Below are 71,063 nucleotides of genomic sequence, written 5' to 3' on the forward strand. Positions count from 1 at the left end.
TCCTTTCTGCAAAGATAATTGACTTGGAGTTCTTTTGGAGAGGGGAAAGATAAAGTCTCTTTGTGGTATGAAATAACAGATTTTTATTTTTTTTTCTGAATTTGTCTCACATTTTAGGAATAATAGCCTTTCTAATTCTTCTGGATTCAAATAACCTCTTTCTTGCCTTGCCAGGGTGCAAAGTGCCCTTGGTGTTGTCTAGTGCTCCTCCATCTCCCCTTCTACCGTGCTTTTCCAGGTTTCCATGGGCAGCATGAGGCACCGAAGGAATGGCAATTTTGAGAGTTCCAGACTCCTCTATTCCAGCATGTCTCGCAGCATAGACGTGGCTTGCAGCGATGCTGTGAGTACCTGCTACATGCTGGGTCTTGGGAGGGGGCCACCGTGGTGGTGGATTCTGACAAGTCAGGAGCAGGATGATGGATCTGTCACTGTCCCCTGTGTGGAGAAATCTTCCTGACCTTCAAGCAGCAGGTGACACGGTGGAACTCTTAAGGGTACCCCTTTGCTCTAAAATTGCTGCTCCTTTTGAACCCTGTAGCTTTTCTATTGTGCTTTCTTCATCATTTCTGCTTTTAAACCCTTTTCCACGCTGCAGCAAGAGACAAATTTGTCCGTGTGGAGAACCACCCCAAGCTCTTCTCGCAGCTTGATGGCCAGGGCAGCCAACATAGTTATGTTAAACATCCTTTCATGCCTGAAAGATTTGCTGATCCCAGCAATTGTGTGGCAGATTCCCTGCTCCTGATGGGTTTGCAGAAGGCCTTAATGGCCACTTCTTAGGACTTTAAGCAGGTGCTTCCCCCTCCTTTTGTTTTTTTGGTCTTGCACTGTTGTGACTTTTACTGGTTGAATGCGTTCCCTTCCGTTTTCCTTGTTTTGGATATAATGCTTTTCTGTTATAATTTTTATAATTGATAATATTTATAATAGACATAATTTATAATATATAATATTTTATAATTTTTATAGTTATGATTTTTATAAATTTATGTTACTTATATGTAATTTTTACTATTTTAATATTAAAGTATGCGATATTATAAATATTCTATAATACGATAAATAAAATATATATTATAATATAATATTTTTTCTTTGCTTGGAATAACTTGTTCTACCTGCTGTTAAACCACAAGTGTGTCAAATGGGTAAACTAAACTATAGCTGCGTGTCTTCCCTTTGTGTCCCGAGGGAAATCTTGCCCTGCAAATCTAAGCTGTGCTTGAAAGCAAACAAAACCCCCCAATCCTTTATCAGTGAGTGAGAATTGCTCTGTTTTCTTAGCTGGAAGAGGCAGATCAGGGATGAATTTGCATTCCCCGAGTGTGAAAGCCTCTCTAGGGAGTTTCAAGGTTAATAGGAGAGTTAATGGTTAAATAAGCTTTGCATTCTGCTGAGCTCCCATAAAGGAGGACTTGAAGTTGTTCTGAACTCCTGCTGGGGTCTTTGTGTGTTGAATTGAAGCAGCCCCTACCCTAAAAAACCTCCCTGTCTTCCCTTTATTTAATATTAGGATTTCTTTAGCATTGGGAAGAATGTTTGCCACAGTGTTTTTAAGCAGTATCTGTGTTCACACTGACTGTGCTGTTACTGAGATCTCTTCCATTTCGTGAGTTATCAGCAATCAACTTCTAAAAATTATTTTCCAGGATTTGGCCAACTTCATCCAAGAAAACTTTAAGAAGAGAGAATGTGTCTTTTTTACAAAGGACACCAAGTCAATGTAAGGAGATACTTTCCTCGTTTTTCAAGAATGGGGGGCTGGTAGATGAGGGGATTTCTGTCTGCAAAGGCAGGGAGTCGAGTTTTGGGGTTTTTTGTTCAGAGTCTGGATCTAGCAGTACAATCTCCCCTTGTTTGAGTTTATCCACAAGTAACTTGATGCAAAACTGATCTGATCTTCCAGCAGCTCTGTCACAGGGTTTAATATCAAATTAGGATTTGAGGCAATATATAGGTGCTTTGATGCAGCACTGGTATTGATGTATGACAAGCTATGTATCAGAGGTTTGCACAAGTGAAATTTTCCTTTTAAGCCCTAATCACAAATTTAATGCACAGGCCTTAGACAGGCACTAGGTTTTGCTCAGGCTGATGTTCCCTTAAGACAGGATATTAAACTGGCTCCATTTTCAGGCACAAGTACCAGTGCAGTGCTAGTTTGAGGACCATAACATTGCTTTGTGGTTTTTGGTCTTTTTTTTTCTTTTTGTTTTTCTTTTTTTAGTCTCAGGAGAAAAGTGATCAAACTAATACAGCTGCAGAAATCCTAATATTGAGCTCTGAGGGCTCTCTGACACCACTCTTCTCTGAAGCTGGGAGGAAAAATGCCTCAGAGAGAGGGAGGGAAATTGGTCTCATTTCAGAAGGTCTCACTTAGGGTCCTCCTCTGCCACCAAAAATGGGATGTTTGGCAAGGCACCAACAAAGTATGGAGGAGCTGGTTCTCATCAGCTTCACTTCCTGCAAGCCCTCTGGGAGAGCACCGCAGAAGTGGCTGGCTTACTGTTGTCTAGATATTTTTAAGGCAAGCTGGTTTCATTTGCAAGGTACAGCAGAGTAGAAGAAACCTTTCTAAAGGAGTCAAGCAATTAATTAGTCCTCTGTGTCCTCTGAGGAAGCAGAAATGTGGGCTATAGAGAGGACCTTTAAAATCAAGTCAGCCCAGTACCACTACTAAATCAAGTTCTCAAGTGCCACATCCACCTGATTTTGGAATACTTCTAAAGATGGTGACTCCACCACAACTCTGGGCAGCCTGTACCAATGCCTGACAGCCCTTTCCATGATTGCTTTTTCCTGATGTACAATCTGAACATCCCCTGGCACAACTTGAGGCCTTTTTCTCTTGTCCTGTCACTTGTTACCAGGGAGAGGAGGTGCAGTGAACTCGTCCTGTGTGGTTAAGAGCACAAAAAGGGAAGAAACCCCTCAGCACAGCCTGGTTCCTGAGCTATGTTCCACTTCCCAGTGCTGGGAGGAAGCAGGATCTGCTTTGTCAGGTGGCAAATCCCAGTAGGGTCCCACACACAGCTGGTTCTGTAGCTCCACCTGCTGCTTTCCTTGCTGTCAGAGCTCACTTTTCAGCGCTCAGGATTCCTCAGGGGTCTCGTGTCTATTCACTCTTCTTTCAGGGGTAACTTGTGTAAATGTGGATACCCTGAAAATCAGCACATAGAGGGCACCCAGATTAACACCACTGAAAAATGGAACTACAAGAAGCACACAAAGGAGCTTCCTACTGATGCCTTTGGGGACATTCAGTTTGAAAACTTGGGAAAAAGAGGAAAGGTAGGTGGAAATATTAAGGATATTCATGGGGCCCCTGTTGAGTACCAGTGGGAGGTCCTCAAAAGCAAGGAAGGTGAAATGGACTTTATTCCAGTGGTAGTAGATAGGCTTTGTTACCTATTTTCAGGGCTTGAGAAACAAGCTTGTGTCCCTTGTAGCCCAATTCCCTCTGTGTTACTTGTTTAGGCTGGTGATGGGAGTGAAAAGAGATTATCTCTTTCCAGGCATGGCAGGAGTGTGGGTAAATGAGGGTGATATTCAGGTATTATTTTATATCCATATAGACCAGCTTGCTCAGGCCAACAACAAATTGAATATTGTGTCTCCCAGGGTGGAGGTGCAGCAATGAGATTAAGTTCTGGAGGGATGTAAGTAAGATAAATATCTGTGGAACTTCAAAAGTTTTTTTCCTACTTGTTGTTTTTTTCCTTGTGTCTTTGCTTGGAGTGGGGACAGTGGAGGCGTGTGGGAAGAAGGAAATAGCTGCTGTTTCTGGTGATTTATACTGATACTTGTGAGAGTCACATGTGGCTGAGCTCATCTGCTTCCTCTCAATGGCTGATAAACACCAGTACAGGTTGCTTGGGACAATCAAGATAAATGAGGAAAATCAGAGCCTGATATGTAAATTAATTTGGTTTGTTTTATGCAAAGTAGCAGAAATAAGATGCATTTGAGTGGGAAATGAGACCAAAAGTTTCAAATCACGCTTAAACAGATCTGTGTACTTCATGTATTTTTTGATATGCACATTTTAGCTTTGTGCTACTTTGTTGTAAGCTGCTGTGTGACTACTGGAACAAACAGTGCTTCGCTCTGTTGCAATATTTCAGACTTCTCAAATGTTAAATATTCTTTCCTTGGGTTGTGTCTTCCCCACTTCCAGCTTTGAAAATGAGTTCATGTGCCCTCAGTTGTTTCATGTGGACTCTCAAGGCCACTGTGCATATTTCAGAGCATACTTTGTTCAAACACTACATATAAGTCTTCCAGTCCATCCCATTGGACTGTTGGCTGGAATTGTATCTCAATTCCCTGTTCTTATTCCCTACACAGCAAGTCACCTGCTGCTCCTGAAGATTGCCAAGTATTTTCTGTTGATGTGCAGCAGAGAGGACTTCAAACTCAGGGTGACCTAAGAATTGCTGTCAATTATCAGTGAGGGATGGGAAGTTTTATACCCTGCACTGTGCTTTTTAGGGCAGACGAGTCCTAAAAAGTTCTGCGCAGAACTGAGATGTGAACAGACCCCGAACAAGGTTTGAGGACAGGCTGGCAGAGCTGGGGGTGCTCACCTGGAGAAGAGAAGGCTCCAGGAAGACCTCAGAGCCCCTCCCAGTGCCTAAAGGGCCTCCAGGAAAGCTGGAGAGGGACTTGGGACAAAGGATGGAGTGGCAGGACAAGGGGAAGTGGCTTCCCACTGCCACAGGGCAGGGTTAGATGTGGTATTGGGAAGGAATTGTTCCCTGGGAGGGTGGGCAGGCCCTGGCACAGGGTGCCCCGAGAGGCTGTGGCTGTCCCTGGATCCCTGGAAGTGTCCAAGGCCAGGTTGGATGGGGTTTGGAGCAATCTGGGATAGTGGAAGGTGCTTATAGCAGGGATGGAACTAAATGAGCTTTAAACTCCCTTCCAGCCCAAACCATTCTGGGATTCTATAAAATCTCATCCTCTGTAAGTCCAGCTTTTGAGCTCTTCGTTTCTGCTGCGCTGCTCAGACCCCATAACATCCACGAGCATTGCAGTCACTGCATTTAATGTTCTGGGAGCCCAAACCCCAAAAAGGCTTCCCTGAACCACGGCCGTGGTCTGGGAGCAGCATCCAGCAGTACCAGGAGATGGCACCATTGTACTTCGGAGGAGGGAAGTGCTGAGCCGAGGAGTTCACCTGCTGGAGTGGAGCTGACAGGTTTGCTGTGGGCAGGGCTGCCCAGGTAATTTTCCCCATCTCCTACAGGGGATCTTCTCCAGTAAAACACCCAAAGCTTCATGCTGCTGAAGCTCCTTAGGGCAGCAGCTGTGGGAGTCCCTTAGCTCTTCTGTGTAGCTGCTGGAGCCTGCTCAGCACGCTCTCCCTAAATGCTTTTAACTCCTTCTGGGAACCTGTCCTGGAACACGTGAATGTTTTCATTCAAGTTCAGTGTCTCTTAGGTGGGGACATTTCCTTCTCAAAGTTGTCCTTTCATTTTGCTCTCCTGCAAATACTGGGCAATCAATGCAAAATCCTCTGTGATTCAGGTCCCAACTACTCCTTCTCATCTCTTGATTTGGCTTGTGCAGCCATGAATGTCTTCCAAAAGTGATGAAAGTGTGAAGAGGTTTTTGAAAAGCAAAGCAAGACAAGGCCAGAGAAGCTTTTATGTAAATAGAGACATGATGAGTCCACCTGAAGTCAGATTATCGCTCTTGGTGCTTTCTGGCATCTTTGTAGAGCATTCAAGCTTTATTACAAACTTGATGTATTTGTTTTGTGTTACACTTGAAGCACTGGAATGGGGATGTGTTGTGATAGGGACACCACTCACATGGAGCCTGGAATTTATTTGAATAATGTCATCAAAATACAGCTGTCATTATTATTAGCTCACCTGCAAGGATGCTGCCACTGATTCATAATCTAAGCTTTAAATAGCACCGTTGGAGTTCGTCACTGTAGTGGCGCTGTGTTCATCCTTGCAGAGTTCCTCTGAAGCTCAAGGTCACTGCTCTTGCCTCCTCTAGAGGAAGGTGGGTTGGGTGCCTGGTTGTAGGGGAAGGATAAGAGGTGCTTCAGAGGAAGAAACAAGGATTTCATCATCACCTTGCCTTTCATCTGTTGGATGTTGTTGGATGTTGGCTGTTGGAGCGAGGCTGTGAAACAGAGAAGAAAATGCAATCCCTGGGTTTTTCCCAGCCTCCTCTATTTATCTCCTGCTATATTTGTTCCCAATTTTCTCTCCCCCAAGTACATCCGCCTGTCGTGTGACACAGACTCAGAGACACTCTACGATCTCATGACCCAGCACTGGCACCTGAAAACCCCAAACCTCGTCATCTCCGTCACCGGCGGTGCCAAGAACTTCGCGCTCAAGCCCCGCATGCGCAAGATATTCAGCAGGCTGATCTACATCGCCCAGTCCAAGGGTAAACACCTGCTTCTGTGCCTCTGCTACTTCACTGCTGCACAACAGGGCTGCAGAGGTAGCAGCTCAAAGGCTCTGTGGGGAAGCAGAGTGTTCCTTTTGCTCATGCTTGGCTGCTGCACATGGGACATGTGTGACATTAATGGTTTGGAAGTAACAGGATTGGGATTTAGGCAGGTAAAAGTAGCCTGTGCTAACATAGTGGGAATTGTGTAGCATCTCTTATGTGCTTAACTGAAGAAACCCCCAAGGTCACAAAGAGGGTCTGGGTTTTGTCTTTAATGCTGTGGGAGGGTGGGTGTTTGGCTCTGCTCCCCCAGGTGACTGGGTGTTGTTCCAGGAGCTTGGATTTTCACTGGGGGGACGCACTACGGGCTGATGAAGTATATTGGGGAGGTGGTCAGAGACAACACCATCAGTCGCAGCTCCGAGGAGAACGTGGTGGCCATCGGCATCGCGGCCTGGGGCATGATCTCCAACCGGGAAACCCTCATCCGTACGGCCAACAGTGATGTAAGGAACAAACAGGATCATGGAACCATTCATGATGTTAAGGTAGAAAACTTTGGACTTCTGAGATTGTCAGGTCCAGCTGTCAGCCAGCGCTACCACCATGTTCACTATTAAACCACATCCTCAAGTGATATGTGGGTGGGGAGAGAAAGAGAAGGCTTGGCCTCAAAATGTCAGGAGCTCTTCCCAGAACAGGAGGAAAGTAAAATGTTCTCACACCCAAGTTAGTCACACACATCAGGCCTGGTGAGGAGGATTTCAGCTGTGCCAGATTTTGGCATGTCTGTGGGAGTTCAGCTGCTCTAACTCCATGTCTGGCATTGCTTTAGGGAATAACCACTCCCATGGCTATTTTACCTCTGAAATCGCCCTGCACTCCCCCACAGTAGGCATTCCCATGAGCTAGAGGCACGTAGTACCTGCTGCTGCTGTTTAGGATCTTCATTTACACTGTCATCCAACCTGTCAGATGCCCTGGGATCGCCCCCCTTGTCTCTTATCCACTAAGCATGATAGAACACTTCTAAAAAATTGTCCCACCACATAAATGAGGTGGGTGTGTCCTTGCCCTTGAATCTCTGTCAAACGCTGTGCTGGTACCCCTAGGGGAGCTTCCTGGCCCGCTACATCATGGATGACCTGAAGAGAGACCCCCTGTACTGCCTGGACAACAACCACACCCATCTCCTGCTCGTTGATAACGGCACCCACGGGCACCCCACGACAGAGGCCAAAGTGCGGACCCAGCTGGAGAAGTACATTTCGGAGCGGGTCATCCCAGGTATCCTCCTTCCCATGTCTGTGCCTGCTTTGGGGCTGTTCCACAGTGATTTTCTTGGAATAAGAAAGTAGTGGCAGCATCCTGTGGCTGCTGAGCTGGAAGGGATCATGTTTGTTAACCACAATGCATCTGAAAGTCAGGAGTAACCTGCCCTCTCCAGAGCAGCACCTTCCCTCGTCTTCCTTTCTGTATAGCCTTTGTGTCAAAAATCCTTCATTTCAGCCACACAGCCCTTCTCTCCCTTCGTCTTGGAAGCTTCTATATACATCCCACCTATCACTGAATTCCAGGTAGCTGGAGCACAATTACACAGGAGCTGAAATTAGGCTTTTACCAAAATCTTTATTTATGAGGGTGACTGAGCTGCCTGCAACCTGCCTGCTAAATAATCTTTCACCCACTTCTTTACCAAAGCAAAAAAAGAAAAGAAGTCAAAGGCCTTAGCAGGAAATCCTTAAAAAGCTTTTGGGCATGTTGTTGTTTGGGTTTGTTTGTGGTTGGTTTTTTTTTTGTTTGTTTGTTTTTTGCAATGTCTCTCAGGCACTAGCTGCTAGAGTTACAGAATTCTTACCTTTATTTTACGGTTGAAAGTGTGAACTTGGAGGTTCTGTACCTTGTGTTTGTGATAAGAACCTTTCGCTGAGACTCAAAATGGTCAAAGAAGTGGATAAATACAATAAGAGTCCATTTTAAGGACTTGAGATAGCAAAAATTAGGATTTCTAGAAGGGAAAAGCTGTTGGAGAAGGGTGTCTCAAGTCAGCTATGCAGAATGTTGGGCAAAACTGAGTTTTCATTAAAAACAGCTGTTGGTAACTGGTAAAATCAGCAGCTAACTAGTATCTGTGTGAATGGCTTGGAAATTCTTTCACTGTACTCAGGAATAATAAGTTGTTTGAGCTGCATCAATTGATTTAATCTTTTTCCTTCTTTTTTTGTATTGTATTTCATATTTCACAGAATCTAATTACGGTGGGAAGATCCCAATTGTGTGTTTTGCCCAAGGTGGTGGGAAGGAGACTTTGAAAGTAAGTTCATTTCTTTTATTTGTTTCCAGGAATGACAATAGGGGCATTGCTCTAATATTGAAGACTGATTACTCCAAAAGAGACTTGATGAAGTAGACAGAGCTGTTATTTACAGAAACTTGCCTAGCACTTGCTGCAGAAGGACCTTGTTTGCAATTTAAGCCGAAGAAGTTTGTTTCTGTGCAAGGTTTCTGCCTTGGGCTGACATCCTGGAAAAGTCCTGTCCCTGTCTGGGACAGTTCAGTTGTCTCAGTTCTTCCACATCACAGAATGTGAAGGGACATTAAAGACCACTCAGTTTCCACCCCCTGCTGTGGGCAGGGACACCTTTCAATAATTTCCTCCTAATGTAAATAAAATTTTCTCTTCTTGTAGTTTAAAACCATATCCCCTTGTCCCATCACTATCTGCCCATGTAAAAAGTTGCTCTCTTTCTTATAAGCCCATTTGAGTACTGGAAGGCCACATTTTAAATCTAGTTTAGATCTAGACCTGGTTTAAATTTTAGCAGCTGAGCGCAGGGTAAGAGGGCCTTGCTGACTCTGACCCTTCTCAGCTGACATGGGGAAGGACCAGGCATCATCTTCAAACAGCTGACAGGCAGGAGGAGGATGAAGAGAAGAAGTTTCTTGAAACAGGATGTGTAAGTGACACTGAGGGAAGAAAGGGGAAAGGGAGATGGAGATGGCTTCTGAATCTCTCCCAGGGTTGTTACTTGCCCATTCACCTTGCCAGAGCAAAGATAAGTGGCCTGAGGGAGCAAAGGGACCTGACCCAGGATTTTCAAAGTGAGGGGATGTGGAGTCAGGCTGTGTGGGAAGGCAACAGTAATGTGACAGGCCCTGACCAACTATAGGAATAGCTGATTTAGCCTGTACTAAAGAGCTGGGAAAGGGGCTGGAATTTGCAAGAGAGTAGGATGCAGCAAAAATAAGGTCAAAGCAGCATGATATTTATCATTATTTTGTTTGTAGATGTTATCTTGGTGCTTCCTGATCTGACCAGAGCTGTGCTGTTAGTGTTGAAATTAATCAAACTACTTGGCTTGTCAGGAGGATAAACAATGTGATTTCTAGGCATAATCTTTGCTATCACTTCACTGCTGGTGTTAATCAATTGGTCTGAACCAGTGTGTGAAATTCCAGGTTGTTATCCCAGCCTCCCTGTATGTTTTCTGGGAGTTTGGTTCCATTCACATGATGAATTTTATCTTTTCCCAATTGTTGATGAATGCAGATGCAGTGTTACTCAGGTCCTGAGATGAAATGAAGCATCCATTCAGGTTTTAGAGGAAAGCTGTGCTCAGGGAGTTGTGTTGAATATATCCACTTCCTTTTAGCTCCAAATTGCTGATGTTTGAGAAGGGATTTGGCCATCACTGAAGGAGCTGACTGACTGCCAGGTGCTGTAGCTGTGCAGGCTTACGATTATGCATTTTTTGGAGAGACCTCAAACCCACTGTTTAGCAGTGATGCATTCCACAGACTTAGTAGCTGCCTAACCAGAATGAGTAAAAGCCTTGTTAAATCAAATGCGTAATTCCTGGCAAGAGGTTCCTCTGGCAAGTACCTGGATGATGGTTCATTTAAGGGTTCATGCCACCCTCTTGGCTATTTCATAGAATCATGATAACACTGAGATTGGAAAAGACTTCAAAGGTCCCAAAGTCCAGTGGTCAACACAGCACCATTATCATGTTCACCCCTGAAACGTGCCCTCAGGTGCTACATCCAAACATTTTTTTGAGCACTTGAGGGATGGTGACTTCCTTAAGCAGCCTGTTCCAGTCCTTCACAACCCTTTCAGTGAAGAATATTTCATTATATCCAACCTAAACCTCTCCTGGTGCAACGTAAGGCTGTTTTATGTCATGCTGAGTTTTTGTTTCTGTAAGTGCACTGAGATACTCGTGCCTGCCCTATTGCTTGTTTGTAGGTGGAGCCTTTTTCCAAGGAGTAAATTGAGTCTCTGACCAGCCCAAATGGCTCAGCAGAGTCCATGCTGTGGGTGTCTGCCCTTGCCATGCCTTGGTCTTAGCAGTGCTGGCCAGGAAAGGCTCCCTCTTTCTCAGCTTCTGTGACTGGTGCATGATGACAAGAATCAGCACTAGCAAGGGAGAAGTAAAACTGTTCCAAGCTTCTGTTTTAAATTCCCTGTGATGTAAAGCATGCACTTTAGCTGAACCCTTCTTTAGAAAACCACTTTCATCTAGCTGATAAGAAAAGCCTCCTTGCCTCTGTCAGAGACCTGCTCTTCAGTTGACAGGAGCAATGTGCACATGATTTTGATGACTCCAAGTTGATTTTTTTTTTTTTTTTTTGTTCTCAAGAAACTGTTCTAACTAATACATATTCTGTCAGTGCTTGATGATAATTTGCATTGACTCCCTTTGTGCAATTTGCTGGCAGCCAGCTTATGCTGTGACTCTCTTCTCAGTAGTGATGCAAATGAAATCAGTGGCTCCTGCAGTGGTCTTTGCACCAGGAGGGTTAATGGTCCTTCCAGCATGATTTCAGCAGATTTTTGTCTTGCTGTTAATCCATGTACAATGTTGCTGTGTGAGAAATCATGTAAGTGGCTACTTGGAGACTTTCGGTAACATTAGAGTTCGATGTTCTTGCTATGCTACAGAAGTAATTTCTTTGTAAAACACTGGTGTTTCTGCCTCCAGCAAATAAATCCAGAGCCCTTGGTCTCAGCTGAGCAATGCTGTGCCATAAACCAGCTGTGACTGTAGCTGGGCAGCAGTGTTGTGTGACCTGAATGCCATTTCCACTTGGCAATTGTCCTGATCTGCTGCTCCACTCTAAAACTGAACAGCCTGGTCTAGTGGAAGGTACCCCTGCCCATGGCAGGGGGTGGAACAAGATGTGCTTTGAGATCCCTCCCAACACAGATTGTTCTATGATTCTATGAAAATTTGGCAGATGGTGATTTCTGACCCTCAGTCTCTGGGGCTCTTCACAGCCCTCTCTCATGAGATGGATGATGCTTTAAAGAGTTGTCACTGGTAATGTATCAGTGGATAACAATAAAAATACTGCTGTGGACCATGGATTTCTGTTGTTCTCTAGGCTTCCTTGCTCAATAGCAGGCTCTAGTAACAGGCTTCAAGTGCTCTCCTCTCCCTCTGTCTCCTTAGTCCATCAACGTAGCAATCAAGAGCAAGATTCCCTGTGTGGTGGTGGAAGGCTCCGGGCGCATTGCCGATGTCATTGCCAGCCTGGTGGAGGCTGAAGGCACTCTTGCTTCTTCCTGTGTCAAGGAGAGCCTGCTCAGGTTCCTGCCTCGCACCATTTCCAGGCTCTCAGAAGAGGAGACTGAGAGCTGGATCAAATGGGTGAGTGTGGGGTGCAGCTGGTGCCGTCCAAGTCAGGGGCGTTGCTCTCTGGTGATACCTGTGGGGTGTACAGGGCTCCTTGGCGTGTTACCTCTGTGCAAAGAAGGAAAATTCTGAATCTACAGGGATTGGAACAAAAACATTGAGGGGGCTGCAATTGGGTCAGCATGTGTCTGATCACAGGAAAGTGAAGATAGTTCCAGAAGGATCTCTTCCCTGTGGAGTGTGGTGCTGCTGAAGGCAGTGTTCCCTGTCTGGCCACACTCCTCGCAGCTTCTGCTGGGCTGCTTTGGTATGTGCCTCTTCCTGCATCAGAAATGGCCAAGGTTATTTGTCTGCTATGTGCTAAAATGAAATTAACTCTACAAAGCTTCATTATGTGAGAAATTATCTGGTTTTGACAAAGCACGAGGAGGTAAAGACTGTTCTCTAACAAACTGCTTGACATAAGCTGAAACTTGGGCTGACATAATCTTTTCTACTTCAGAAGTCGCTTCTAATTACTGAGATTATATCTTCTTGTTAAAGATGATCTGCATAGGGGAATCACAGTTATTTGCTGTATGTTCAGAGGATAATTAATGTTGTCCTTTGGTGACTTTAAAATCAAGCTCATTATCTACTTCTGTTTGGGCTTGTTTAAATTTGTTAAAAACCAGGATTGATGAGAAGCAGCTTTGCTATGATGTGGTGGCAAATTTCTTTTTAAAAGGATCTTGGAGATGTGCTACTAAATAGCCTTGATAGCTTTGAAACAGAACATTTTTTAATTTTTTTATAGATCAAAGAAGTCCTCGAGAGCCCTCATTTACTGACAGTGATCAAAATAGAAGAAGCTGGAGATGAAATTGTGAGCAATGCCATTTCCTTTGCCCTGTACAAAGGCAAGTAATTGTTTTTCTGGGTTTGTTTGTGGATTTAAAAATAAATGGAAAAAGGATGGCTATTTATTCTCTAGAACAGGTTTCCTCAGAGCAGTGCCATCTCTCTAGAGCTAAGCTCTTGCCATGGTGTGGAGCCTGCCTTCCTCTGAAGGGGTGTGAGCAGGCCACAGCAGCAGTGTGGGATCTCTCAATGTAGGCAAGATCCAAACCACATAATTGGGAAGGCATTTTGGAGAGCCTTAGGGATGCTGGTAGGACCCCATTGAAACCCTGCAGAGTCTTTCTTGTGTAGAGGGTGCAGGACTCTGAGGAGCCTGAAGGAAGCCTTGTGCTCATCTTGGTTATGATGTGCTCCTGGCAGCTCCTTTGTGGCTTGTCTTGGACCATAAATTTATCCCTGAGCCTCCAGCATCCTCCAGCCTCCAGCCAGGAAGATGTGCATGAGTCTGGGGAGAGCCACTTGGAAGGAGTCTTGTCCTGCTGGTGTGGGAAGCAGAGCTCATAAATATGCCTGGTCTTTAGCAAGAGATTGTTCCTCCTCTGCAGCTTTCAGCACCAATGAGCATGACAGGGATAACTGGAATGGGCAGCTGAAGCTGCTACTGGAGTGGAACCAGCTGGACCTGGCCAGCGATGAGATCTTCACCAATGACCGAAACTGGGAGGTACAGCCCCTTTCTGAGTGAGTGCAGGGAACTGTGGGGAGGGACACATCCCAACAGGAACCACTGTCTCAGCGCCTCAGCTCTCATCTCTGCTGTGACTAGGACAGGATCCCAGGGCACAGCTGAAGCTGTGTAAGGGGAAGGTCAGGCTGGATCTCAGGGCAAGGTTCTTCCCCCAGAGGGAGCTGGGCACTGCCCAGGCTCCCCAGGGAATGGGCACAGCCCCAAGGCTGCCAGAGCCCAAGGAGCATTTGAATAATGCTCTCAAGGATGCACAGGGTGGGATTGATGGAGTGTCTGTGCAGAGCCAGGGGTGTCAGACTTGATGATCCTTGTGGGTCCTTTCTAATTCAGGATATTCCATAAAGCCATGGTCCATCATTCCATGATGATCCATTCTATGATCACTGGTTGCAAAGGTGATGTGCCCATGCCAGGAATGCTCTGGGCTGTCCAGCTAAGGCAATTGTGTGCAGAGAAAAACATGGTTCTGATGAAAATGTGACAGTGACACTGTGTCAGGCCTTAAATAAGATTCACATGTCTCATGTGATCCCTAACATTTGCTTTTCCATTTCTCCCTAGTCTGCTGACCTACAGGATGTGATGTTCACAGCCCTGGTGAAAGACAGACCCAAATTTGTCCGGCTCTTCCTAGAAAATGGCTTGGATCTGCGGAAGTTCCTCACCACAGAGGTCCTGAGGGAGCTGTACACCAACAACTTCAGCAGCCTGGTGTTCAAGAACCTGCAGATTGCCAAGAACTCCTACAACGATGCCCTCCTCACCTTCGTGTGGAAGATGGTGGAGGATTTCCGGAGAGGTTTCAAAAGAGATTACAAAAACAGCAAGGATGAGATGGAGATCCAGCTTTCAGTGAGTAATGAGCAGTTTGATCCTGCTGTGAATGAGATTGTCTGGACTGCAGTAGTTAAAGCAGAAAGTGCCTTTTACACAAATATTCTTTAATGCCAGCTTCTGGAAGAAGAGGGAGGCTGATTCTTCCTTGTCAAATACAAGGTTTTAATAGAAGTACCAAATATAACCTAACTCACCATAGTGTCTGACAACTGGCAGAGAGCTGAGAGAGGGGATTGGTGGGGTGGCTGTGAAAGGAAGAAAATAAAAAACCAGGACAGTCCAGGCTCAGCTTTGTTCCAGTTGAAAAGATTTGGTGATCTTAGTTCTGAGTTCTTGCTCCCTTTTTCAGGAGGAGTGTCCTATCACAAGGCACCCGTTGCAAGCTCTGTTTATTTGGTCAGTTCTTCAGAACAAGAAAGAGTTGTCCAAAGTCATTTGGGAGCAAGTAAGTTGAGTTCTCCTTTATTCTTTGTGGGCAGTGCAGTGGGTTCTGTGTCTTTGGTTTATCAGCTTTGAAAAGGCTCCACATCCAGCTTCAAACACAACACCACAAGAGATAACTGCTAGATGATTCTCAGTGGATTTTATACTGCCCATGGTGTGTCTGGATGTGGACTTAATACTTTCAGCTCCTAAGGCTGTGTGTCAGCAGTCCACATCCGTTGAATGTTGTCAGGTGTGCTCAAGCTGGGATGCCAAGTTCCCACCCTTTCCACAGCATGGATGGGTTCTGATTCCAGGTGTTTGATTGAAATCCAGTCTCTAATTTGGATTAGACAGTAATTTAAGGATTGTAGACTCAAATAGATCAGTCTGGACTGGGAAGAATGCAAAACAGAGAATAATTTTTGAAGGATTCCACCTCATACAGTGGAAGGTGTCCCTGACTGTGGCAGAGGGTTGGGACAAGATGGCCTTTAAGGTCCTTTCCAACCCAAATCATTGTGGTTTCAGGATTCTATCATCATGTTCCCTTCTCAAAGGGATTTTCATGACTTTACTCTCTGTCTCTGCAGACCAGAGGCTGCACTTTGGCAGCCCTGGGGGCCAGTAAGCTCCTGAAAAGCATGGCCAAGGTGAAGAATGATATAAATGCTGCTGGTGAATCTGAGGAACTCGCGAACGAGTATGAGACAAGAGCAGTAGGTAAGTGCCTGCTCTTTGAGTCCTTTAGAAATTTAGTGGGAAGGGTCAGAGACCAGGGAATTAAAAACTAGATATCCAATGTTAAATACACTTTTCTTTTATGTCAACATGTGATTTTACTTACTGCTTGGGCATTCCTTCCATACCATTTGTTCCCAGTAGAAATTTTGTGCCCTGTTGTAAGAGCTTGGCTTCAAAAGGTGGGTGTTGTGAAGTGGGTTTTGGGGGTATTTTTCCTCCTTAAGGAAGGAGAACAGCCAGTTCTCCTGGCTTTTTTCTGAGAATATGTGGAGAATTTTATTCATGGGAAAGAAAAGCTACTTAGCTCTACTGACAAGGCTGAAGAAGGGTGCCCACAAACAGGAAGGAGAATATGGAAAAGAGGAAACTTTCCACAAGAGTACTGGTAGTATTCAGCATTGGGAAAAACGTGGGACCACTTTTGGGGAGTGATAAAAAGTTGCAGGTAAAAAGTAGACTGATGCTGTGACTTTATAAGGACCAGCTCAAGGCCACGCTGGATGCAACTTCCTTGTTTTCAGAGAGTATCTCCTATTCCACAAAGCAAAAACTGTTCTTTAAAGGTATCTACATCCCTCAGGCCTGATGATTTAGCAAGACACTAAGGAGTGAACAGTGCACTTCCTAGTGAAAAAGCATCAGATTCTGACTCTTGCAACTCTACTGTTCATTTTGAACTGATTATAATTCATTAGATCAATGCCAAATGGAATTTAAGAAAAGAGGATGAAACAAGTAGATTTACAGAGTCCTTTATGGAGAAATTCACATTTTTTACTCAATTTTTAGAGAGCAGAGCTAAATGCTCTCTGTGTGATAGTGTTACAGTTTTCCATCTGGATCTGAATTCCATGTCAAAAGTTGAAGATGTGCAAGTGGGGTTGCAAGGGGATGCATGGTCATTCTGCAGTGCTGAAGACATGGAAAGGGTTCTTGTCTACATGCTTTGCTATTACAAATATTACACTAAAGATATTTGCACCCGACTTGATGGGAAAGTGAAGTTGGAGCTCAGTGTGGAGCTGCTTCTTTCTTGCAGAGCTTTTCACTGAGTGCTACAGCAATGACGAAGACCTGGCTGAGCAGCTGCTGACTTATTCCTGTGAAGCCTGGGGAGGGAGCAACTGTCTGGAGCTAGCAGTGGAAGCCAGAGACCAGCAGTTTATTGCCCAGCCAGGTGTGCAGGTAATGGCAGTGAAGGAAAGGTGAACCTCTTGTGCTCTAACAGGGGGTGTGGTTCCTCTACCCACAAATGTAAATCAGGAGGAAAAAATCATGACTTGGGGCTATAAATCATAAGGAACTGGTTAATAAACACTGCCTGAAGTGATTTCTGCTTTGGGCATGCACAGTGTGGCTGTAACAGCCAGCATGGATGAGCATTGCATATAATGCAATGGTTTAGAAGTGTTTTATCAATCAGGTCAAGTCCTGCTCAGCCTCACTTTTACCTCCTCAACATGCAGATGGAGGATGGCTGCCCTGAGGAGCCAGCATGCTGTTACTGATGCAGAAAGCTTTCTGTTCTGTTGAAACAGAAATCCTCTAGTATTTTGATTGAAATCTCAAAGTTCAGGGTTTATTTTTACCAAATCAAGTGTTCTAAAATAGCATTCCTAAGTTGTTTTGTTGCTGTTAGACCAAGTGAGGGTGTTTTTCTTTGCTGCAGAATTTCCTTTCCAAGCAGTGGTATGGAGAGATTTCAAGAGACACTAAGAACTGGAAGATCATAATGTGCCTATTCTTTTTCCCTTTGATAGGCTGTGGTTTCATCTCATTCAGGTAATCAATTGACTTTCATTAGTGGGAAAATTTTTCAGAGGGAAAGCAAGTTAATTAATTAATTGTAGAATCTTAGGGCAAGTCAGGCTGGGTGGAGATCATCCAGTCCAACCCTGTGCTCAGAGGGTCAGCTGGAGCAGGTTGCCCAGGACTGTGTCCAGTTTGGGATATCTCCATGGGTGGAAACTCCACAGGCACTCTTGGGAAGCTGTTTTACGTTCAGTCAGTCTTAGATAAAGGTATTAGAAGCCAAATGAGCTTTTGACAGTTTGTTTCACTCTGATCTTGGATTGAAGATTAAAGAATCACAGGCTGGCTTAAAGCTTACCTTGTTCCAACCTCTGCCAAGAGCAGGGACACTTTCCACTGTCCCAGGTGTCTCCAAGCTCCATCCAGGCTGGAAGATGAGCCAGTTTACTGGAGTGCCTGGGGGCAGTGGATGCAGGATTGAAGTAACATCCTGAGCTAGACTTTGCACCCTTCTCACTTTCGCTTTGAAGAACACAAATATTTCCAGGCATAAAAGCTATGCTTTGAGACCTTTTCCCTCTTTTAATTCCTCAGGAAAAAGCCTGTGGAGAAGAGTAAGAAACTCTTCTTATATTATGTGTCTTTCTTCACCTCCCCCTTTGTGGTCTTCTCCTGGAACGTCATCTTCTACATTGCTTTCCTGTTGCTCTTCGCCTACGTGTTGCTGATGGATTTCCAGAAGGAACCCACGGCCCTGGAGATCATCCTTTACGTGCTGGTCTTCGTTCTACTTTGTGATGAAGTGAGACAAGTAGGCAGCGCTTGCAAGCCCAGAAAGCTTAGTGTCAGAGCCACAGCCTCGTGCTTTTCCCCTCCCAAGGCAGTGCAGGCTGCTGCTCAGGGGAAGCACTTCAGAGCAGAGGTAGCTCAGGGCTCAATGAGGGATTTTTCCCTCTGATGTTGAATTCCTGCTTGTGCCCCTCTGGCTGCAGTGTCTGTGCACCAAGAGGATAAGCTGATGCCAGTGCAGGTGTTTACCAGGAATGCTGGGCTTGCCAAGGTAGTTGATAATAAAGGGTTAGATTTAGCACATTTATCTTGGTGCAAAGCTTTAAATTAAGTCATTCCTGCCTCTCTTCTCTACATTCCACCCCCTTTAATTTTTATTTTACCAATAAGCCACATACCTTTATGCATTTCTGTTTAGCTTTTAAGCATCTATACAGTTTTTGCTGGTTTAGAGTAGACTCGGAGACCAGCTTTGGGTTACCTGAGGTGTGGGAACAGCATGTGGGACTGCCTTTATAGCCAGCCACTTAGGTGGTATCTTCTCCTCACTGGTGGGTTTTGGGCAGGCTGGTCTCTGCCAGTCCATGGTCAGGGCGGTGGGAGGATGCTGGAGGGGTCAGAAGAGCAGTGGGTGTGTGGGTTTGGTGCAGTGCTGCTTTCTCCTGTAAGGCCTGAATCACCTTGGGAGTGTTTGTGGGTGGTCTGCTGGATCACCCCACCCTGCAATAATGGTTTTTACGTGAGCTCAGATGAGATTTCTCATGCTGCTGTTACTGTGGCCTTTTCCCTTTTTAATAATCAGGGTGGAACCCTGTATATGGCAACTTCACTTGCTAAGAAAATGGGGGAAAAGTAAAAGACTTTTTTTTGCCATGAAAACACTAATGGAGTGTTTGTTTCTGCTGATTTAGGTTCTGGTGTCTCTGGACCTGTCCTTGCACATCCTGTTCATACCCAGCAAAAGTCCTGGGGAAAAACTTAGGGATAGAAACCTTACTTTCCTAACAATGTCCCTTTTTCTCACCACCCTGAGCAGGTAGAACTGCCCCAATTCCCATTAGTAACTGGTGGCCAGACTCTACCAATTTGGCAGTGGAGGCAGCTGAATTTGAAGATTTAAAGTGATCTCAAGCCAGTGTTCTAGCTGCAGAGGTGCTTTTCTGAGGAGGAGAAATGGAGCAAAAAGCAGAGTAGTATCCCAGTCCTCTAAATTTCTCAGGGAAGTTCCTCCCTGGCTTCCCCTGAGATAGACTGTGGGTGCATTGGTCTAACTCTGCACCAAAACTGTGTCTGTGTCCTTTATAATTAACAAAAAAAAAAGAGGGGTATCTCAGATTTTGTTCTCACATCCAAGGCAAAGTAAGAGCAGATTGCCTGGTGTCCCACTGTAGCTGCTGCAGTCAGAGATGGATAACCAGTTCTGGGGAGAAATCAGCCCTTGCTCTGGAGCAGTCTCTGAACTGTAAGCCACTGGCTGAGGCCTGCTCTCCTTTCTGGTGGTCCCAGGGATTTGTAAGTAGCTGGAGCTGTTCCCAGTCCCCTTTAGAGCTGTAGTGAAATTGGAGAGGCCTTTTCCCTGCTGTGTCCTTAGCCACATGGAGGTAGCCTTCAGCCAGGTGAGTGGGTAGACTGGTGGGGTGTGAAGGAAAGCCCTGTTTTCTCCAGTGGAGAAGGAATCTGGAGAGAACCTCTGTGCCCTTCATCTCTCAGCAGTGGGAACTGCTTGGAATTCAGAGGACTGACCTGTGCCTCAGTCCCAGATGTTTCATTTAGGGAGCTAATGGGCAGAGACAGCACCTAGGAGAAAACTCCCTTTGATTTCTAGTTCCCACAGAACTACTGAGGGCAGAATTGCCTTCCTTGGATATACTAGTTAGAGATTGGAGAGTACTGCTCAGTCAAAGCTTTGATTATTTCAATGAAAATTGAAATTAAAAAGAATGATGTTTGGGGATGCAGTTTATCTCTCCAGGCCTGGCAGGGGTTTGTCCTGATTAAGCTTCTTGTCCTTATGAGTCACCTCTGAATTGATTCCAGAAGTTACTTTGGATCCAAGCTGCTGTGCCAGTCAGTCTGGGAATGAGCAGGGATTTCCACTAGGCTTGCAATTCAGAAATGGAGAGCTATGTAATTAAAAGAATAAATTAAATTAAATCTGCCTCTTGGATCCAAAGCACGTGCATGTGGCTGGGGGCAGTTTAGTGAATGAGCTCTGTGAAGGGAGAGAAGCCAGGATGCATCAGCTGCCCTTAAACTGTGACCCTCCTTTCCCCCCACAGTGTTTCCTGGGTAACACCAGGACCCAAAAAGCCAAGTTGCCAGTAACTTGTGGCATTGCTGGATACATTAAACCCCTCTTTCTTGGGGAAAATGAGAGCCATCTGAACTCTGGTTTTAATATTGTGTGAGAAAAAGTTAATTGGGCAAGGAAACTGTGCTGTGTGGGGGTTACTTTCTCTTCATTTTTCCTTCCCAGTGGTACATGAATGGCAGCAAGTATTTCTCAGACCTGTGGAACGTTATGGATACCCTTGCAATCTTCTACTTCATAGCAGGGATTGTGTTCAGGTGAGCAGTGCCTTCTCTAGTGTCCGTGTTACCGCTTTGCTTCCTTGGTGGGTTTTGACTACAACCTGAAATGAAATTTTGAGGAGAAATGTGTGTATGAAATTCCTTTTATGAAGGCCCCAAATACTGACAAGTGTTGACTTTTGGGAAAAAAAAAAGTCTGGAGATCTTTAGGATTTTCTGTGGCTCCTGTTACTGACTATTTAGTATGACCACCTGGGCTTTGTGTTATATCTAAGAGGACTGTGGTTGTCCCTACAGCAGCCTAACAATGTCATTATCTCCCAGAAGATGTTTCACACAATGGGGTGAGTTTAAAACCATGGCAAAGAAATGATGGAAACACATTTTCCAAAGCAATTGCCCAAAGTCAGCTGAAACTTATCCCTTATTTCCTCAGTGCAGTGGAGCAGTTGTTTCACTGTGGTAGTTTTGGAGTGCTGTGGGAGTAGCTCCAGGTGCAAATTTCTTTGCTGTCAATAGCTTTAAGGATAAGGGAAAAAAATGCAGGGATGATGCAGGTCAGGAAGAAAGGGTGTAAACAAGGTGTACATTAACCATCTCTGTCACCTGTCATTAGATGGGGAGGCCATGGGGCCCTGGACAGCTGTGCTGTGCTTTCCAATTACTCACTTCCCACTCTCCATTTCAGTGTTTCAGTGTGTTTTTACCTCATTTCTGCATGATTCACCCAAGGCCTCTCTTTGTTTTCTTTTGCTGTCTCCATCAGGCTTCACTCTGATGAAAGCTCTTGGTATTCCGGGAGAGTAATTTTCTGTTTGGACTACATAGTTTTTACCCTGAGGCTCATCCATATTTTCACAGTTAGCAGGAATCTAGGACCCAAAATTATTATGCTGCAGAGGATGGTAAGATTTCTGGCAGCTATTCAAGAGAGTCTAAATAAATGATGAAACACTTTTTTTTTTTTCCCCTTTCCCTGTAAGAGTGAAATCAATGTTTTCTAATGATGGCAGCAAGTTAAATCTGCTAAACAGTTAAGATTTAAATGGGATCTAGTTAAGAGCAGGGCATTTTTTTCTGTGTCAAGAGGAAAAAAAAAAAAGGATCAGGCTGAAGAATAGAACAGGAAATTTGCTTCCTGGTAGCTTTTGTTTTCCATGCCTCAAATATTTTGGTATTTCTGTTGCTGCCATGAACATTCACCAAACAAGACAGTGATGGCAGATTGTACAGGAGGAGGATTTTGTTCCTCTGCTTCATCCATCACACAAGTACCTGAGGAAGAGGGGGTGGTGAGGAGCCTCTCATACAGTGCTAGAGATTGATGAAACCATTGGCCAGAGTGCCTGGCTGTAAATGCTGGTTTGAAGCCATCCAGAGTGGCATTTCCAGAAGCTTTCACCTCACAGGGGTGAGGTGAGCCACAGTCCTTTTACCTGGTTCTGGCTTTTGTGGAGCCTGTCTGATCCTGTGTTCTGAAACGTGCCTTGCTTTTATGGTTGCATAAATATTCCTGAAGTTCTCTGAATGGGAGTGGTCAGTTACTACCATAGGCGTTGATCTAATTAGGAGCAAAAAGCCATCTGTGTGTGGCTTGCAACAGACCTGCAGTGGGGCACTGACTGATGCCTGCTGTCCTTTTTCAGATGATAGATGTCTTTTTCTTCCTCTTCCTCTTCGCTGTGTGGATGGTGGCCTTCGGTGTGGCCAGGCAAGGCATCCTGAGGAAGAACGAGCACCGCTGGGAGTGGATCTTCCGCTCGGTCATCTACGAGCCCTACCTGGCCATGTTTGGCCAGTACCCTGATGACATTGATGGTATTTATCTTCTGGGTGGGTGGGTGGAAGGCTCTGTCCTTCTAGAGGTTGTCCAGCCCTGTGCTGACCCCTTGCCCCCAAATCTAATGGGGAGGCAGGGACAGATGAGGGCAGGACCTGGGGCTCACTGTTTGCTCTCTCGTCCTCTGAGGTACCACCTACAACTTCGACCGCTGCACATTTTCTGGGAACGAGTCCAAGCCCTTGTGCGTGGAGCTGGATGCCAACAACCAGCCCCGCTTCCCAGAGTGGATCACCATTCCCCTTGTGTGCATTTACATGCTCTCCACCAACATCCTCCTGGTAAACCTGCTCGTGGCCATGTTCGGGTGCGTAACGAAGGAGCCACCTGGTCATCTCTGTGCTGACACATCTCTGGGAAAGGGAGTGGAGTGCTGAAAAAACAGCAGGAAGCCAGCCCTTGCCTCTGCATCTGTCACAGCAGCCTGGGGGAAGCTGTTGCAGTGTCCTGGGGAGGGATTGCTGCCTGCACTTTTCCTCCATCTCTAAGCACGGTGGGCATGGTGCAAACCCCCGTGGGTCACCCAGCAGGTGATGCTGGGTCAGGGCCTTACCAAGTGTGAGTTGCTGCCCCAGGGACCTTGCTAGAGTGAATAAATGAGTTAGTGTCACTCTCCAGGATGCTGTGGTTTTATTAATCTGAACTGCTGTGTGGTGAGGATGGGTCTGGTACTGCTTTGATGGACATGCCATTTATTGTTCTGGCTTAGACCACAGGCAATGGGCCACATCCCCTTGGGACACAGAAAAGGACTTGGTCTTGAGAAGTGCCATCACCGCTAGACCAGCAAGGGCAGAGAACATCTTCCTTAGCTTCTTGCAGAAATCTTTGCAAGCTCTGACACAGAGTTGATTTAATCATGGCAAGTCCTTCGTATCAGACTTTGGGGGTGTGTTGCCTTCATGTCTCACTTGGGAATGCAGCTGGATTAATGCTGTGGCTCTGTTCCCATTCCCAGCCCTGCTCCTTTTCTGCTTTACACTCACTCACAACATAAGAAGAGAACTCAAACCCTCTGGCTGCCATTCTTGAGGACCGCCAGGTTAATTTTTGTGTTTTGATGTTATCTTGGCAGGAAGTTGCTTTGGCAACAAGAGTATTCACAGGACTCTGTGCTGTTCAGGAGGATCTCTCATCTGAATGACACTGCCAATGCTTCCTGAGATGAGATGTTTGAGTGTGATAAATTGAGGATGCCTCAGATTTAGGTGTTGCTCTCCCCTCAGCTCTGAACCTTTCTCCCCAGGCAGACCTGGACTCTGAAAGCAGTGGGAGATGTTATTTTTGGCAAGGCAGCCAGGATGGGTACAGCATATCTGTATGGCAGGTGTGCTCATACTCCCTAGAAATGGTGCAAGTACCTCACAACAATGAAGGAAAATGTAGCAGTAACCCAGCTCTACCCTAAAAACCTTCAATATTTGCTAGAACACTTACTCTAACAACACCTAATGGTAAATGCTAGTTTATGCTGTTGTTATGCCAGTAAAAAATGCTCTAGTTTTTGCCAGTTGTATTTATCTTTTAAACAAAAAAAGAATTTATACCAGGTGAAGGTTTTCATTTATCACATGTAAAGGTCCATTAGGCTCTCAGCCAGGGGCATTTTGGGAGCATCCATCTGCCATTTAATATCATACTGAAAGGTCAGGCAGTCTGGGAGCTCCTTGCTCCTGTGGTTGTTGCTTTGCTGGCTTCATACAGTGCTTTGTGCCATGGGTTTAATCTGTGCCTGGACTGTCCTTAATGCCTCCACGAAAAATCTCAGGAGCTTTTAAATTTTTGTGAGTGTTCTAATTTTAGGTTTGGTTTTTTTTTTCCAAAGAAAGGAGTGATCTGCTCAATTAATAAGATCTTGTGAAGAAGCATCCTGTTCTGATGTGTCTAGGCTAGAAGATTGCTTAGAGCTGAGGGAGTAAAAGTACATGGAGTCTTTTCTTCCTATTCAGACTTTTTACAGTTTATTTGTAACTTTAAGGTATTTTTTTCTACTCTCTTAGTTCTTTCCATTTGGAGATTACTCTCTAAGAAGGGGAACAAACTAAATAACCTCCTAGTCAATAAAAATCATCACCTTCAGAATGACTGGGGTCCCTAACATAAGAAGGACAGGGAACTGCTGGACTGAGTCCAGAGGAGATGCTCCAAGGGCTGGAGCCCCTCTGGTCTGGAGCCAGACTGGGAGAACTGGGGGTGTTCACCTGGAGAGGAGAAGGCTCCAGGGAGAGCTCAGAGCCCCTTCCAGGGCCTAAAGGGGCTCCAGGAGAGCTGGAGAGGGACTGGGGACAAGGGATGGAGTGGCAGGACAAGGGGAAGTGTCTTCCCATTGCTACAGCACAGGGTTAGATGGGATATTGGGCAGGAATTGTTCCCTGTGAGGGTGGGCAGGCCCTGGCACAGGGTGCCCAGAGAAGCTGTGGCTGCCCCTGGATCCCTGGAAGTGTCCCAGGCCAGGCTGGACAGGGTCTGGAATGACCTGGGATAGTGGAAGGTGTCCTTGCCCATGGCAGGGGGTGGAATGGGAGGAGCTTTAAGGTCTTTCCCAAGGCAAACCACTCTGGGATTCTGACTATAAAACCATGCCGTGGTACAGCAGAGGAATGCTCTGTTTTTGGCTCTGATGCAGCTCTTTGGTGAATAACTAATCCTGAGCGTGTTTTCTCTTTCCCATTAGTTACACTGTTGGATCGGTGCAGGAGAACAACGATCAGGTGTGGAAGTTCCAGCGTTTTTTCCTGGTCCAGGAATACTGCAGTCGCCTGACCATCCCCTTCCCCTTTGTCATCTTTGCCTACATATTCATGGTGATGAGGAAATGCTTCAAGTGCTGCTGTAACAAAGAAAGCAAAGAGCCATCAATTTGTTGTGAGTTGGAGTTTTCCTTGTTGCCCAAAAGTCATCTCTGCAGCCATGTGCATTGCAGTTCCTCCATGGCATCCTGTGCTTATTCCAGGCATTTTATGCTGTGCTGGGAAATTTCCAAGGGCAGTGCAGACCTCTGTTTTTATCTGTAGATGCAAATCTACTGTGCTGCTGGAAATCTCTTCAGTAAGATTTAAATTTTCAAGTGAGATTTATCCAGTGCTCTCTTGTCCAAGCCATTTAGCTGTAGAATTGCCTTGTGTGTGTAAATCAATTAAGACTTCAGATTAATCCAAACTCTTTAGGGCTGCCTCTGCTGTTTCCCAGCTTTGCAAGGTTGTGGGTTTGGCTTTTTTGTTACTCATTCTGCTTGCGAGGGAGTGACTGAGAGAGAATAAACAGTTTCCTGGCCCTCTAGATGTAGATAAATGTCAAACCACCTCAAAAATGTGGCAAGACAGTTCTCGAGCTATTTCTCCTTTAATTTCTCTGTCAGAGGACACAGATAGGAATTTTTTTAACAAACCTTGTCTCCCCTCCCCAGCAAACGTAGTGTTTTCTCAGCTGGGAGAGGCTAAGTTGAGTTCATTAGCAACCTGCCTGTTGCCCTGCAGCAGAAGCTGGATTTGTTACCAGTTTAGGAGGAAGAGCCTGCTTTGGGGTATAAAATTGCTTAGCACTGAATTGTTTTGGCTGTCCAAATTGCTGTGTGGATTCCTTGCTGGGGAAACTGTTGGATGGGAGATATTCCTGCTCAAATGATGGACAGTTGATGCTGCAGCTCTGAAAGAATGGGAGAGTTAATTAGAGACAGAAAATGACTGTGGTTTTGCTGATGATAGGAACTGAGAACTGCATGGAGGAAGCACATTGATGACTGTTGTAAAATTCTGCCTTCCCCATTTAACTCTCATGGAAATGGTTGGGATTCTGGTGCTTAAATGCTTGTTGGAATGTGAGAGGACAGCTGAGGGCTGTGTGAGGTCAGAGGAGCACTGGGTGGAAGAAAGGCATCTTCAGCCGTTTGCCAGCTCTGGGCTTCTTTTGTCTCAGTTAATTTTATTTTTTTATTTAAACCCTTGTGGATTATGCTATCCTCCTGGAACAGGATAGAATGCTGAAGTATTCCCCTGGAGGACTTCGATGCCTCAAAGTGGACTCCTCTCTATCAACTCTTGAATTTACAGCACCCCCACAAAATGCTTTTTAGAGAAGACAATTCTTCATCATTCTGGAGTGTTTCAGTTCAGTGAAAAACCATGTGGTTCTGAAGTGTTACACTTAATGATCCAATATGGGATAATGTAGAAACAAATGGAAAGATCAAACCCAGGCGGGAGCTTGCTGAAATGTCCTGTACCTGTTGAAGCAGAGGCAGCTGTGTTAACCAAGACGCAAAACAAGTCCAGAAAGACTTTTGGAGCTTGTAAGGTTGGGTTGTTTGGGGTTTTTTTGTGTGTTTGTTTGGAGGTTTTTGGGTTTTTTGTTTGCTCATATTTTGTCTCTTTAAGTGACTCTGGTTGCCAGGAGCATTCAGTGAAAGGCGTTAGTGTCACATCTGTCAGAGGTGAGACACGGGTGGGCAGTGGGGCTGCGAGTGCTCAGGATGTGGAGAAGGGAATCATTAAACCTCTGAATGCAAACAGTGACCCAGCCTTTTTGCAGCTTGGCTTTGGAAAGACAAATTAAGTATTTTCCCTTCAAATCCATCTCCTAGGCTCAAGAAACGAGGACAATGAAATCCTGGCATGGGAAGCTGTCATGAAGGAAAATTACCTCGTCAAAATCAATACAAAAGCAAATGATTCATCAGAAGAGTAAGTCTGCTCATCTTTGTCTTCTGAGCATTTCTAGTGAAGGCAAGTTTTCAGCAGCTCTAAATGTTTACAAACTAATGAGTAAGTAAATAAACTCCACATAAATGTGCTTTTTATTTCTAAAGTGAAATGATGCTTTGTTGTCTGCTGCAGAGAAGAAAATGTCTCCTCATGGTGTTTTGAGATCTCATAATGGGAAGCAGTGCCACAGCTGAGTCTTCTTGTAGCATTAGTTTAGGTTGGACATCAGGAAAAAGTTCTTTATGGAAAGGGTTGTCCAGCCCTGGAAACGGCTGCCCAAGGCCGTGGTGGCACCCCCATCTCAGGGTGGGGATTTAAAAGCCATGTGGGTGTGGCACTCCATCTTTTCCAACCCAAATAATTCTACGATTATACAGTTAGCAGAGAATGTTTACCATTAGACCTGGAATCTCAGACATTCTAGCAGTACTCCAGATGGAGATCTGTACTTAGTAGCATGAGTAGGGAAGACCTCTAGGGAGGGGGAGATGGTCTTTAAAATCATGGTATTTGAAGCTTGGAGACTTAGACTTGGATGTTTCTTTGCCAGCTCTTGAAAACGTTACCTTTGGGATCTGTCTCACTGTTTTCAGAGTAATAGTATAGGAGAAAAAATAAACAGAAAGCAGGGAAACAGAACACTGCTAGAGAACAACACCTGCTCTGTATGATTGCTTAACTTTGCTAACTTTTGGCAGCTTGAGTGTTTCCCTTAATCAGAGAGAGCTGATAGGAATTGACAAGAAAAACCAGACCCTTCTATATCTGTGGGCATGAACATTGCTGTCCACAAATTAAGTGTTTAAGATTACCCAGAGACACACAGTGTTGGAGCCAAATACCAAAAGCATCTCCTTGATACTGGAAGAAAAAGTGTCTTGAGAAGGAAAATGGAAGTAGCATCCTGCTAATAATAACTCATGTGTTAGTTCACTTACTTGTACTAAAAATGATACCAATCACATACAGCCCTGCCTCCCTGGGAGGATGGAACACTGGGGGGAGTTGGGGGTGTGGTAATTAGCCAAGTTTTCCTTGGTATCTGACTAATCCCTTTGCTCCCTGTTCTCCATCTGCTTCCAGGATGGTGCATCGCTTTAGACAACTGGATGCAAAGGTACTTGTGTCTCACATTGCTCTGGGGAATGTGATTCTGTCTGGTAAAGCAGGGGTGTGCCATGGCAAGGGAGATGAGCCTCCCAGAGTCAGGTGCAGTCCTTGTCACTGTCACCAGGACCCCACAGGGTGCCCAGAGAGGCTGTGGCTGCCCCTGGATCCCTGGAAGTGGCCAGAGCCAGGTTGGATGGGTTTTGGAGCAGCCTGTGTCCCTGCCCACAGCAGGGGTGGAACACAATGAGCTGGAAGGTCCCTTCCAAGCCACAAGAGCTTCATACTGTGCTGGAAGATGAAGCAGAAGGACACTTGCTTAGCACTGGAGGAGTGTTTCTCAGTATTCCTTAAGGGATGGAATAGAATAAAAGTAATTTCCATCTCGGACTAAACCTCAACACTCATCTATGTAGCAGGCCCATGAAACACCAATGGGAAGAAGGGGTGTCACACACTTGAAACACCCCCTTCCCAAAGGTGTCTGTCAAGTTTAGCTTCTAGTGCTGTAGGCATGGGGTAATTAAACAATATAAAGCTACTAATCTACCAGAGAGCACATTGAGAATTGTCATGCAAATAATATTTTCATGACTGTGATGCTGAAAAGACCTTCACAATGGGTATTTTCTGAGGCTTGACTGAATTATGTATTTGGCCTCTGAAGTGGGGAGTGGCTTTGGCATGAAGAACAGACTTTTGAGATGCTCCAAGGCAAAAAGACCCACATACACTTCTGTGTAATTATTATGCTTGCTGTCAAATTGTTTAGATTGCAGAATAATAGTGTGTGTCCCAGACTGAAAGGGAAATGGTGAGCGAGTCTGTGGCTGGTAATGCTGCTCTTGAAACTGAAAGGAGATCTGCTAACCTTAATTCTCTCCTGAAAATAAATACCCATCTCTTCCTTCTCACTTCTGGTAACTGCTGGTTAACTTGCTGAAATACAGAGGCATCAGGGTTCACTGCATTAATTGCCCTGATGAACACTGTAATTGGCAGAGTCCTTTTAAGCACTCTTGCATTTGGTGTAATATTTGAAGAGGCAATTACTCATTGCTTACATTACTCATTAGCATTGCTTTCCTTCGGCTAGATGGACTTTACAAAAAGAACCTTTTTTTTTTTTAAGCTCTCTGATTTGAAAGGCCTTCTGAAGGAGATTTCCAGTAAAATTAAATGAGTGCAGCTGAAATCCAAGAGCAGCTACTGGAGCTGGGTAAGTCCTCTATAAATCCATTCTCTGCCTTGGAAAAGGTTACCAGCATTTGTGGTCTCAAATTGGTGTCTTTGAAAGAATAGTTAGTATGAATTGCTGATGCTTGTGTGCTTATTGTCTGGTTTTGATTGGGAAAGAAAGGAGACTTGAATTCACTTCCTCATTTGTGTTTTTCTTTCTGAAAAAATACAGTTTTCCATCTGGGATTTCTATCAATTTTTGGCACAGTTTAAAATACCTTGTTTTGCTCACTTACCTTTGAAAAACTGTGACTAACCCAAGGTTATTTTAGTTGCCTTTGTGTTGGAGGCCCTCTAGAAAATGAGGAGCTGCTGTGTTGGATCCCGTTACCCTTGGTACCTTTTAACCCTGAAGAGCAGGCAACTCAAATAGCAAAGACAGAAGTGAGGGCAGGAGTAAGGTTTATTTTTCCACTATCAAAGTGGGGTGTTAGGCTGGATTGCTGTAGTCTCCCTGTGTGCTGTACAATAAACTGCAGTGTGAAGACATGACCCAAAGCCTCCTGTCCACTTGAGTGTCTGGTGATGAGTCTTGTGTCCTTTTGGCTGCAGTTTTGAGGAAGAATTGTCTTGGGGCCAAAAATACCAGTGGGATGCAAAAGACAGAATACTGATAGATGCAGAGAGCACTGTCATCTTTAGAGACAACAGGTTAAGAAGTGTAACTGTTGAAGGAGATAATTGAAAGAACTTGATCAGCCTGGACATTAGGGCCTGGTTCCTTCTTCCACAGAGAGGTTTTGTCCAAGAGAACTTAAACCTGTGCCAAATATTCCCCAGTCAGCTCACCATTATCCTGGGAGAACTGGATATTCACTTGACCTAAGTTCCATTTAGTCATTAATGGCTTGCAACCACCTAATAAAATCTACAAGGATCACCCTTTCCTGGGCTGCTTCTAGGATGTGCTGGACTCCAAGTTGCCTAAAAAATAGGCTGTAGGAATAGTGGAGCTCTGGAGGCCATTTAGTCCAGTGTGCTCAAACAGCTCCAGCTCAGAAAAGGAGCTGCAGTGTGGCTGGAAAACGGGTTAAATTAAATGCAGTGGGGCAGCCTGGGGACAGGGGCCAGCAGTTTATGATGGAGCTTGTGGAAAGGGACCTCTCCTTATAGATTTTAGAATATCACAGTGGTTTGGGTTGGAAGGGACCTTAAAGCTCATCCAGTTCCACCCTCTGTCATGGGCAGGCACACACTCCCCTGGACAAGGCATCCAGTCAGTCACCTGAGCTGATTTTGTGAGGATGAAAGCAAAGCCTTGAGGTGTGCTGGGAGCTCTACTCTCCAATTCTTTCTGTTCCTCACACAGGTACCAATTCATGAGGAATAATTGCTCGGAGCTGGCAGTAATCCCCAAGCAGGCGGTAACAGAGACATCAGTGTCAATGTCTCAGCAGGAGTCAGCAGGATTTTCTTGCTTTTTTTTTTTTGTTGTTGTTGATCAAACAGCCCTTTCTGCTTGTTGCAAGGTTGTGATGAAACAAGAGATGCCAAATGCTTATCTCCTGGCATGATTCCCACATTACCCAAACTCTTCTCATCTGCCTAATGTCCAGTGGCAGCAATTAGTCCTTGCAAGCTGCTATTGCAAAGCACTCCTATTTCAGAGAGTCCTGCTGCTGTTGCCAAAATCCCTTTGCTTTTCCATTTCACTCAAAGGGAGCCTGTGCATGGGTTTCCTTCAGGCACTAATTGCTTGTCTGAATGAAATCATCTCCGTTCCCATTCTGTCCTGTAGCAGCCAGATCTCGCTTGTTCCTTGCACAGGCTGTCAGACCTGTTGGGGTCTGGAGTGCTGGTGTGCTAGAATGCAGTGGATTTCAGCATTATCTCCCCCAGGAAACCCTTTGGTCCAACCCTGCGTCCCTATTTCAGACTGTACAGGAACACTGGACTTCTTCCTACTCTATGTGGAACCATGCAGCAGTGCAGAAGTTCAACTACTACAGCCCTGCATGGGAGAGACTTGAATTCATCTAGGAAGTGTTTCCAAAGGCCTTGTGTGCAATCCTTGCTTGGTTTCTTTAGTCATAATTTGTATCCTGGGAATGTTGGAATTCATTTGACTTCAGCAACATGCTTTTGCTGATGTTTGCATGTGGAAATGGAGAAGAGATGGTTGGAAGCTTTAAACAGAGCAATGCTTGATATGGTGATGTGGCGCTTTGTGTTTTCTGTCTAAAATAGTAGCTGAATTTTGTCGCATTTTGTGTGGTATAACTGAGGGCACAGCCAAGTGAAGGTACTACAAATGGCATTTATTTACATGGCAAAGCATTTTATCCATCTTTGTTCCCAGTGGCCAGGAACCATGGAATCATATGCTCTCCAGAGCAGAAAGGACCCACAAGGGAGTCCAACCCCTGGCCCTGGAAGGAAGATGCAGGCCATGCTGAGATCTCCTCCCCCTCTCTCCTCCTCTTCATGTTGTACAAGCCAATTGACCTCAGCTGTTCCTCATACAGCTTCCCCTCTTTTTTCCTCGTGATCTTCATGAATACTCTGCTAGCTTTATATCTTTATCATACTTTCAGAAAGGTTGCTGCTCTTGTTCTCCTTGCATCTCATGACCCAAGTGCACTGTATGCATGACATCGTGCTGGGGGCTCCAGCACTAACAATAGCACTGGCATTTGTTTAGATGTGGAAATTTGTGTGTTTTCCTGCTGAAGAGTTTCTAAAAGAGCCAGGCTTTGACTGATTACTGTGGCAATTAGCTTGCATCATAAATTCCTGAGATACGGTTCATTTCCAGAAATTTTTTCCATATCACTTGCATACTTTGGATGTGAAAACTGGGCTTTTAGTTCACTCCTTTCCAAAATAAAACTTGTGAGTGCCTGTAGCTCTAGAGAGCTGTTGGATTTTAAATGTGTGTATATAACTGTGAAACCATGTTCTGTAAAGTCTGAATTCTGGAGTCACTCCGTGTCCAGTGCTGCACCCAGGGGCTCCAGCCTGCGCCCCACACACCGCTCCCATCCCTGGGCCACACGGCTTCTTCTCCAGGCTCTTGTGGCCCCGAGACAGGTGCCAATGGAGCCCCGAGTCACTGGGGCTGCGGGGCGGGCCGGCACCGCGGCTCCCCGGGCAGCAGCCGGCCCTCTGACCCCTCCAGAGCCCGGCGCCAGCGGCTGCTGCCCGGTGCCTCAGGGCTGGGCGGGCACGGGAGGTCGGGGCTGGCCGCAGGCAGCGCCCGGCCGAGGGGCAGAGCCCGCGCCAAGCTTCCCTCCTGCCGCTCTCTCCAGCTGGCACAGGACGAGAGCCGAGCGGCCGAGTACCTGCACCAGGCCCTGCGGTACTTGCAGCACCCACAGGAGGCCCTGCGAGCAGTGGCCATCAGGTTCATCGGTGAGCCACAAGCCCGGAATCCCTCCCCGCAGCAGCTCGGCCCCGGCTGCTGCCGCGGCAGCGGCACCCGGGCCCGGCGCCCAGTGCTTGGTGTGAGCACCTTCAAGGAGGGTAGATGGGCACTGCTGGCGCTGTTGTCTGGCTCCCTCTAATAAAGGGCAGAGGCAGGGCTGGTGGCCAGGCCGGGCTCTCGCGGCTGCCCAGGCCACGCTGCTGTGACCGAGGCCCCCCTGGCACAGAGCTCGGGGCCCACTGAGCTGCTGCCACCATGGGGAGAGCGGCGATGTCTCCTCCAGCAGGGCTGCCCAGTCACTGCTGCCCAAGCGGCTCTGGAGCCCACAGAAACAGCAGCAGAGTGTGCACAGAAACAGCAGCAGAGTGTGCACAGGAACAGCAGCAGAGTGTGCACAGGGCTGCACACAAGCAGAGCAAGCCTCCTTCCAACCCTTACCTTGGCTGCTCCTTCAGGGTCATGGCACTGTACTCAGAGACACAGAGCATCTTGTTCTCCAAGACTTAATCCTATCCTCTGCACTTTCCCAGTGCACCTAATAGGAGCTGCAGGCCCAAGCTGGACACACAGAAAATGCTGCATGAAACTTAAGACTTGGCTGTTTTTAATTCCAGAATACATTAAAAATGCACACAAAAGCCCAAGGAACCATGACAGTCTGTGTAGAGTATTATTGTCCCATGAAATTCAGCAGCTGTTGGTGTTTTTGTGCTGCTGCAAATCCCGTCTATGGAAAGAATCATTCCAGGAAGGAGGAACATCATCTGAGGGACACTAAGAGTTGGCACCAGGAGCTCCAGCCAAGACACCTGCAGAAAGGAGCCCAGCTCCCAATGGATGTGGTCTTTGGCTGCCCTCTGGCACAGAAACCCCCCAGGGGCACAGGTCTCTGGGGCAGGAGAAGGGCACCAGCACTGCCAGGGCTCGGCTGGGGTGGCAGGTCTGCCTCAGTGGGGACTCTGCCACACTTGCTGATTTCAGTGCTGCCAGGCCCCTGTACAGATTCTGTGCAAGGCCCCGTGCCCTTCCTGCTGCGGCTGCCTCGGCAGCCCTGGGGGCTCCTTCTGCTGCCCTGAGCCTGCAGAGCAGGGCAGCGTTTGCTGATGGTTTGAGGTGTTCCTAAAGATCCTGTCATGCTGTCTTAGACACTTTGGGCAAGGGATTCCTTCCAAGCTGGGCCACTTTGGGGGGGATGGGGGCGGAACCAGGGCACGTGGCAGTGTTTGCAAGGGCCCTTTGTGACATGGTCAGCGTGGGATGGAAAGGGACAGGGTGTCAAAGGGCCCTTTGTGACACGTGGTGACACAGGAGCTGGCCACAGCGACAGGTCCACGCCACAGTGCTCGGTGCACGCGACGGGACAGGACGCGCCAGAGCGGTGCTGTGAGGAGCCCCCGCACAGCGCACTTGTTTGTGTCTGACCCGGAGCTTCTCTGAGCCGTCATTCCTGCAGGTGACCTCGAGGCCAGACCACAGCACTTGCTGACCTGTGGCCTTGCCGAGGCTTCTCATCTGCAGATGCCCTCGAGGGCAGACTGTGGGACCTGGTGACCCGGAGCTTTTCTGAGGCATTGCCCATCCCTGCAGTCACTGCCCTTGAGACCAGAGCACAATCCTTGACGAGGAGCCTCCTGTCCTTGTGGCAGGAGCCCTCAAGACCCGAGTGCAGGACTTGCTGTCCTGCAGTCTTGCCAGGCCTTGAGTCTTGCAGGTGCCTTCCAGGCACAACTGCAGGACTTGCTGCCTCGGAGCTTTTCCAAGGCATCTCTCCTGCAAGTACCATAAATCCAGTCCCTGCCATGGAGCAGCGACCCCCAAGAGTTCCCAAGCTGGCCTGGGTGGAGGAGGAGGAGGAAGAAGAAGGCCCTGAAGCTGCCCCAGAAGTAGAGACCGAAGAGGTGCAGGAATTCCAGCCGCTGGAGGAGGGTGAGTTGCAGAGCTCAGCCTTAGGGCTAGTGCCTGTTGCCAGTTTAGCCCCATCCCATTGCATGCCATGCCATCCCCTGGTGCTGTTCCTATGGAAAGAATGGGAGAGTGTTGGAGAAGATCTGGAGCAGCGACCCCTGAGAGTGCCCAAGCTGGCCTGGGTGGAGGAGGAGGAGGAAGAGGAAGAAGGCCCTGGAGCTGCCCCAGAAGTAGAGACTGAAGAGGTGCAGGAGTTCCAGCCACTGGAGGAGGGTGAGTGGCAGAGCTGGGCCACAGGGCTGGTGCCTGCAGACAGCTTGGCCCCATCCCGTCCTGTCCCGTCCCATCCCATGGAGACACACCCAGGGACAGGACACAAGAGGGGCTGGGGCTGCCCCTTCAGCAGAGGCTGTGCTCCATCCCCTGGGGCATCTCGGGGCTGTCCCTGACTGGGGATCGCAGGGCTGGGCAGCGTTCTCCAGCCGCTCCTGCAGCCCCTCAGCTCTGGCTGCTCTCGCTCTTTGCCAGATGCAGCCATGGACCAGACACAAGAGCAGGACCTTGCCTGTGGCCTCTTCCACAGAACAGCACAGGTACCTGCAGCCATCCCCAGCTGGGCTGGGCCTGCTGGCACTGCTCAGCCCAGCACAATGCTTGGAACACTCCATGCAACATCCCTCTCTTCCCACCCTTCCTTCTCCTACCCAACATGCAAATTCATCAAGCGCATTTGGCAGGAAGAGACCAGCGTCATGGGCACTGGGTCCATGGAAGATGGTGACGTCTACACCAGCGACACCAGTGCTGCCATGCTGGAATTCATTTTGGAGGAGGGTGTTTCCATTCCAGAGCAAGTAAGCAGCCTGTGGCCACGGTGTGATTCTCCAGGGATCACTTGGCCTCCCAAGCCACGCCTGCTGATCGCTCTAAGCCTTTGAGGCCATTGCAGCGTGGTGACAAGGGAAGCACTTCTCTGGAGAAGCTGGGGACATTCCTGACTCCCTCTGGCAGCTTTCCAAGTCTCCTCTTGTGTCTTCTCCAGGTGCCTGCCGTGGTGAGGTACATCCACCAGTGGCTCATGGCCAATGAGTCTGCTGACTCCAGGCTGGGCAGGACCCTGCTGGATCTGACCGAGGCACAGCCCACTGACGTGGTCATTGCTCTCCTGCGTGTGGCCCCAACGTGTGACAGGTACGGGGCCCACGTGCCCAGAGGGCTCAGGGCTCCCCAGCCCATCACCCTGCACAGCCTGGCCCAGGTGTCTGACCAACAGAGAGTTCCAGGGTCCTGTCTACCTGGGACCTTTCCCAGCCCTGCTACATCAGCCCCCGAGCCTGCTGCCATGCCATGCCCCTTCAGGGCCCTGTCCCCACAGGGCAGGGTTGTCTGGGTGCTGCTGCCGGCGAGGGGCAGCGGGCAGAGGCAGAGCTGGCAGCCAGCTCAGCTCCCCCTGCCACTGCTGCCCAGGCCACGGGGATGTGTCTGAGACCCCCGTGAGACAGAGCTGTCACCCCACAGAGCTGCAATGACCATGTGGAAGACCATCATGTGCTCGAGCAGGACTGTGGAGCCAGTAGTACAGATACTCCTCGATGTGCTGAGAACCTGGCCAGAGCACAGCACGTGCACCTCCAATGGGGACAACACGGGTGTCTTTGCCCTGGCTGTGAGTTTCTGCAACTGGCCTTTGCTCACCCCATGGCCGACCGCCTCTTCAGCAGCTCTGTTTCCTCCTTCCCCCACTGCATCTCCCTGCCTCAGGCACTGGGCTGAAACCTGGCCTAGGGGCAGCTTCAGGGGCACCAGGCGTGGAGCTCCCAAAGGCTTTCCCCTGGCCTTGCCCTGCCACGCTCAGGCCCTGCCACACAGATACCTTGGCACTGAGCACTATCCCTGGGTGCTTTGTCCTCTGCAGGCAACAGTGGTGATGTGGAAGTTCCTTCAGGTGCCCTGTGTCCCACGGGTAGTGAATGTGTATTTCCCCCGCCTCTTTGTGCATCTACTCTTCCAAGTGTTCTTCAGCACTTTGGAGATGCCACAGGAGGTTGATACCTTCTGGAAGGCATGCCAGGAGCAACACGGCCTTGCCATCAGCCCCAACAGGTGCTCCATCCCAGTCCTCCTGTTCCTGCCACCTCCGCAGAGCAGGAGCCAGTGCTCCCAGCCCTGTGACCTGGGCTTTGCTGTGCACACAGGTTTGCAGTGTGGGCCCTGAAGTCCCTGCTCTGCCAAATGCGCTGTAATGAAGTGGTGTTGTCAATGGAACGCAAGCGTGGCTGGGACACACTGCTCTGCCCCGACACCCACCACTATGCCGTGGGTCTGCTGGCCAGGTGAGACCCCTTCTCCTCATTGCCTCTGGCATTTGTGCCCTGTGTGTCTGGGTGCCCCACACAGTCCCCACTGTCGTGGGTCAGAAGGTCTTGTAACCGGGGAACAGCCAAGGACACTGGAAAAGGCTGAGAAGGAGCCACCTCCCAAAGGGCCCAGGTTCCCTCTGGGATGGTGGTGAAAGACCAGAACTTAGTCACTCCTGGGAGAGGATTGCCCCCCAGCTCAGGATCCTGGTTCCTTTTTCACCCTTGCAGGGAGATGCGACATTCATCCATACCCTTGTGTTCTGGGATTGCGCTCCACTTTCTACAGGTGTTCAGAAGGGAGGAACCATATTGGGATCTTCCTGTCTTGGCATTCCTTGTGGAGGTGAGCCCCATGGCCAGAACTGCCTCCCTGCAGAGCTGTCTCCCACCTCTCGGCCCTCTCATAGCTGCAGCTGCCTGGGACAGTGCCCATGCCCTGGGCTGCCGCCTGGGCCCAGCCCTGTGTGGTTCCATGCTCCTGCCGGCTGGCTCCCCTGTCACTGTCCTGTGCCTTTCAGGTCCTGGATTGCCTGAACTTGAGTGAATACAGTGACAGCATCCTGGAGATCATGTCAAGGAATCTGCAGAGCAAGTGCAGGGAGAGGCATCGCTTGGCACTTAGAGCGCTGCTTGTTCTCATTGAGGATTCCTCAATGGTGAGAAGGGGGCAGCAGCTGAAGCTGTGAGGGCAGTGTGGTGCTGGGGAATGCAGTTGCTTGGGTGTGGATGGGCTTTGGGCACTGAGGCAGCTGCTCCCAGCTGTCCAAGTGCTTTGGGACAAGCCTTTGGCCTCTGGGCATTGGAGCAGCAGGGTGGGGTTTCACAGACTTGTGTTCTACACAGGCTGAACGACTTCGGAGCCTGACTGAAAGTCTTGTGGAGCTCCTGCAGGACACAGATGGAGAAATGGTTGCAATGACACTCACTTTACTCAGCTTTATAGTCTTTGACAAGGACATGCTGATATCCAGCCCCATCATCCTGCAGCTGCTTGAGGTGCTTCTGCGACTCTTTGACCATGTAAGGCTCTTTGCCCCCAGCCACAGCAACTTGGTGCCCTGTAGATTTTTAGGCCTTCACCCAGGTGAGCACCAAGCAACCATTGCTGAGATTTTCCTCCCTTTCAAACAGGATAATAGCCATGTGCAGCTCATATCCATGATCCTCTTTCAAGAAATGCAAGATTTTTTAGTGGAAGAGGGTAAAAAGCCCTTCAAGATGCATGTGCGCCAGAGCCTGCTGCCACTCTTCTTCCACTGCCACGACGAGAACCAGCAGGTGGCAGAGGTGAGGACTCCTGGGCTGCTGCTGTCACCCGGGGAGGGGGCTCGGCTGCCTCCTGCAGGCCTGGCACCTTGCCGGCTGCAGCCACCTGCAGGCCTTGGCACACGAATGCGGCTCCTGTGCCCTGGCTTGTGGGGCCATCTGCGGGTCTCTGCTGCTCTCCAGGCTTCTCAGAGAGCACTGCTCAGCATGGCCAAATTCTTGAAGAGGAGAGATCTTGAAAATCCCGTGAAGGATAAGCAACTGTGGAAGTTCGCTGAGGTTCTGGTAAGGACGGCCTGGAAGGCCCAGCCTCAGCCTGGAGAAGCCCCCTGGCCCCGGCGCTCGGTGTATGGGGCTGGCAGCTGGGCCCCGGCCCAGTGCCGCAGCCGGGGCCACACGGCTTCTTCTCCAGGCTCCTGTGGCCCCGAGACAGGTGCCAATGGAGCCCCGAGTCACTGGGGCTGCGGGGCAGGGCGGGCCGGCACCGCGCCTCCCCGGGCAGCAGCCGGCCCTCTGTCCCCTCCAGAGCCCGGCGCCAGCGGCTGCTGCCCGGTGCCTCAGGGCTGGGCGGGCACGGGAGGTCGGGGCTGGCCGCAGGCAGCGCCCGGCCGAGGGGCAGAGCCCGCGCCAACCCTTCCCTCCTGCCGCTCTCTCCAGCTGGCACAGGACGAGAGCCGAGCGGCCGAGCACCTGCACCAGGCCCTGCGGTACTTGCAGCACCCACAGGAGGCCCTGCGAGCAGTGGCCGTCAGGTTCATCGGTGAGCCACAAGCCCGGAATCCCTCCCCGCTGCAGCTCGGCCCCGGCCCCAGCGGTGCCCTGGAGCCCCGGCTGCCCTCAGGACTGCTGCCGGCCTCTGGCAGCCGTGCCCTTGGGCTGAGTCAGGATGCGGCAAGGGCTGGGGCTGAGCCCTGCCGGGGCGGGAGGCCGTGTGGCCCCAGGGCTGGCAGCGCCGCTGGCAGGGAGCTGTGCCGCCGGGGCCCTGACAGGCTCTGTGTTCCCAGGGATGGCCGGGCGGCTCCTGATGGGGGAAAAGGAAGAGCTCCTGCAGATCTACCAATGTGAGTGAGGGCAGCGGGCTGTCAGCGGGGCTGGCGGGGGGAGCTGCAATCCCTGGGCAGGCTGCGGAGGGCTCTGCTCAATGTGCGGATGGGGGACGGTGTGAGCAGAGGACACCGAGACTTCAGGGGCGCGTGGGGCATTCGTGGTCGCAGCTTTGGGCTGATCCCCTCGGTCCCTGCTCCTTCTTGGCCATGGCAAGAGCTGGCTGGGATGGCCCTGGCAGGGGGCTGTCCGGGGGCCCTTGCAGGTCTGGGATCTGTTTGTCTCTCTTCCAGCCCTTGAAGACACGATGGATGACAGCAGCCTGGAGGTCGGAAGCCTGGCAGTTCAGACGTTGTTCCTGCTGAGGGCAAGTGCCCCTGCTCCGATCTCCACATTCCAGAGGCTGCGAGATCAGCTCCGCAGGGCATGGAGATCACGGCCTCGTCTATCGGGCCTCAGCTGGCTGTGCTGCTGGAGGTCTGCAGAGAGCTGATCTGGCAGGCTCTGTCTGCTGGGGCCGCCTGAGCCAGCAGAGCTTTTTTTTCTTCAACATTGTTCTTTTCTTCTTTTTGTTTCTCTTTAGTATATAAATATAGGATATGTTGTATTAGACAGACTCCCAGGAGCTTTCCTTTGCTGCCCATGGTGTACAGGGTATAGCAGAAGAGGGGGAAAAAGGGCTTGTGCTCGGCAATTTGCCCAGGCGTGCAGTGGTGCGGGGAAAATGGCCTGAAGCCCTTGGCTTTTGGCGGTTTTGCTGAAGGGACAAGCCCTGTCCCAGCCAGGAAGTGCCATCTGTGTCCTCGTACTCCTGTGGTGCTGGCTGGGTTGCTGAGGGCTCTGTCATGATCTGCTAACACAGGTGGACCTCGTGAGAGATTCTATTGATCTCACAGTGCAAAAGGACACAAAGGTATTTTACTTTAAATCACAGCAATGGTGCACTGCTGCGGTGGGGTGGATGTCAGGGCTGCCGCGACCTTTTTGGAAAAGCATCCTGAGAAGGACGGCTCTTAGTGGAACAGGCATGTCTCTCTCCTGGCCTGACAAGTGATGACCGGCTAAGCAGCAGCTCCTTCCCAGGCAATGCAGGGAGAAAAAGGACTAGAGCTCTGGCCAGCAGTTACCACAGAGAAATCAGCCTTTACTAGTGCAGGGCCCTCTGCAAAGGGGGCTAGCACAGAAGCTCCACTCAACTGGGGGAAAAAAAAACCAAACCAAACAAACAAACAACAACAAAAAAAACAACAACCCCAGGGTTTATATAGGGAAGGGGAGGGGTGGGGGAAACTTGGATACAAGTAGCAGGGTGGAATGGCAGGGAAGAACACCAATGGGGTACAACAGTTTAACATGTAACACCACAGGGTTTCTGGGAGAGACACTTTTCTCACTGGGAGGGCAAAGTGCCTGGCCTATGATGAAGATCTGCAGGGGATCACCAGCACTCCTCTCTCAGCCGATTCCTCGGCCCCCACAGTGCTCTTTTATTTTAGTGCCAACAACAGGAGTTAGAGCTGCTATGGTTTTTTGAAGGAAAATTGCTGTAGGTTTCAGTGATTCTGGAAGGCCTCAAATTGAAGAGCTCATCATTTCACAGGTAATTGCATTGGTGATTCACAACCAGTTGTTAATTTTCTGGCATGTATCATTTGCAATCTTTGTGCATGTCTTCCAGTAGTTGGTCAGGGGTACCAACTATAGCTATAGGTCTCCTCTTTCCAAGGGGTTAAGCCCTGCTGCCCAATAAGCTGCACGCTGAGTTAGGGACCACGGGTTATGTCTGTCTCCTGCTGTTGAGAAGACCCCACGTCCCCAGTACCCACTGGCTTCTTGTTCTGTCAGTCAAATCTGATCTCCTCCAGTGAGAGATACAATACATATTTTGTCTCTGACTCATGAGGGAGATGCCTGTACATCTTTTTCAACTTAGCCAATTCAGTGGCAGTGTACAGGATTTCTTCAGTGGTTGTATGCGGATCAATATCTTCATAATTGATATGATTATATTCTGTTTTAATTAAAGGTTTCCAGCTAGGAGAGCAGTGCTCCCCACAATTTTTCATCAGTTAGTTCTTTCTGAGGGTAAATTTGATTAGTGGGATGGGTTTCTCTCTCCTCTATTTCTTTTGGTGAAAAGCACACTTTGAATTTCTAACACGTTCCTCTCTTCAGGCCGCTGGCAACAGGTGGATCTCATTCCTTTCTTCATCTAATTGTTTTTGCAAAATTTCAACTAGGTTTTGAAGGGAGTCTATAATAGTTCTTTCCTTGCTTCTTTGCTTAAAGCGAGTTTCTATAGCTGCTGTAAGACAAGCTTCCAAAACTGAGCAGAGTATATATTTTTGCCCAGTTTAAATTTTGTTTCATGTTGTAAGGAACATATTCTATCAATTACATTTTCCAAATTAAACCAGTTATTAAGTGCACACTCTTCCCCTCCCAGAGAAGGTCTGGCACTGTGTTTTGCTAATAGGGCATAAAATGCAGCTTTAATTTCTGCACTGCCATTTTCAGTCATTTTTACAAAGGGAAAACCACTACAGGGTGGTATAAACTTAAATTATGCACAAATACATAACTTTTGCTGCATCACCCTGTGTGAGTGACGAGACCAAATCTGCTTGGGAAGCACTCCTTCCCAAGGAGTTTAAAATTCTTGTTGTCTCTTTACTACACCAAGCAGTCAAAATTCATACACAGCAACAAGAAAAAACAGTCCCACCCTTTTACACTGAGATCTTTTGAAAAAGTCTGAAGACAGAGCCTTCAAACGAGCGTGGGGTGATTTTCACCTAGGCGTGTACAGTTTGCAGGAAATTCGAGTTTCTCCCCCTTGTTCACTCTTTTGGGAGTGTCGGGCTGGGTGCAGCTGGAGCGAAACGTCCTTCCCCTAATACAGACTGCACAACAAAACCTGCAGCCCCTTCTGTCTGTCAGAAATGCTGTCCATGCCACCAATTTAAATGTCATGATCTGCTAGCACAAGCAGGTGTCATGAGAGGTTTGTTGGATCTCAGAGTGCAAACAGGACACCAAGGGATTTCAGTTGAAATCACAACAGCAATAATGCACTTTTATTTTAGTGCAAGCAACATGGGTTATGTGATAGATGAGAGGGAGAGAAAGAGAGGGGGAGAGAGGGATAAAAAGGCAAAGTGAAAAGAGAGAAAAAGGGGGGGTTATGGCTACCAACACACAAGACGGGGTCACCAGTGTCTTCTTCTGTGGGGAGATCTCTCTCAAAGAAGGTAAGAAAGTCACTTTTACAGTCTGTTTCAAAGCAAGGGCCAGCTGGCCAAGAGGTGGGGAAATTCCTAGGCTGTTGTGATCAGACCTGTTGCTCTGGGAAGCAGGTGTAAGGTACAGAACAGGTCACTCCTTACAAGTCCCTTGTTGTGGTTTTAAAGCAGCAACTAAAAAATCACTAGAAAACTTACTTATTTCTTGCTGTGAGATATGGATTAGAACAAGAGCAAAACAGGATTAAAACTTAAAAGGAATAAAGAAAGTTTTTTAACAAAACTACAAGAATAACAGAACCAGAATAAAACTTCCAGAAAACTCTTTTCTCCCCCACTCCCCCACCATTCTCTTGTTCACATGACAACATAGAGACAAAAACTTTGGTGTTTACAACAGTCTCAATTCTTGCTATCATCTTTCCATTAGTCTTTGTAGAGAAACAAGTCTTCTTCTGCACATCTATGGAGTTTTTCACAAGAAAACTATTTCTGTTATAGCTTTCTATTTCTCTGATGCCAGCTGCCCAGAAATCCTGTCATCAGTTGTCTCTTCCCATTTCACATCACTCTGAAGTGTATTATGGGTCGTGAGTCTAGGGATGTCATTTTTAAGGATGAGTTATTCAAAGGCAAAAGTTCTCTTCATCTGTCTCTGTGAGCTTCTCTGGAAACAGAAGTTTTCTCTTTGCCTCTACAAAGCTACAAATCTTCAACTATTACTTCTTCCCCTCTGTTCCAGCACCTCACTGTATCACAGTCACTTTACTTTTTGCTTAAAATCCACACTTTGAACTACTCTATTCCTCTCAATATACTCTGTCATGAGTTAAAGGAGTTTTTTTTCAGAACACTATTGTCCATCTCCATAGCTTTAAGAGAAAAATATTTCAGCTTATTAAAGCACCTCCTTATTCTCTACCTTTTCTGAAGCTTAATTCTTTTCTTTACTGTCTCTGATATTTTATAAAGTCTCTCAACATGTTGATTACTCACTCTTTTACTCTCTGGAAAAAAAGGATTAATCTGCAAGTCTCATCTGGGTAATGAAAAGGTTAAAATCTCACCCAGGCTTTGTAGATGGTTCTGTGATCTCTGCCGGAGCAGCAGCTGGAGCTGTCTGCGTTGGAGATTCTTCATGGCTGCTCTGGAGAGTGTGGTCACTGTCTCAGCCCACTGCAGATCAAGAGCTTTTGTCTTTCTTTACTCGACAGTCTCTGGTGAATTCAGTCACGGCAAAAAAAACTGCAGCTGAGCCAGGGACCAGCCTGGCCCGGCCGGAGCCCGGGGAGAAGCCCCGCAGGCCCCATCTCCCGACCGGGAGCCGCGGCAGGCCCAGCCCAGCCCCTGCCCGGGCCGCATGGAAGCCAGCTAAAGCTCAGTTTCCTTTCACAGCCAGGAAACAAAGAGACAAAGAAATTCCCAGGCTTAGGTCTTAAGGTGGTGTTCACAGGTTGATCTCACTTTTCAATGGTCAAAACTGCTGACAATTCTTAGAAATGGCCAGTTGTTGGCCGGGAGAAAAACTCCCATCAGCCTCCAGCAGTTTTAACTTCCTTAGGTGTTTCTCTTTGTTTTCTTAAATGCCAATCTATCACATCCCTGCTCACCAGCAGGAATGAAGGCAGTGTACGGCGGCAGCAGAGCAAGCACACCTGCAAAGAATCACCTGGCAAACATCCACCTCAAGCAGGCCAGAACTCCTGTACAAAGTCCCTTGGCGCCTTCAGGGTCTCGGTCTCTGTTCTTGTGATGGTCGTGAGGCAAATGAGGGAAACTGCAGACCATCTCTTACAATGTGCCAGCACTGGAGCCCTTGGGTTCTAAGGAAGCAACCATAAATCCCCTTTTCCAGGAGATCCCAGCCCTCTGAATCACAACTAACATAGGGATATGTAGAATGGTCTGAATGCCAAAGACTGGATTGCTGAGGAAAAAACCCCAGACTTTAATAAATGCAATTTCCTGATGGAAAACAATCCAGGAATTCAGTTCCTGGAGTTGGAAAAGCAAGGAAATGGTTTTCTTGGAGATGCCATAGGCAGTCCTGGACTGGGGAATTCCCTAATCCATCCATCCCTGCCTGAGGAATGGAAGTTCCTGGGATGAGCCAGGATTAACAGATCCCCTCCCTCAGGTGTGTGGTCCAGGATTTTCCCATTTTTTCCCAGCCCATGTGAGCCACGTGCAGCATTCCAAAGGGATGAAGCCATTAAGTGGGAAATCCATGATTTTCCCATTTTTCCCCCGTTTTTTCCCAGCCCAGGTGAGCCATGTGCAGTATTCCAAAGGGATGGGGGTGTTAAGTGGGAAATCCATGATTTTTTCTATTTTTTCCCCGGTTTTTCCCAGCCCAGATGAACCACGTGCAGCATTCCAAATGGATTGGTTAAAACCGATTAGGTTTTTTATTCCCCATGGGAATAATCCTGGCCTCAAAAACACTCCCAGAAAGGGAAAATCCCAATTTTAGCAGCTTTTTCCACCTCCACATTGCAGGATTCCCTGGACCTGCTGGACAGTGGATGCTCATCCCAAATATTCTGCCCATTTCTCTAGAAACACTCCAATGGCAGTGCTGATGCAAGTTGTGCTGATTCAGTGCTCTGAGGTTTTTTGGCATTTTTTCCTTGTGATTTCAGGGGGCTGGGAGGGGGGGAGCAAGGCTGGACAGAGTCTGGATTCAGAAAAATACCAGATAGTGCCAGGAATGAGGAAATCACAGTTGAAGCAAGCACAAAGGAACTAGGAATAAAATAATTTTTAAGAAGGAAAAGGAAGGGGAAGAAAAGGATAAAAAAGGATTCCAAACAAATCCACTTGAAAAGAATAACTTGGAGGTAGGATAGGAGAAATTCCAACACAACAGGTCACCAAGGCCTTGGAGGTCCCATATGTTTGGTTTTATTTGGGGTTTTTTTGGATTTTAAATTTTTAATTTTTTTTCTTTTCCAAGAAAATCCCATTTTTTTTTGGATGGGACTGGAAGTTACCTCCTGTTTGTGTTTTGTTCTGGTTTTGGCCATCCTCATTGTTGTTAGAAACTTCTGTAAAATGGTGAAAATGATGATGAACTGTGACCTTTTTTCATTGTCTTTACTTGTGATGCAATTGCAGTGAAAAAAAGAGGAAAAACACCAATAAAAAAATGGGAAAAAATATTTAAAAAATCAGAATTTTACCACCTACCAGAGCCTGGCTATTTGTTATAAACCGTCATTTGTCTGGTGCTCTTTTTGCTATAAGATATAATTATAGGGCATTCTGAAAAGGTTAAAAACAAAAGAGAAAGAAGGTAAATTAAAATCTAAAATTTTGGCTTCATTTTCACAGAATATACCACAAAAAAAAAAAAAAAAGAAAAAATTCCCACAAAAAGATAAATAAAAGAAAAAGAATAGTCATAATAATAATTATAATTAGTAATAATCATTGTAATAACATTAATTAAAAATTGTCAGTATTCTAAATATTTCTTCTTTGTAGTTTTTTAGGGACTAAATTTTGGTACTTTATTTTACTATTTAAAATATATAAGCTCCATGTCACCAGGTCCCACAGTCTGCCCTCGAGGGCATCTGCAGATGAGGAGCCTCGGCAAGGCCACAGGTCACCAAGTGCTGTGGTCTGGCCTCGAGGTCACCTGCAGGAATGACGGCTCAGAGAAGCTCCGGGTCAGACACAAACGAGTGCGCTGTGCGGGGGCTCCTCACAGCACCGCTCTGGCGCGTCCTGTCCCGTCGCGTGCACCGAGCACTGTGGCGTGGACCTGTCGCTGTGGCCAGCTCCTGTGTTACCATGTTACAAAATCAATATTATGGAAATACTCAGGGTTCTTATCTGGTGGCCCACACTGACATAAATAGTCTGTTATGACCCATAGAAGCTAGAAACGTGAAGCATTCAAGGACAAAATTACTGAGTGGCAGAAAATTTAGGGCCAGGAAGGATAAGGAGTGGGTTGGGATGCCCATGGGGAGAAAAATGGATCTGTTTCTCTAAGGCTGGACATTGGGATATCTGAGAAGAAGGTGGAGTGCAAGATCTGGTAAAACAAGAAATCATATGGGATACCACCAAAAAGCTGGCAAGCCCACCAGTATCCACCTGTGGGACTTGGATTGACAGGGATTGACAATGAGTTGGCCTTGGCTGTTTGTGAAGTGGCCATTAATCTAAGGCTAAGAGAAACATTGGGTTAGATCATGGGGAGGAGCATGGGATGATGGGAAGGATTATGTTCATGTTATGTAAATGCATTAAGACACTTAAGGTAATGTTCTTGGTTCTTGTTGGTGTTTGGTTATTATTGTTTTACATATAAGGTTATGTTCTGAGCTCCTGTTGATGATTGTTTATCAGTGTTGTATATATTGTTAAGTAAGTTGTTACGTTTTCCCAATTTTGGGGTCTTTTGAGGTTGCCCTGTACTGCTGTTCGGATTATGTTCTTTTGTTTGCGCCCTAATCAAAGTTGTTTTCAGGTTTCTCAATCAAACCCATCCCTATTCGTTTATTTCATTTCTTCCACCCTGGCTGATCTGAGGATTGTCGTGACACTGGCGATATCCACCCAAGTACAGAAAGCAGAAATGTACACAAAGATACAAAAAGCACTGGGGAGTGAAACTGAGCTACCCAAATGGGAATGGAACCTATTTGTGGACCTAGGGGAAAGAATAAGCCAGGAATTCAATCTCATTAACTGTTGGCTATGTGGAGGACCACTGATGACCGAGGAGTGGCCGTGGAAGGGAGTAACTTCAGTTCTGTGGAGTTATCGAAGTTGAATCAAGCTGAGGGACAAAGGACTGATCGACCTGAGGGGTGGGTACTAAGCTCGGAGACTACTGGGGAGGAGAGTATTTGGAGAACTGGGAGGGCCTTCTCTAAGAAAGTAGGAAAGACCCCCTGTAACAGCTGCAAGGTAACTAACGGAACAAACATCTGGTGGGTCATTGCAATGATGTGTCAGAGGCAGGACAGCGACAAGCACACACGAAAGTCATGCAGCAACAGCTAACTTTACTGAGACCTCTTCTCTTTATATGGATCAGAAGGCACGTGTGGTTAATCCTCATTGATCCAGCTCGTTGCCACACGGCCAACCAGCCCATAGCAGGCAGAATCCCCAGCGGCCTGGGCCTGCTCTCCAATGGCCCTGACTGGCTGAGTTACATGAGGATGGTAATTATGGAATCAACCACATTTCACTTACCAAGTTGGGGTTATTTATAACTGTGAGGCCTCCAGGCCAGCTGTAGGCCAACACAGCAAATCCCCTCAGCTCCTCAGCAGCTGTGGAGAATGAGCAATAACTCACAGTGTCAGTATGATAGGGAGGAAGCTCTCTTCCTATGCAATGGGCGTTCCTCCCCCGAAAAGATCAACCCATATGAAGACATTCCCAGAATAGCTCCATATTGGTCACTTATTATAACTTTTTTCAATTCTGTTTCTTTTTTCTCTTGATTCTGCTGTGCTTCTTCTGCACTTCTCTTCACTCCTGGATTTCTCAGCTCCTCTGAGCTGAGCTCTTTGGGGATACTCCCTCACAGGGAGTCCCTCTTATCTCAGTCCTCCAGGTCTGAAGAAAACTCCAGAGCTCATTAGGATCTTGTTTCTCGTGTTTATTAGGATGTTGTCACAAAACTTGGCAGGTCTCTCCAGACTCTCTGCACAAGTTCAATTCACCACAAGCTGGCTCATTTTGTTCTGATGGTACAAAATGGCCTTGTGGCTCACTTTGGACTTTGAAGGCACAAAATGGCTCTGAACTACACAGTTCTTTTATCTTTATACTCATCCAATGAACAATAGACACGGATATTATTTTCCTTAATGACCCAATGACCCATCATCTGTGTGCTGCACTGTGGCATTTTCTATCCAATCACTTACTATTACCCAAAAACCTCTAGAGGAAGAACATGAAGAAGAAAGAAGAAGGAAAAGAAACAACATTCTAAATCCTCCATCTTGTTTTCTGCTTTCTAAACTAGCTTAAACTCTAAACTTTAACTTTTTCAATAGTGACTTAAGAAAACTCTCTAATCTACACACTCACACTTTTAGCTTTTCTATCTAACTTTAACAGTTGTTTTCATGTATCACTATGAAAACATGCCCATAAATTTCATGTTATATGAAATTCAGTGTTCTTCTGGATCTCAGAGCTAAGCATCAGAAACAAGGGCACACACTCTGTGCTTTAGACTCCAACAAGATATAGGGAACACCTCCAAGATGCGGGTGGTCCTGAATGCTCTGTTCTGGATTTGCAGAAGGAGAGCATAGATGAATTTACTCTCAGAATGGAGAGGAAGCTAATAGCTATCCTGGAGCTAATCCAACCGTGTTTTTTCTATTACCTTTGAAAAAGGAGATAAACTAGGAGTACCCGTGTATGAAGACCTCAAAAGGTCTTGAAGGGACCAGACTGGAGGTACCCAAAGGTGGGGAAAGGATGAGTGACCCCCAAAAAGGATCCTAGAGACTTCTGGACCTGCCACCCGGGCTCCAGATGGCAGTTGGGTTTACCAAACTCCTATATACATGCTTAATAGGATAATCTGATTACAGCCAACAGTTGAGATAATAACTATTAGAATCACCATAGATTATAGCTACTGCTTGAACTTAACTTTAAAACCTTAATACTTTCCACTACCTAGCTTAATGTCTTTTCTATTTAAACTACAATCTGTATTTGCTTTGTAGATATGGCTACCAAATGCATGTTCTGTACCACACTGGTTATTAATCTGAGAAAACAAGGTATTAGACAAGGGAGAAATAGGAGTCCTGCCAAAGAACATATAAATCCTACCATTTTCCACCAAGCCCTTCTGAATAACTTATTCCATCCATCACTGTTCAAGATGGGTTCCCACTTTGGTATGGGTACAAGTGCAATCCTTCTGATTTCCCTTGCCAAGTCTATCACTGCCTCTCCATGTCTGTCTATTTGTAAACAACAATCTGATGGACTGAATTTTTCCACGCACACCTCCCTCTTCAGTTAAAAGATATTCTAAGTCCAATCTGTTTTGATAAATGGCTGCCCTTGTTTACCTTTGTTGTTCTGTTATTAGCTCTAAGGTTGAAGCAGTTCTGTTAGTTATTGTCTCAAATGCCACCTGACAGTATGTCTGTACAAATGCATTGTCCTGGGAAACTCAGAAACTGATGGTGTTCTGGTGCTACTGCCGATCCTTTCCATGAAAAAAATTCATTCCAGGAAGAAGCAACATCATCTGACAGATACCAAGAGCTGTCAGCAGTAGTTCCAGGAGCTTCTGCCAACAGCCCCCGCAGGAAGGGAGCCCAGCCCCCAATGCATGTGGGCTTTGGCTGCCCTCTGGCACAGAAGCCCCCCAAGGACACAGGTCTCTGGGGCAGGAGATGGGCACCAGCACTGCCAGGGCTCGCCTGGGGTGGCAGGTCTGCCTCTGCCACACCTGCTGATTTCAGTGCTGGCCAGGCCCCAGGGCTCAGAGCAGCATTTGTGCCCTGGCCCACACGTTCCTTGTCTGTGTCACACCCTGTGCAGGTTTAGGATGGCCACCAGCCGGGCCGTGTCCCAAGGAGGCCGTGCCAGCTTCTGTGCAAGGCCCGTGCCCTTCCTGCTGCGGCTGCGTCGGCAGCCCTGGGGGCTCCTTCTGCTGCCCTGAGCCTGCAGAGCAGGGCAGCGTTTGCTGATGGTTTGAGGTGTTCCTAAAGATCCTCTCGGGCTGTCTTAGACTCTTTGGGCAAGGGATTCCTTCCAAGCTGGGCCACTTTGGGGGGGATGGGGGCGGAACCAGGGCAAGCGGAGAGCTTGGCCCCATCCCATCCCATCCCATCCCATCCCATCCCATCCCGTCCCACGTGGTTCAAGGTTAAATTTATGGTCCACTTTGGACTTGAAGTCCAAGGTTGGCTTAGGTGGACAAAGGTTGGATTTGAAAGTCCAAAGTTGGATTTGAAGGTTGAGGTTTGGTTTTGATGGGGAACCCTGAGAAATCATGGAATAATTGCTTTCCATGGGTATTTTAAACTCCTCCAGCTCCCCTCCCAAAATTTCCATGGAATAACAGCATTGTTGTCATCAAGAATTTTGAATGTTCCAGTTTCATTCCCAGATTCTCATGGAACGGCATTCTGTGCACTGAGGATTTGGAATCCTCCAGCTCCCATCCCAGATTTCCACCAAAACCATGGAATTACAGTAATGCAGGCATCAGGAATTTGGAATCCTTCAGCTCCCCTCCTGAAATTCCCATCAAATAATGTCATTCTGGATGTCATGAATTTTGAAGCCTCCAGCTGTCCTCCCCAGTTCTCATATTTCCATGAAATAAGAGAATTCTGTGCATTGAGAATTTAGAATCCTCCAGCTCCCCTCCAAGATTGCCCCCAAACCTATGGAATTATAGAATTCCAAGCAGTGGGAATTCAAAAGCCTCCGATTACCCTCACAAATCCCCACAAAAACCATGGAATTACTGTAATCCAGGCATCAGGAATTTGGAATCCTTCAGCTCCCCTCCCAAATTCCCACAAAAGCATAGAATTACAGAGTTCCAAGCGTTGGAAATTGTCTCCCCCATATGTCCTCCCTAATTCCCATCAAATTCCCAAGGCATAACAGCATTCCAGGCACCAGGAATTTTGAATCCTCCAGTTCCCCATCCAAATTCCTATGAATAATGGCATTCTGGGTGCTAGGAGTTTCAAATGCCCTAGCTCCCCTCTCAAATGCCCATGGAATAACGGCATTCCAGCTGTCAGGAATTTTGAATGCTCCAGCTCCCCTCCCAAAATTCCCATGGAATAACAGCATTCCGGGTGTAAAGAATTTGGAATCCTCCACCATGTCCCCATCCAAATTCCCATGAATAATGGCATTCCTGGCATCAGGAATTTCAAATCCTCTACCTCCCCTCCCAAATTGCCATGGAATAACAGCATTCCAGCTATTGGGAATTTAGAATCCTCCATATCAGCTCCCAAATTCCCATCAAATTCCCATGGAATAATGGCATTCCAAACTTCAGGAATTTGGAATTTCCAAGCTGTCCTCCCCATCTGCCATGGAATAACAGCATTCCAAGTGTCAGAAATTCTGAATCCTCCAGTTCTGCTCCCAAATTCCCATGGATTAATGGCATTCCAGGCATCAGGAATTTCCAATCCTCTAGCTGCCCTCCCAAATTTCCATGGAAGAATGGCATTCCAGGTATCAGGTATTTTTAATCCTCCAGCTCCCCTTTCCAAATTCCCACCAAGTTTCCATGGGATAACGGCATTCCATGCATTGAGAATTCAGAATCCTCCAGCTCTATTGAGAAACCGCCAGACTATTCAGCCGAGTCTTCACAGAAGTATGGCGAGCGTCGTTTATTTCTGTCTCTAGCACACTTTCATAGGGTCCCACAGGGTCCGCGGGCTTAGCAAGCTACTACTGGTTAATACATATGGTTTACATTCTTTCCCCAATACACAAGGCTATTGTTTTTCTTTCATTCTTGCTGCTTCAGGAGAGTTTCAAGGACACTATCTTTAATATCATCGCTTATACCAAAGGCTGGCTTGTGCAGACAGGCTTTTACTAAAATGCCATGCTTTTACTCTCTTAAAATGTTTTACTACAATTCCCCATTTCTCTTTTTGCACAAGCCAGACTTTAGACACGATTCTATTTACACTTTTACAGAGACAAGATAACATACAACTTAAAACTACTATCCTTATTAATACTATAAGTAAAATCTGTCCTCCCTTCAACACAAGAGACTTAAATCATCCAGCAATGCCCCAGCTGGCGAACCAACTTCCAATGGGGTCACTGTCTTCTTTCAGGGCATGCAACCCATTCTGTAGCTGCTTTAGTTGTTTGTGGATTGAAACTGAATGATCAGTAAGGTTCAAACAGCACATGCCTTCAAACTCCTCACAATTATGTCTTTGTGCTAAGAGCAAGAAATTAATTGCAGTTTGATTTTGCAATACAGTGTGGCGTACACCACCCACATCAGCTGAAAGTTCACTTAACACTGTTGATGTTAAGTTCAGTTCTTTCCTGATCTAACAAGCTAGCTCTTTTAGAGTTGACAAGCTTTTAGCAGCAGCTGCTCTTGGAGCAAAAGGGAGGCTAGCTATATTATACCATGACCCCAAAAATCTGGGTCTCTAACCTCATCCCATTGTAATTCATATAGGTTTCACTTTGACCATTTGATGTTTTTTATTTTACCAGCTATATTGAGCAATGAGTGTAAGTTTGGATGGAACAAAGTAAGTTTCCCAAGGTAACAGGGTCCTCTATGTGGGCTAGCAGGAATTCCATTCCATGCTCTATCTCCACAAATTAAGAATATTGAACTAGGTAATCGCTTTGGTGATCGTCCTGTGAGACTGCATCGTGAATAAAAAGCTTTACTTTTGGTGTTAGTAATGAGATCAACTACAGGGTTAACTGGAGCTCAGTGTTGCGCCACTTTATTGGAGTGGCTTTTTGTTAGGGGTTCAATCATCCATCCACCTGAGGTATTGGTGGAGTTTAACAAATCCAATTCTTCTGGGGGGCCCTATGGTAACCTTGAGAATTTCAATCATTTTTTCTTGCCAACACGCTTCATGTTGTCTTGACGTGAAGCCAACAGTGCGATGGCACTCTCATAACATTGCTAATGGATTCAGTTGAGTCTCATTACTAACTAAACCTTTAAATGCTTGAGGATCCCATTCAGGGACACCTTTGAGACAGGTGCAAAAAGGATCTCCAGGTGTGGCTAGGCTTAGACACATTGATTTTTGGCCAGTCAAATGTACCAGAGTGACCCATGTGTTCTGTCGCTTTTGGATGTTAGTTAGCAGACAGTTGGAACTCTACACAGTACAATTACCGTAAGCAGTTTGTTCCATGCAAATGACACCATGCTTTCAGAATTACAGCTTAGGTTTTAAGGTTAAATGAACTTTCAAATATGCTCACTTTAACTCTTGAAGGGGGAATACTTATACTTTATACTAATATCTTTTCTAAACTTATCAATAACTTACAAATAACAATTATCACACAAGCTAAACTCTTTATCCTAAACTATTATCTAACTACTTTTAACACACGTGCTCTAGTATTTATGCAATATAAGCGTGAAAGCAATTTGCTTAAAAGGTAAAATACAGTTACAATTTGCTTTTATATACATCTAGATGGAGTCTCTATACTCTTCTAGATCTTCTGTAAAACTCTTCTCACAAACAATGATTTAACGCGATTCAGTCTTGGAACATCCGCTGCTCTTGTGACGTCAGCTGGCAGCTGATCAGTGACTGACTGAAGGCATCGATGTTTGGATTGTTCTTCACATCCTTCTAAATCTTGAAACAGAGAACAACTGAAGAAAAATGGTACAGACACAACATCATGATAAAAACATAAAATTTCTGTTGGCAAACTGTCTGTGTACATTTCAGACACAACTGTGTCCTGGCAGCTCCACTTCTGATCTTGTTTGGAGTACCAAGGTTGTGTGGTGATGTCTCTGTTCACTGGATCTCACATTTTCAGAGGCAGACAGCCTGGTCAGATGAACAGGTGACCTTTTTGAACTTGTTAACAAAACACAGACATTTCTCTCCTTGAAGTTAATAAATTACACCAATTAAAGGCTTTTAGGGCATCAATTTCGCCCATTTTCCTTAAAAAAAATAAAAATGAGATGCATTTCTGTTCAACATTAACACAAAACCTTATGCACAATTAGTAAGAACTTATACCAGTTAAAAATCAATTAAATCTTAAACATTATTAATAACATATGTAATATAAAACTGCTATTAATTACTAAAACACTGCACTAGCATCCCATAGTTAGCAAACAAACAGAAACAAAAAAAAAAATCAGTGAAGGATTGGAAAATCATCTCCGGAAATGATTCTCCAAGCCCACTTCAAAACTGATCCAGCTGTCATATCAATAGGGTCAAATTGTTGAGTCAACAAGTGACTCAAATACTCTTTTGGTACAGAAAATATCTGGATCTGTTGGCAAACATTCTGTCCAGGTAAAGTCAAGGCTTGGCCAGGGCCTTAGGCTTTAAACTGGAAAGATGCCTCTTAACTCATTTCTAAAACAAGGTTCTCAATAGTAGCAGCTATGAGATGCTTACAGCACAACAAAATGTTAAAATGCATTTGTACAAAGCAAATGATCAGGAGCCTTGGGTACCAGACCAATTAAACCACGCAGCAGTTGGTTTAATCTGAAGCCTCTCCTATGGCAGCTGATCCTCAGCAATGGCACATCTTAAAATTCTGGAAACACTGAAGAATAAGAAAGCTATGAAAAACAAAAACTGCCGAGATTGCAACAAACAATAGAACTCCTGATGAAGTCAAGGGTGTCACAGACTGCATTCACTTCTATCCACAAGCAGGTGTTCACCAGTGTTCCATCACAGCTGTCTCAGCTGTGGCCGTCCTCCTCTCTCTAGGAAAACAACTATACTTTGCAGTTTAAACAAGTGTCTCCAACAAAACACAAAACAATTTCAATCAAACAATATCTAAACCCAACAATAATTATATATGACAAAAGGAAATAACAAAACTTAACCTTAAAAGAATATCTAAGTTATAAAACTTAACTTAAAAACATTTAAGCCTAAACATTATAAAACTTGACTATCCTTAATTCTATTAACACTTATTCTATATTAAATGAAAACATAACTTAATCTTATTCTGTTACTACAAAAAAGCAACTCAAAGTTTAATATATACCTTTTAAACACAATATAACAATAACATGGATTCACTATAAAGATTATAAAAATGTAAGAAATACATCACAATTCTATGTCATCTAGCTTTGAGAATAACCCACAATAACTGCAAATGTTACTAAAAATACTTATTCATAACAGGTATTTGCCTAGTATATGTTTAAATTGGTTAGGATTTTAAAGTGTAGTTTTTCTAGAGAAAAAACACCACAACAACATGCGATTTGGCAAGTTGCCATCCAGCTTTTGTAGCACTTTTCAAGAACATCAAGTCCAATTTTTAAACTAAAATCCAAAATCCAAATTGCTATATATGCAGTTATATGTGTTTTATACAACAAAAGAACTCACATTGAAATTACCTTATTAAAATTGTGGAAAAAACAAGCAAATAGATAATACATGCTCTAACTTAACTTTGTCTTGTACAGTAAAGTTCTCTTAACTAATTATTTTTTAAACCACAAATCTCTTCTGTAGATAACATTAATTGGAAGGTTTTCTTAAAAGCTGTAAATCACACCATATTTTAACCGTAAGTTCTAAAACCAACTATTGCAAGGCAACTTCTATTAATATTCACCTTAAACACTTTTTTTTTTTTAACTTTCAAAGAACCACAATAATTTCTCTAGTAAAACTCTAAAAACTGCAATTGCATAAACTCATAATTACTTAAAACACAAAATTAACTCTACAATGGTATATAAAAACATTTTGAAAACCTAATAAATCATGACTTTTCAACAAACTGGGTACTATCCCCCTGCTTTTTCTTAGAGAGGGAGCGGGGGGGGGGGGTGAGCTGCCCACTCTGCTGCCGCTGCAGCTCTGCTCTTATCTTTCTTCACATTCTCTACATACTCTAGCAGCGAGGAAAAATGGAGAAAAAGAAAAAAAACCTCACAAAGTTAACTTTAACAAATGCAGTTTTTTCTCTCAATCTCTCTTGTTGTTCGCTGATAGAGGAAAAAAGGGCATGATTTTACAAAAGCAGGTGATGTTACATGAAATGTCTCTCACGGCCAGGTGCTAACAACGGCGATCATGGCAGCTTATCAGCATGGCCTTGGAACTTTTCTTGCGCTGCTTCTACCCCCACGGTTCCTTTGTTCTCTGCGCCCACCTCGCTCCCCCATGTCCCCCTGGTTCGGGTGGAAACCAGTCTAAATTTGGCTTCTTTTCTTCCAGGGTGGTAAAGATGGAACTTAAATAAGATTGTAATGCTAAAAGTGACTCCAAAAATGAAGCAAATAGTTCCGAATGTATCACATCCTGCCATAACTGAACAGATTCTGTTTGTTGTTTCAGCGTTCGCTGTGGAACTTTTTTTTTTTTTTTCTCATTATTTTCTTCTCTTTGACTCTCCCTCCCTCTCTCCATGGGCAGCATAGATAGGAGAGCTTGCCCAGCAGTGGGAGATAAAGGCATCTGCCGCTGTGACGCAGGTAGAATTACGGAGCTCACAGCCTCAGCATATCTCACTTTTCTGGTTTTTAAGGTATTAATTACAATCTGCCAAGTTGGACCGAGAGACACAGTGTCCTTGCTCTTTTCCGTAATTGCTGTTTCCCATATCAGAGCCCTTAAATCCGTCCATTCTTACGCTGCAAAGAGCAGTGCTGGCACTACTAAATGCCCGTGATAATTAGCCCATATAATGAGCATATCCAGGTCCTTTTCCCGGGCTGCTTCGCCTCGTTTAACGAGGATGCTAAGAAGCAGTTTATCTGCCGCCGCAAATTCCACATCCATGCTGATGGCAACCCGCAAGGGGGAAGGTTGCGACCCTTCTACCACACCCTTGCCTGCCTGGGCCCCCCCCAGCAGCCTTACTTCCACGTCCAACCGCTCCGCGTCTCACCGCGCTCAGGCTGCCTATCTGGTGCCGATCCAAGCCCGCGACGTCTAACGCCCAGATCCACTCCGCTGACTCCAAAACCCCTCTGCCCGCAGGGGTGTCCTTGCTCGGAGCGCCAGATGTTGAAAGACCCCCAAGCTATTCACCAGTTTCACAGAAGTAATTGTGAATGCCGTTTATTTCTATCTTTAGCACACCTTTTATAGGGTTCTACAGGGTCTGCGGGCAGAGCAAGCTACTATTGGCTAACACACACAGTTTACATTTTTTCTCCTACACACAAGGATATTGTTTTACTTTACTCTCTCTTCTGCATGAAGGTTTCAAGGACTTTAGCCTTTAATATCACGACTTATGTCAAAGGCTGGTTTGTGCATACAGGCCTTTACTAATATATAAAATATAGCAACACACCAGGGTTTCCAGATCCCAGCTGTCTGGGCCTCAGAAAACAAATTTATTAGCTGCTTCATTCCTTCACTCGATCCTGGGTCCAGGCTGGTATGTTTCCACATTGCATTGCGCAGTTGATCTAAAAATTCAGAAGGTGTTTGAGAAGGACCTTCTTTAATAGCATATAGAGATGATTAATTTATAGTTCCAGGAATTGCTCTTTCCAGTTCTTTTACTATTAATTCCTGATATCTTTGTAACTGTCTTAGTCCTCCTTGTTCATTGGGATTCCAGCCAGCATCCTGAAGGGGAAATACATCCTTAACATCCTCCTGTGTTGTCCTACAATCATCCTCAGCTAGGTCTTTAGCTATCTTTAATACCAATAGTTTTTCTGTCTCTGTCAGGGCATCAAGCAGTAGCTGTAAATCTGACCAATCTGCTGAATGCTGCTTAACCACAAATCTCAGTTTCTTAGCAATGCCTACTGGATCACTCCAATAACTCTTAGCAATCTTTTCCCAAACCTCCAAATGTATTGTAGAAATGGACTCATGGACTAATTGACTAATCTTGTCGTTCCCTCAGGGGTCATTGCTTCTCTCAGAGGTGCTTGTATAACCTCTTTAACCTGCTTTTGGGTCCTGGATGCTACAGAGCTTGGTGGGGGAGACTTAGAAGTCTTGGTACTTGATGAGGAAGACCCAGGCTCCTCATCCTCACTGTCACCACTCAGCAATGGTGGTTCTGAGCCTGCTTCCTCTTCCACCTCCCCCCTCTCTCTAACATTCTAAGAGGTGGTCTTAGGAAGTTTGCTGGTTCCCATTCCAAAACCTCTCTTTGGTATACTTCATCAGGGTGAGTGCATCTTTGATTAATTGAGCATGTTCTACAACACCATTTAGGCTTTTCTCCTTGAGCTTTGTTACCTTTCTCCAGGGCCAATACCAAGGGATCAGATGGTGGTCTAATCCCACAATCCCTCTGCCACTCAGGGTGGCCACAGAGGGTAAAAAACATATCAGCATAAGTCACTTCCAGCCACTTGTGTTCATGCTGGAGGAAAAGCATTAACTGCAATAAGGTTTCCTAGTCCAGTGTACCATTTACTGGCCACCTCACACCCCCATCCAGTCTATATATGGCCACCACTGTGTACAGAATTTAACAAGCTCCCTCTTGCTCTCTGCACCAACATATCCCACTAGTTCTTTCCAATGTGTTAAAAGCCATTCCAAAGGACTACTCCTAGGAATTTCTTTACTCTCATTTGCTCCCATCCTGGAAGTTCTTTTTCTTGCAATGTTTCGTTATCCCAACTTCGGAGTTTCTCTTCGTAATGTTCAGGTACCAAATTATCTTGGGCACACTCAACCCTAAGAATGTCTATTGGTTTCTTTAAGGGCCCTGAAACACCATGCTCTAATAACTCAAATATCTCACTTCTGCCATGGGTTACTTTACCAGTTCCTAGCAAGATTTTTATCGCTATCTGGGTGGCTTTATTCTCTTTTGTGCTATAAAGGAAACAGAGTCCCCACTTGGGGATCCTCCACCTAAACACCCGTTGGACAACTACAACTACAAGCAACCACAATCACTGTCAGCGTCCAGCCTGGGATTGGCGCTGGGTGAACTCTGAACCAGCCTCTGCCACACTGATTCCCCAAAGTTCACAACTTGTCTTTGGGAGAGCCGTGTTTTTTACACATTTTTCAGCTTGAGGCTATGCAGTTGCAGTTTCTTTCTTTTTTTGTTTGTTTTTTTCCGGTTGTTAGATATTCATATTTCTGCTGCTGGACTGCTGATGAGTTTTCTGAGAAGGAGATGAAGTTTGGCTGTTTTTTTTGGGAAGCAGGCTTTGAGATGTAGAATCGTGATGAGTTATTTTTTTTTAGTCTGTGTAGTTTTTTAGGGAAACCGACATTGAGATGCATGGTCCTGGAAAATCAGATCAAGTCAGTATCAAGCGTTAATCACCAAGTCCTTAGAGCACTTATCTTGCTTGAGTGCACCCACCTCTACTCGATGTTATCTTAATCGCTTAGTCGTTTTCTTGCAAATTCCTGGTTTTCCAGCAGCTGGTTTTGCAATCTCAAGTTGTTTCAGTTTTTTACATAGAACCTGTTTTTATACTTGATTTTATATGTGTACAATAAAACGCAAATTATACTAACACATATTACAAGAACAACCAGCCCAACAGCGCACCGGCTGCTGCAAATCACCTCTGCTGAGCCTCTCTCAGCTTGTGACACAAATCACTCTGCTGAGCCCCCCTCGGCCCTCGGCTGGCCACACAAATCCCCAGCAGCTAATACCGCTTCCTGCTACCTTTGTCACTCCACACTTAGAGTAAATTAATTCCTGTGACCCAAATCAACCTTTACAGCTCTCTCCAGGACCTTTCTTGTCCCTAAACCTGGGACCAAAACCACAAACTGCAAACTACCAGGCTGCTTTTTAATCACAAATCAAACAGAATGGGAGCCTCCACGGCTCCCAAAACACAGCAAACCAGCAATTCTGTTGTTACCACCGTTTCAACTCAAGACACAAACTATTAACTCCCAGCTGCCGCTCCTGGCACTGCTTAAAACACAAACCACCGGCAGCTTATGCTGCTCCTCCTGCTCTCAACTTAAGAGCTCACACTCCTAAAACCAGTTTTTCTGTGGAAACATACAAATAAAACCACAGAGGCCTTCGTAATTCGTATCAAATTTGCACGTAAAGACATCTCTTTTATTTATCAATTTTATCTATTTATCAACAGCCTTTTAACAGTGGATATGCCATACACCACCTCAAAGATAGCTGTTTCAGTTTTTAAACATACCTTTTGTCCATAGTTCTGGCAGTTCCTGGTCTTTCTCCACGCTGTCAGTGAGGACACAGGAGCCTCCCTCTTCTCAGAAAATTCTGGGTGTGCCTGGACCCCTGCTGGCCCCTGGGCTAGAGAGAGCAGAGTCCTGCCACGGTCGCCAAAATGATTTACCAAAATATGGATATGATCTAGTATCAGTATCCAGCTGAGATGGACAAAGACTCTTTAACCGATTAGGGTTACAGAGTGTGTGTTTATTGGCAGTGCTGGGCTGATGGGCAGGGTCACCCCTTAATACACACGGCCCTGAGTTCAGGTGAATAGAGACTTTTATTTACTGAGATATTGAATACAAATACATATTCATAACCCAGTTACCACCCACTCCCTGCTTCCCATGCCAATTAAGAAAGAAACAATTGAGCATGGGCAGTTTGTTCCTTGAAATGAGTCAGTGGTCTTATTATGGGAAGTGGTCACAAAAGGAGGAAGGAATATATATCTCTTCCTCATTCTGAACTTCCTACCTTTTCAGTCCAAAGTGACAAATGGATCCCAGGCCAGGCTTGTAGTTTCGTGTTTCCAATTAGTTTCTGGTTTGTAATTGTCTTATGTTCTTGAAGTTCCTCACAAGATTCTTTGTTTCTCATTAAAAGCCCAGCTGAACAAACACAAGGCTGACAGACAGTTATTGGGTAATGATTAGCTCCTAATTCTAGTAGGGCCTCTCTATATATTTTGTGAGGAAAAAGACACAACTTTGGGGGTTCAAATAAACTAGGGCGTTTATTAAGGGAAAAAAACAAAGGGGAGGAAGGGATAATGGGTGAGGGAGAAAAAAGGAAAAGAAATTTTAAAAAGTCCCTGGTTTGAGGATTGAGGAATCCTCTGGCCGAACCGGCATTTTGGTCCCAAAGCAAGAACTCAGCGGCACTGCAGTGAATGCAGCTAATCTGCACTCAGATTTATATAAAAAAGTCTCTAAAAGAGATGCAGACCGAAGTCTGCAGTGTTGGGTCCTCAGCTGCAGCTAATCCACAGTTAAAGGGCACTTCTTCCAACTTCACAGCTCCTTTTATAATCTCTGTCCCCTCAGCTTGTTGCTGGCAGTCCCACCCCTATAGCTGTTGTTGATTGGTGCTGGTAACATCTTCTCCTCCAACAGTTTGCTGTCCTTGGGGTAACTGAGGTTTTGGAGGGAAAGTTCCTCATTAGTATTCACCGTTGCCGCGGTGTCAAGTTACAAGTCTTCTGGGGCAGCTTAAAAATTCTCTGTAAAATGCTGCTGGTGAGGGGATTTGCTTTGACGACCTCGACAGTAACAAACTTAAAAGAGATTATTAAACTTACAAACAATGCATCAATAGCAACAAACAAATGAGTTAGGGACTACAAAAACAGGGATAATGCTTATGACATTTAAACATTCAATTGGACCCACAAAGAAACCCGACCAGTACAATTCTACAATGAACAACTTCTAAACAACAACAACAAACAATTCCACATGTAAAAGCCAACCTAAGGTTTTATAGATGGCATATTTTAATTTGATTTAGCAAGGATTAATTTTAATTAAGGCTTTAGCTTTTCTAATATCTTAAATTCCTCAAAGTTTATGTTTCAGCCTGAAAGAAGAACAAATTTCAGAGGACTGGGAACACCTATTGGAATGGCTGCAGGTAAAAAGACGGCACCCAGGTGCCAAAGATTTGTACAAAGAAGCTCTTGCCCGTGGCTGGCCTGTCACCAGGGAAATGTGTAAAACTTGCATATCAGCCTGCAAGCAATGTCACAGACGACTAGAAAGGCATCCTTTAGAAGATGATCTACGCACTTAAGAAAGGGTAAAGGCTTATGGGATGCGTGGCAGGTAGATTATATTGGTCCCTTTAAGAAGTCAGGTGGTAAACACTTTGTGCTGGTAGGAGTGGAGATTATATGTGGGTTGGCCCAAGCCCAAGCTTTGAAAAGAACTACAGGAGATAATACTGTCAAAGCATTGCAAGGGTGGTTTGGAATTTTCCCAAAACCACAAGAAATTCAATCTGCTAATGGGTCCCACTTCACTGCCAAAATTGTACAGAATTGGGAAAAGGTGAAGGAATAAAATGGACTTTTCACACCCCTTACTGCCCTCAAGCTAACGGGATTGTAGAAAGGACCAATGGTTTCCTGAAACGGCTCCTTAAACCACAAGAGGGAAGCTGGGCTCTTTGGCTAAGGGAAGCTGTAAAAAATGTAAATGATAGATGGGGAGTAAACAGGTGTCCCAAAATCACTGCCTTTTGTCCAAAAGCCCCAAGCATAATTCCCACTCTATGGGGACCAAGTGACCCTAAGAATCCAGCACACTACCCTGGACAACCTGCCCTGGTGAACCTTCCTAGTGTAGGGCAAGTACCACTAGTACTAAAAACATCTCCAAATAAATATGCATGGGTGGCCTCCGATGCTCTGGGAAAAAAGCATCGGATCAACACATGCTGGGTAATTCCATCATTTTAAGTTTCTGCCTTTTGGGGGCAGACTCTGTTGTGTTCACTTTCCACAGAAGAACACCAAGGGCCATGAAGACCAGAAAAACCATGATAATACTAGTATTAAATAGTAAGTACTGTCATGGGGTTAGTTTACCTTTAAGAAAGTTAAAGTTGCTGGAGACTCCTGGGAGTCTTTTCTCCTGACCAATTATTGGTCATTGCTGAGAACTGACAGCAGTTTTAGCCATTGAAAAGTAAAATCAACTTGTGAACCCCACCTTAAAGTGTACAACCAGAACTCTGTGGTTCTCTTTGTTTTCCTGACTATGAAGGGTGGCAGAGCTCCGGCTGGCCTCCGGTTCCCTGCCCAGGCCATGCGGCCGGGCAGGGGCCGGGCCGGGCCCGCCGCGTCTCTCGTCTCCCGGCTGGGAGATGGGGCTTGTCTCAGGTGAGGTCGGGCTGGGCCGGGCCCGGCCCGATTTCTGGTTCAGCTGGAGGTTTTGCTGTAACTACATTCACTAGAAAACTGCTGAGTGAAGAAGGAGAGGAGCTCTGGGCTTGCAGCAAGCAGAGACACCGACCACGCAGCTATGAGGAACTTTTCATCGCAGACAGCTCCAGCTCCTGTTCAGCAGAGATCACCGAACCATCTACAAAAGCTTGGGCAGGATTTTAACTCTTTCTTATCCAGATGAGACTTGCGGATTAATCTTTTCATCCAGAGAGAAAAAAGGAGAGTGATCAACATGAAAAGAAACTTTATAAACTACTAGTGGCAAGAAAGAAAAGAGACTTCAAGAAAGGTAGAGAATTAAGAAGATGCTTTAATTAAGCTGAAATATCTTTCTGTTAAAACTATGGAGATGGACAATGAAGTCCTGAAAAGAACTCCTTTAATTCATAATAGAGTATGGGGAGGAATAGAGTGTTCAAAGTGTGAATTTGAGTAAAAAGCAGAGTAATTGTGGTATAGTGAAGTGCTGAGAGATTTGAAGCCTTGAGAGGCAATGAGAAAACTGTTTTCTAGTGAAGCGCATAGAAACAGATAAAAAATACTTTTTGCCTTTGACTAACTTATCCTTAAAAATGCTATCCCCAAACTTATGACCCATAACACATTTCAGAGTGATGTGGAATGGGAGGAGTGAACTTTGATAGCAGCAGCTCTGAGCAGCTGATATCAAGGAGACAGAAAACTATAACAAAATAGCTTTCTTGTGAGAAACTCCATAAATTAACAGAAAGGAACTTCTGTTTCTCTACAGAAACTGTGGAAAAGAATACAGGAAAATTAAGACTGTTTAAACCAACAAAATTCTGAAGTTTTTGTCTCTGTTGTCATGTGAACATAAGAATGGTGAGCAGTGAGAAATGAAAAGGTTTTTCTAAAAGTTTATTCTGGTGTTCTTATTCTTGTAGTTTGTCAATAAACTTTCTTTACTCCTTTTAAGTTTTATGCCTGGTTTGCTCTTATTTTAATCCATATCTCACAGCAAGAGATAAATAATTCTTTTTTCCCCTTTTTGTTAATTACTAGTTCAAAACCACGACAGTACTTACTATGGTAAGATACTTGTCTGCCTCTTACCACAACACCATGGCCAAAACTCGGCTGAGTGGCCGTGGTCTGAAGCTACCATCAGGTACACCTGATGTGTTCTAGGATCCTACCCCAGAAACCATCACCCAAACCTAGTGACCGTAGTACTACACGACTCTTGAGGTACATACCGTCAAAATGACTGGGGTTGGGACTGAAAAGATTGGCCCAGAGTGATAACTGGAAGAATTGGTGAAGAAATTAAGGTAGGATGCAGAAAAGTGGAAAAGTCTCTTTACAAGAAAGCTTCCACCATTGCAATCGCCGGAAATTTTCTAGAATCAGATGTGACAAGCAATTTGCACCCCAACATCATGGCGAAACTCTGCGCCACAGCAGTGTGGTCATATAACAAACAATCCCCCCTCATACTGTGTTGTCATCAGAAAAATATCGGTTGCTATACCCTGGACCCCAGTACCAACAAGTGGAAATTACGAAGCTTTGTAAAAAACAATCTACTGACTGTTGGTATCATTTCACTTGAACCAAATCAACCTCTGTAACATGTAATTGGCAAAATGACCTGACACATCAGTCAGGTCTGAAAGGTCTAATTTATAGACTCAAAATCAATGCTGTGGAAAAACCCATACTGAGTGCAGTAATCATGTACCATGGTGTAATCACCCCCCAGTGCTGGATGACAAACATAATGTTTTCCCTCCCTTTATGGGAACGCAAGGTGATGATGTGACAATAACCTGAAAATTAAATGTTGAATCCTCATTGAAGCTGTATACAGTTATGGCATGGGACCTCATGGCCATGTTCTGTTTTGTGAAATTCAAAATCAGAATTGTTGGCTAAAGCTTACTGACATACAATTTTCCCATCAAATCGTGTGTGGGAAAAACAATACCAAATACTGGGGAGAACTTGATGTTAATGTTGTAACACCTACACCTACCACCACCCAACCCCAACAGAAGCCCAGCCACTGCCTTTGTATGGATTATACGGAATTCTTCAGTGCATTCAATATTCCTGATCATTGCATTAGGGCTGAATCATGATGGAGCTGCTCTCTGTCCTTTTGAGCATAGGGATTGGGCCCATCAAATTGGTGAGAAGTGGCAAACTGTTGGTTTGGAAACTTAATTAATAACTTAATTCACTGTAAATTTGAAAACTTGTATTGTCCAGGAACAACAAGGGTTTATCTGTGAAAGTAATGCAACCAAAGCTCATGCTATTTGTTTGGACACGGAACAAAATATCTGCAACTCTGAAATACATCCTACCGAGACTTCTGAAACAGAACGTGTGCATATAGGACGTGGATGTGCATGTCTGAGAACTGCTTGTGATAGTGTACTTCTAGAAATCTTAGTAGTGAATACAAAAAAATCATTCAAATTTTTCTCTTTGTAATTTTACTAAGATTGCAGGAAATTATTTTTCTTATGTAGTCCTAGCTATTTCTTATCACTTTTTGCAGTCCAATCACACACTGATCCACCATTTATTGCCTACCTCTGTGGGGATGAATTTCACACTGGTAAAGCAATTGTTGCTTCACCAGGATTTAATTGAAATTTTGGAAAAGTAAAAATAGGAAATCGGCCCTCGTGATAAAGAAATTGCCTGAAATTGTTTATTTGGATTGTATTGGATGAATTGAAATGGCTTATTCTTTGTAATAAGAAGTTGAATGTATATTTTAAGTGAAAATGGATTCTTTGCTTTTGTTTTTCCTTTTTTCTTGCCCTTATCTTTTTCCTACTTTACTTTTTCTGTCTGATTTTCTGTCTCTGTTTTCCGGGGTATGCTACCAAGCTTTGATGAGACCTGAAGACTTCGTAACAACACTACAAAGGAGCCCTCTTGACGCTGATCGTGAGTCACGGGGTGGTGTAAGAGACGCTCTGAAGTTTCCCTCATTTGCCTCACGAGCATGGCAAGAACAGAGACCGAGACCCTGAGGAGCCCAGGGGTGTCGTTCTAATTGGGAACGGCAGGAAGAACGACACGGACTCTCAAGGGAGTCAGAACAGGAGAGAATCTCTAGTTTAGTGCTACAGCCATGTTATATAGACGAGTTCGTGGAAAGTACAGAAAAGAAACTCTTATTGGTTAGTAAAGTACTACATTACCATCATTGGTCAGTGGGGTTCACCACCCCCTGACTTTCTCCTGCAAGGAAAACACGGGAACAGACAAACAGCACCTGCAGGCTGTTTTCTGTCTTTGAGGATTGTTTTGAATCCTCCCATGAAATTCCCAGGCTAGCTCTCAGGCAGGGCTGGCAGGCCATGGGCCTACAGCCTGCTCCAAAGCTAGCCTCCACACAGGGGACTTTGTGCAGGGGTTCTGGCCTGGTTGAGGTGGATGCTTGCTAAGCCATTGTTTGAAGGTGTGCTCGACCTACAGCACAAGAGTGATTGTTTGCAGGTGTTTGCTGTGCTGCCACGGTACACTGTCTTCGTTCCTGCTGCTGAGCAGGGACTTGTAAGGAGCGGGGCCTGTTCAGTACCTCACACCTGCTTCCCAGAGCAACGGCTCACACCACAATAGCCTATACATCTCCCCACCTTTTGGCCAACTGCCCCTCACCTTGAAACTTGAGACTCTAAAGGTGACTTTTCTAAGCTGCTTTCAGAGAGAGAGTTCCCCACGGAAGAAAGCACTGGCGACCCCATCTTGTCCATTGGTAGCGATACCTCCCCCTCGTTTTCTCTCTTTACTTTGCCTCTTTATTTCTCTCTCTCTCTCTCTCTGTTTCTCTCATCTATTGCATAAGCCATGATGCTGGCACTAAAATAAAGATGCATTATTGCTGTTGTGATTTAAACTGAAATCCTTTGGTGTCCTTTATGCACTCTGAGATCAAACAAACCTCTCACGATTGTGACACATGTATACTTCAATGTGTGCACAAATGATGGATAAGACAATTTCTAGCATCTATACTGTTCATCAGGCCAGGGGAGATATTAGGGAGGATGAGAATTTAACAGAAAAGTTTCACAGATATGAATGTTTACTGGAAGGTTCTCTAGAAATGAAAGCAAGCTTGGATATATAAAAAGACATTTGTAGAGCCACTTATTGCTGAAACCACCGAGAGAACAAAGGTTTAGTCGAGATGGAAGGTTTAGAGCAAGGGTTTAGTCAGTTAGAAGGAGGTTTGATGGCTAAAGTCCAACAGCTTTAAGTTGTCTACAAACAAAGCATGTTTTCTACCAAGTAAAAAAGCATAGGCAGACAGAAAGACGTTTTTTACCAAAGCAAAAAGAATTTTCCACTGCAAAACAACTTTCAGAGTTTAACATGTAATTACTAACTCAAATGATTAGTTAGTCACTACCATAGTATGGCAATTTCAGCAGTTTTGATAGGATTTATGTACATGTAAAGGTATTGTGTATGATGCTGATTGGTTGTTATGCAATGATACACACAGCAAAAGAAAGCGATATAATGCACTGTAACCAGAACTAAGTGGGCTTCAGGACACAGGGCTTGCCTGTAGCCAGCAGCTGTAGGCTGAGCCACGACCCCCTGCTGTAATCTAGTCGATAGAATAAACAGCATTCTAAAGAAGAGCCATCTGAAGTCCCCATCTCTCTGCTGGCTCTAACAGCTCTCTGTTAGAGAACTCTCTCTAGAGAGTCTCTCTCTCCCTGATCCTGTCCACGGATGGAGCGTTGCTGTGCTTTCAGGAAGCTGTTCTAGAAAGCCTCAGGCATTCCAAGCTCCTTTGCCCTCTGTGCATGCTTGCCAGAGAATCCCTCACAGCCAGATTCAGGGCATACTCAGCTTGGCTCTTCCAAAATCCAAGGCCTTCAAGGTGCTCAGTTAAACCTTGAACTCCACTGTGCTGTGGAACTGGACCTTCAGCACAGGGACCTTTCCAGCCTGATCTGCGCTTGTTCCTCTGCGTCTCTGCACAAAACACAGCACAGGAGAGAACAGCAGGAGGGGCCTGTGTGTCACAGCGCTCTGGATTTGTGACCCTTCAACTCCAGAGATGCAGGTTTAGTGAAAAAGGCAAACTGTTTATTGATGGGATGCGAAGCAAAGGGATGAACTGAGGGGCAAAAAAGGGGATGGGCAAGGTCTGAGGCCTGGAGGCAGAGCGCTGTGAAAAGGGAGGGAGAGTGGAGGGAAAAAGAAGGGATGGACAATGTCTGAGGGCTACAGGGAGGGAGCTGTGAAAAGGGAGGGAAACTGGTGGGTAAAAGAAGGGATGGGCAGTGTCTGAGGGCATGGAGGCATGGAGTTATCAAAAGGGATGGAGAACTGAGGGAAAAAGAAGGGATGGAAAGTGTTTGAGGGCCGCAGGGAGGGAGGTATTCAAAACGGAAGGAAACTGGAGGGGAAAAGAAGGGATGGGAAGTTTCTGAGGGCTGCAGGGACAGAGCTATCTACAGGCAGGGAGAGGGCTGAAGCCATGCGAGCTTCCCACAGGCTCAGCTGTGCCAGTTGTCAGCTGTGCCTGGAGCTCCAGCTGGTCTCTTCTGGTCTCAGCGTAGTCTCATCTTCCATTGCATCATATACAAAGACTGGTTCTCCTAAAGCAGCAGACGAGTGAACTTCTGCTGTTCTTTCAATAAATGTCTGCTGAAAAACTGTGTTCCTCTGAGAAGGGTTGTCATCTCTTCTCAGGGCTTGAAGTGCTGGAAGAGATGGGAACAGAGCCACGATCAGAGCCCGGATCTGTGGCAATCCTAGGAGAAAGTGCTGCCAGGGCCAGGCCAGCCTGCTCTTGCTGTGGCCACAAGAGGTAAGGGGCCAACAGGAACAGCTGCAAGGTCCTGGCCACCCCACCCAAATCTGCCCCCCCACATCCCTGAAATCTCTCTGTGATATTTCCACACCACCGAGGTGTCCACACAGGGAGAGAAGCCCTCTGAAGCCGGGGCAGGGATTACAGCTCCCTGCCTGGGCATTGCAGCTCCCCCAGTGCCTGCCCCTCACTGCCAGCCCTCACTCACCCTCGATGAGGGCCTGCAGCTCTTCCTGCTGCCCCCGCAGGTGCTCCCCGGCCATCCCTGGGAACACAGAGCCTGTCAGGGCCCCGGCGGCACAGCTCCCTGCCAGCGGCGCTGCCAGCCCTGGGGCCACACGGCCTCCCGCCCCGGCAGGGCTCAGCCCCAGCCCTTGCCTCATCCTGACTCAGCCCAAGGGCACGGCTGCCAGAGGCCGGCAGCAGCCCCGAGGGCAGCCGGGGCTCCAGGGCGCCGGGCCCGGGTGCCTCTGCCGGGGCAGCAGCCGGGGCTGGGGCCGAGCTGCGGCGGGGCAGGGAGCCAGCCCGGGCTCGTGGCTCACCCATGAACCTGACGGTGTTCAACAGCGTGACAATCTCTTCAGTCCTTCACAAGCAACACGGCTGCAGGCCTCTAATAAATCCATGGGCCTGACAGTTTGTTACTTTTCTCAAGGCTTGCAAGCTGGGAACGCCTTTCCTGTTCTCAGATAGTGTGTAATCACCTTTCTTCCAGGCTTCCCAGCAATCTTCTGCAATTTCAGCCTTGCTCCTTTCTCACACGTACCTGTCTACCTTTGTGTTTCATTCTATTTCCATTCCAGTTTTCACAGTGACAGCCCTACACCTTTAGCTTTACACATACTTCATGTGTTTGGCTCAGGTGTTGGTGAATGAGACATCATGAGATACAGGAGGTTTCCCCATGCTGGGATTGATTTTCTTGGGGTTTGCAGGCTGTTCATCGCTGCGCACTACATCTTCCCAGACTTTGTGTCATCTCCCTGCTAAACAATCTCTTAGTGCAGTTGGGGTCCCTCTAGTAAAAATCTTAATACATTAAGAATCATTTCTACAGAGGCTGGGATCATTTAATCTGCACATTTGTGTTTTGTTGGTAAGTAGTGAATTTTTGTAGCAGCAGCAGAGATATTCTTAGCTGACTGTGGAGGGGTTGAGGTAGGTTCCCCTGTTTTTCAGAATATGCAATTCTGCTGGACATTGAATGGGTTTTGTCAGGATGGTCTGGCATGTGGTGCAGAAGGGCACGCACATGACAGAATCCAAAACTTTCCATAGCACCTGTATGGGTTCTGACCAAGGTAAAGTTCACAGCCCTTCCAGTGCTGTGCTTTGCATTGGTTCCTGGGTGGGTGTTGAGAACAGAGCAGTGTTTTGCCTACTGCCGGGCAGTGCTGTCCCTCTGACATTCCTTCCCCCATCAAAGGGGATGGGAGTGGGCAAGATGATGGGAGAGGACACAACCAAGCCAAATGACCCAAATTAGCCAAAGGGATATTCCACATCTTATGACAACAGCTCAGAGAGCTAAGCTCAGGGGGAGAGGAGGAAGGGGGGGAGCATTTGTGAGTTTTCAGTGTTTTCCTTCTGGAGGAGCCGTTAC

The 71,063-nt window shown here is 46.2% G+C and overlaps 1 protein-coding gene across 1 annotated transcript; it reads left to right on the forward strand.

Annotated features, from left to right (window-relative positions):
• The first annotated feature begins 253 nt into the window (after positions 1 to 253).
• On the forward strand, positions 254 to 30,880 carry TRPM8 (transient receptor potential cation channel subfamily M member 8). Its single transcript, XM_058839779.1, has 25 exons — positions 254 to 343; positions 1,653 to 1,726; positions 3,138 to 3,294; positions 6,237 to 6,414; positions 6,754 to 6,926; positions 7,533 to 7,707; positions 8,667 to 8,734; positions 11,877 to 12,074; positions 12,856 to 12,958; positions 13,505 to 13,623; positions 14,209 to 14,499; positions 14,834 to 14,929; positions 15,501 to 15,630; positions 16,691 to 16,836; positions 17,321 to 17,433; positions 17,998 to 18,214; positions 20,669 to 20,760; positions 21,491 to 21,629; positions 22,371 to 22,542; positions 22,694 to 22,871; positions 25,239 to 25,429; positions 27,144 to 27,243; positions 28,348 to 28,381; positions 29,504 to 29,590; positions 30,799 to 30,880. Exons 1-24 carry the CDS (start codon positions 254 to 256, stop codon positions 29,552 to 29,554), a joined length of 3,285 nt encoding a protein of 1,094 aa, XP_058695762.1. The 3' UTR covers positions 29,555 to 29,590; positions 30,799 to 30,880.
• The last annotated feature ends 40,183 nt before the right edge of the window (positions 30,881 to 71,063 follow it).

Source organism: Poecile atricapillus, chromosome 5 (genome assembly GCF_030490865.1).
Source record: "Poecile atricapillus isolate bPoeAtr1 chromosome 5, bPoeAtr1.hap1, whole genome shotgun sequence".
Taxonomy (NCBI): domain Eukaryota; kingdom Metazoa; phylum Chordata; class Aves; order Passeriformes; family Paridae; genus Poecile; species Poecile atricapillus.

What these genes read in the sequence shown, in the direction of transcription:
- TRPM8 (XM_058839779.1), top strand. Translation starts at nt 254, where the DNA reads ATGAGGCACCGAAGGAATGGCAATTTTGAGAGTTCCAGACTCCTCTAT. An exon ending in CTGCTCGTGGCCATGTTCGG is followed by an intron (nt 22,872 to 25,238) that starts GTGCGTAACGAA and finishes CTTTCCCATTAG; the next exon opens with TTACACTGTTGGATCGGTGC. An exon ending in GCAAATGATTCATCAGAAGA is followed by an intron (nt 27,244 to 28,347) that starts GTAAGTCTGCTC and finishes ATCTGCTTCCAG; the next exon opens with GATGGTGCATCGCTTTAGAC.